The sequence below is a fragment of the Cupressus sempervirens genome, chromosome 4, assembly GCF_028749045.1.
Source record: "Cupressus sempervirens isolate cs-2001-9-10 chromosome 4, ASM2874904v1, whole genome shotgun sequence".
In the NCBI taxonomy this organism is placed as follows: domain Eukaryota; kingdom Viridiplantae; phylum Streptophyta; class Pinopsida; order Cupressales; family Cupressaceae; genus Cupressus; species Cupressus sempervirens.
Window position 1 is genome coordinate 891,108,954 of NC_143121.1, and position 72,089 is coordinate 891,181,042.

Consider the following 72,089-nt stretch of genomic DNA (forward strand, 5'->3'; position numbering starts at 1 on the left):
GGTTGAGGCTGGGATATCAGCGCTCACTTTGTGAGTGTTCTGGTGTGCTATATTCTCTCTGTTTTTAAAATTTGTGGCTAAATTTATTTATTGTACAAGAGGTAACAAGGGTTCGGGTCATAGCAAATGAAAAATTGCACAAAGCCGAAAAAGCATATGAAAAACTGCAGATGATCTATGAGAAAGCTAAAGAAGAAGATGGAAAATTGTATCAGTTTTATGAGAAAGCTAAAGAGCGATATGAAAAATTAGGACCTGAAAGAACGCAGATGACGTATGAATCGAAAAAATTCCAAGTAGTACGTAGAAATGTGAACGAAGAATATAGAAAATTACAGAAAGCTGCAAAAAAATATATAAAAATTCACAAACAGTATATCGGAAAACCATAGCCCTTGATTAGATGTCTGACATGATTGATAAGGTTAAGGTTTCAGAGCTTAATTCATTTTTTTCCCCTTGTCTATTTTGTTGAAGTGCTGTAACTGAAAACATCACTGATTTTGATCCTAATGCAGGTAACAAGCATTGTGGGCATATCGAATGAAATTTGAAAAGGGTATATGAGAAAGCTAAGAAACAACTCAAAAAGCAGAGGAAAAGTGTGGAAGAGATATGGGTATTCCATGGAAGTGAGGAAGATGCCATAAAGAAGATTATAAAAGAAGGGTTCAAGATTGGTGGTTATGGAGGAGTGGAGATAAAAAATGGAAATAAATATGGAAGTGGCCTATATTCTGCCACAGATGCAAGTGTATCAATCCCCTACGGCAAAGATGGAATGATGCTTCTCTAATCTGCTTTAATTGGTGCGGAAGGTGTCGATTTCAACCAGGGGAAATCCAAGAATGTGTTTGTGCTTAAAAACCAGAGTATTTACTACCAATGTACATAATCCATTTCGTATAGTTGGAACAGTTGAAATTTCTTTCTTAAGAAGATTTGTTATAAATTTTTCCATAAAAAATACATAATAATATTTTAGATTTTAACTTCATATAAGGCATGTGATCTTACACTACAATAATTAGGGCTTAAATATTTGCAGTAAAATATACGATGATTTAATTGTACGTTGCAGAATTCTGTATACTTACTCTACTGTTAAACTGAATGGAGATTCAAGAGTAAATTGCAAAGTTTCGTTTACTCATTTTTAAGGTAAACAAAATGGATCTATGTTCCGATTCTGAGGATGTGACAATTAGGGTTCATATTTTGGTAAAGGAAGGTCTCTTATACAAAATTGCATGTATATATTTTGAAAAACAAGAATTGATTTACTTATTATTTTTTATATTGACTATCATATATGATTTTCTGTCCCTGCGAAAATTTGCATGATTAGGAAGTTCAGGGAACATGTATTGTATGCTTATACTACATAACGATCTTGGAACTTCATTCAAAATTCATATATGTTCAAATGTGTTAGCCTTTCCTCCAATTTAGCAAATGAGTTGGGGGTTTAGCCTTAGCACAGGCTAACACAGGATAGGATAATCATAATGTCATGAACAATTTTCAGGTCGTTAAGGTCATCTGAACAGTTCTTGAGTTGGGTTAATAAGCCATTATGTGAAACTATGTAACAATTTGCCAATTTGAGCCACAAGGTATGATTAGATCTATGGGGATTTGTATTAAAAGTCTGACAAGGAGACAAAAATGATACAAAATGTGTTGTTGGATCTATTTTGATGAATTAAAGATGTCTATGCAACAATTTAAAGTCATATTGTCAAAAATGTAAAAACTCTCTAAAAGTAGTTCAAAAAATTTTGTTTACCAAACACTCTGTTACAGAATTCAACCATTTATCAATTTTAAATCGTTGAGATTTTGCAGTAGACTCGTTACTCTTCCAAATACAATTGATTTCACTTTGAATGGTTTTGGTACATGCAAGAAATCGGATGTCGTAGAAGGCAAAATGCAGCAAAACTGCTTGTTTTGATAGCAGTTTGGCATTAATTTTTATTTCTAAAAGAAATTGTTCTCAAAGTTGTATGGAGATATGTTAATCTTATTTGTTCATTACCAACATTATAAGGGTAGATTGAAGTTTCAAGATGTTGATATTAGGTTTTACATGTTTATGTTGTGACTATTAAGAACGACAAGACAATTCTGACTGATTGAAGAACCTTGGTATGAATATATGTGTACGAAACCTTAAGCGACATTTGGGAAAGGGATTCAATATGAGTGATTTCGAGTGGAATGAAACAATAATCTAGAAAACAACACACAGACCAACATCCTATGTGCAAGGAGTAAATAACCTTTTCAAATTTAGTAATCGCAAGATTTATGGTAAATCTACTGCTTAAGCTTTATGGTAAATCTACTGCTTGAGCCCCAAAAATCCTTGTATAGGGTTTCTGTCCAAACCTCCTTAAACCATCCTTATAGCAGCATATTTCCATCCCCATAATTTTGGCAAACTATAGATATAATTTAAAAGTTATAATCTTCTTGTTAGATAAAATATTATTATAAATTAGGTCAAATATTCATGTTCGTTATGAATAATTATGTAATGTCCCCATCCTTTTAGCGTCTCGCAGTGGAGTTCCTAGCCTTGATATTCTCTCTGAAGGCTAAGTGGAGAAATAAGGAGAAATTGGTTAAATTAATTTCTTATAAAGTCATTAAATAAATTAAAATAAAATGGCGACTTTATATTTAATTAATTGAGAGTGCATTACTTATTGCAAGGGGAAAACTTCTAGTAATTGCAATTATTAAATATTTTATTAATTATTGTATTGCAAGAGAGAAGCTTCTAGCGAGTGCATTAATTATTGGAAGGGGGAAACTTCTAGTAATTTAATTTTCTATAAGCACAAAAATTATTGGAAAGAGAGAAACTTCTAGAGAATGCAATTATTAAATATTTTGTTTCCTTCTAGAAGGGTGAAGGAAAAGTATAAATAGAGGTGAGAGCTTCATTTTTTATCATTCGATTATTTTGAATTGCATTTGATATTAAGTTGAGAGAAGAAACTAAGGTTTTTGATTTCAGTCAGCCATTCAAGAACTTTAACTCTTCAATGTTGCAACCATTTGAGGTGTTGAAATACCCATTGAATTTGGTATTCAGGAGAGCTTCAATTCAGGAGTTATATTTGTACTTAAATTGGAGAATAGATTTTGGTTGTTGCTGTATGCATGCACGATATCACACTACAATATCGATGTTTGATTCATTTCCATTCTTGGGCATCACTATTATCAAGTTCCTCTTGTAACTATTAGTAGTTATCATTGTACTTTACAAGCATATGATTTTGTTGTGATAATTCAGAATCAAATTTTGGCATTACTGTAATCATTATTGTATGTCAATTTTTTGTCAAAATGTCAGTTGGTTGTAGGTATGCATTTCATATCTAGTTTCCATATATTTGCATTGAAAATACCAAAAGAATTGCACTTGCATATCAATTCTTTGTAAGAGAATATTACATTGGTATCAGAGCTTGTTTGCAAAGTATTTAACAAAATGTCGAACAACTAAATTAGAGAAGATTTTGGTGTTTGAAGAAGTTATAACTTGTTGGGGTTATTACATTAGTATCAGAGTTAAATCTTGCCATCCTAAGGGTTTAACAATCACATGCAACCACCTGGGGTTGACTCTCACAGATTTTCCACTTGTAGGAAATCTCTATTTGACAGGGAAAAAGATTTTTATAGGCAGCTAGACACCATGGGTGATAGGCAAGAGCATAGCCAACCAAGAGACAATAGGAATGAGGATCAAGAAAAGAGCATAACCCACCAAGAGACAATAGGAATGAGGATTAAAAAACAAGAGAATTTTACAGAGCAATGGCTATAGGACAAGAGCAAATGCCTCAGGCTTTGCAGACATTGACCACCATGGTTGACCGCATTAACCCATAAGATAGATGGAATGAGGAACACTGGGATAACAAGAGTGCAGTGGGATCACCTAGAGCTCATAGAACTCTTTTCAAAATAGTAGACATGCCCATATTTCCTACCTTTGTTAGAGAAGAATTAGTGCAGGAACCAATGGAGGAAGTTGAGGATAAGACATTTGTAGATATCCTTATGGCTGCAAATGATGAATGAGAATTATTGGCACCATAGGTTTAGGAGAGGATGACATTTGAACACTTTTCAAATTAGAATTTGAGAGCATATAGGTCACTCATACAAGATAGGAGGTCTAGGGGTCAAAATAGTAAGCAGAAGAGGGCTACAGGAAAGCTTACTATGCCTACATTTGATGGGAGTGCTAAGATGACAGCTCAAGCTTAGATTCATAAGCTTGACACATTTTTGGCACTAAGACCAATGACAGAGATTGAAGCTATCAAATATGCCACTTTGCATTTGGAGGGAGTAGCACATGATTGGTGGTACCATGGTATGGTAACACTTCAGCATAATTAGGTGGCAGAGTACCAGGACTTTGTGGATAGGTTGGCTAAAAGATTTGACAAGCAAGATCCAGATGTTTATTTTCAAAAATTAGCATAGCTGAAATAAACAAACAACTTGGAGTATTTCATTGGTGAATTTCAGCAGGTAGTAGTCATGGTGCCAAACATTTCAGTGTGTAGATTGATAGTTCTTTTCATTGAAGGCCTATCCAAACCACTAAGAGGTTGGATAAAAGTATTTGATCCCACTTCTTTATAGGACGCTATGAAAAAAGCAAGAAGTATGGAACATGCAGTCCCAACAAACAAATTTTAGTCCAAAGGAGCATCTTCTAGTAAGGATAACAAACCATTTTATAAAAAAACTAGAGAGAATAGATTGTTAAAATGATTCTAAAGATAAAACTCCAGCACTTTTTGACAGGGAAACATTAAATGATTTGACAAATAAAAAATTATGTTTCTACTGTAAGGGACCCTATCATGCAACCCATGATTGTCCTCTTAGACCAAAGGGCAAAGCTAATAGAGTTATGTGGGCATACTATGAGGAATCAGAATCAGATAATTCAGACCAACAATCTGATATAGAGGAAATAGATGGTGAAAAAAAGGAAGACAAGTTGAAAACTTGTCTAAAATGGAGTTCAAGGATGGGGAAAGAGATGGGCAACTTAGGGAAGCTTGTCTCACTATTATTAAGCAATAAGGATCATTTCAATGAGAGGAGTACTTGCTGGACAATGAGATATAACTTTGGTTGATACCAGTGCTACTCATAATTTCATTGATGCTAGATTGGTGGAAAGGTGTGGCATACAAACAAAGGAGTTTGGGAGAATTAGAGTGAGGGTAGCTGATGACTATGTCCTCAATTGTGACTGTAAGATCACTGGACTCATATTGGAAGTTAATAATTATGCCTTTAAGACAGATTTGTATGTTGTGCCTATGGGAGATACAGATATAGTCCTTGGAATGAGTTGGTTGCACGATATTGGTGAGTTCACTCTTAATCTCAAGGAGATGGAGATGAGGCTTAAAGTAAATGGGAAGACATAGATTCTTAAGGCAATCAGGAACAATTATTTCAAAATGGTTTCTTTCCAAAGGATGGCTAGATTGATTCGACATGATCAGATGGAGTGGATAGCAGAATGCATGTTAATGCCATCACAGGAGGGGCAATAGAAGACTAAATATCCTCCTGATATTTGAAAGCTTAGAGTTAAACACTCTAACGTGGTCAGTGACATTCCACCAGGTAGACCCCCAGACAGGGGTATTGAGCACATCATTGAGTTAGATGAGGGGGCTAAACCCATCATGATTACACCTTACAGGCATCTGAACAGGTTGAAGGATGAAATTGGAAAAACCATAAAGGAGTTACTTGTTATGGGCCAAATTAGCCCAAGTAAGTCTCCTTTCACTTCTTCAGTGGTGTTGGTGAAAAAGAAGGATGGGACATTAAGGATGTGCATTGGGATAAAAGTACAAAGTTGTGTCACCTATCAAGCTAACTTATTAGAATGACTGTATTTGAGTATTTCTATCTAAAAAATAATTTTTTTCAAACATATGATCTTGATAAAATTATTCCAGCTAAGTTATATATGGTCTCACACTTTTCCAATTGAAAATGTCTATTAAATGCATGTTTTATACTAGTTAGTATCCAATTACTAAAAAAATACAATTATTTTAGAAATTTGACATTTCAATAGCTCTTACTATCTATTATGATATTTTTTAATAACATATAAACACCATTTTATAGACATCAAAGTCAAGAATATTCTCATATAGAGCTCATTCTATTTTAATTAGATATAGTATATTTTAATTAAAAAATTCTACAAATACATATTTTAACACTTAAGAAGATGTCAATTTTGAGAAAGAAAAAAATATTAAATAATATAAAAATAAAAATTAAAATTATATGACATTCTAGAGGATAGAGTCCTCTTCTAGAATCTATAATTTTTCTTTTGGTTGGAATAGATTTATTTTGAAAAATGTGGTGGGAGATGAAAACTATCGATTTGAATAAGTTGAAATTTGAATCGTTATAAAAGAGAAAATATAGGTCTAAAGCCCATTTTTATTTTTGATTTTTCTAGCTACATATATTATCGATAATATAATCAAAGATCAAAGGGAAATAAGTTTATTTTCATATAGTTTTTTGGTGGGAACTAGACCCCTAATTTTCAACATTTTTCAACAACTAAAATTTATCTTTAAAAAATAAGAAAATATATAATTTCTTATTCCAAATAATTATTAAAAATTATAATCCTAAAATTCATCCATTTCTACACATTTCATTAGCTTATTTTAAAATTTTAAATAATAATACTAGTTTTATGTTAGTGAATGTGAATAAGTACACTTTTCTTATCCTTTTCTTTTGTAAAAAGGTGACACGGGTTTGTGCTTTTACCCATTGATTATAGGGTGCTTAATAGGAAGAAAATTAAAAATAAGTACCCCATTCCCAGGATCGATGAGTTGATAGATGAGTTTTGTGGAGCTTGCTTCTTCTTAAAAATAGATTTGAGATTAGTTTATCACTAGATCAGAGTTAGAGAGCAGGACATCAAGAAGATAGCCTTTAGATGTCACTGTGGCCATTTTGAGTTTGTAGTTATGCCATTTGGGCTAACTAACACACTTGCTAATTTTCAATCAATAATGAATAGGGCTTTCCATCCTTAGTTGAGGAAACTTTTACTTCTTCGATGATATCTTGGTGTATAATAGATCTTGGGAGGAACACTTGGTTTACTTTGACACAATGTTGGGGCAGAGAGCCCTTGTATGCAAAGGAGTCAAAATGTGATTTGGGTATGATAGAGTTGTTGTATTTGGGTCACATCAGCAGTGCAAAAGGCATATGCATGGATCCTGAAAAGATTTGTGCCATTGTGGAGTGGCCTTCATTAGTGAACCTTACACAATTGAGGGACTTTCTTGGATTATGTGGTTTCTATAGGAGGTTTGTTGATGGATATTTCAGACATGCAACACCCTTGACAGATTTGATGACAAAGGGAGCTTTCGTGTGGACTCCTAAAGCACAAGAGTGTTTTGAGAAATTTAAGGAGTTCATGACTTCCTGTCTAGTGTTAGCGTTACTAGATTTCAGCAAACTTTTTGAGTTGCACTGTGATGCAGGAGAAGCACCCTATTGCTTATGAGAGTAGGACATTAAGAGGGCCAGAGTGAAGCTTCAACATGTATGATAAAGAGATGTTAGCCATTATGCATGCTTTGGCTAAATTTAGGCAATATTTGGTAGGTAGCAAATTTTGTATCAAAATGGACCGTAATAGCCTAAAACACTTTTTGGGATAGTGACATCTCAATGATAGGCAACAAAAGTAGGTGAGCAAGTTACAGTCCTATGACTTTCATATTACATATTTTAAAGGGACATAGAATGTAATTGTTGATGTTTTATTATGTAGGCCCCATTTGAGCTTATTGATAGATATATCGAAGGATTGGAGATACTTGATCCTTGCAAAGTATGCAAAGGATGTGTGGACTGCTAGATTCATAGATGGAACTATTCAAGACAGTAGATATACCCTTGTGAATGAGCTCATCATTTACAAAGGGAAAATATTTTTGGTTCCATGCTCAATAATGAGGAGGATGGTTCTAAAATCTTTTCATAATTCACATATGGTAGGACATCCTAATTTCTACAAGACATACTGGCAAATTAGAGAGTGCTTCACATGGAAAGGGCTTAAAGCAAAAGTACTTCAATATATTAGGGAGTGTCGACCTACTAATAGAATAAGCAAGAACACTCTTATCCACATGGTTTACTTTAGCCACTTCCGATTCCTAATATTAAGTGGAAGTGTTTATCTATGGACTTCATCAGAGGACTACTTAGAGCCCAAGGTAGGGACTGCATATATGTGGTTGTTGATCACCTGACAAAGTTTGCACACTTCTTTTCGATCACTGCTACATAGGTGGAAGAGTTGTTCTTCAATGAGATATTCAAACTACATGGCTTACCTTGGAGCATTGTGAGTGATAGAGACAACAAGTTTATGAGTCATTTTTGGAAAGAGCTACTTAGGTTGTGTACAATAGAGCTCACTTCGAGCACTAGCTACCACCCTCAAACAGATGGTTAGACAAAGATAGTGAATAAATGGGTGGAGGGATATATCATAAATTATATAGCAGGGTAAAAAAAGGCATGGGTAAATTGGATTTATCTTTGTGAATATTGCTACAATACCACTTATCACACGTCTATTCAAATGTCACCCTTTGTGGCCCTGTATGGATATGAGGCAGCCAATTTTATAGATCTCCTTTTGAGTGAAAATAGAGTGCCCAGTGTAGGTGATTTGTTACAAGAGAGTTAAGACATTGTTAAGACTTTGAAGGATAACATAACCAAGGCACAAATTCAGTAGAAGTAGTATGTAGACCAGAAGAGGACAGAGTAGACGATTGAGGTTGGAGATATGGTATATCTTATGTTGTAGCCTTATCCTCAATCCACTCTTAAGAAGAGTAGTGCTAAGAAAATTAAGCCACAATACTATGGTCCATTCAGGATTATTAGGAAAGTGGGAGAAGTGGCTTATGAGTTAGATTTGCTAGCAGAGAGCAAGGTGCAGAACATTTTTTATGTGTCACACCTCAAGAAGGTGCTAGGACACCATATTGCTCCTTCTACAGTGCTCCCACCCATGGATGATGAGGGAAAGTTGATATTGGTACCAGAGGCTATCATTGACTTCAGGGAAAGAAACTTGAGGCGGCACACTATAAGGGAGTATTTGGTGAAATGGAAGGACCTGCCAGTAGAGGATGCGACATGGGAGAATGAGGGGATTTTGCAGCATCCAGACTTGAAGTTTCTTGAGGACAAGCAATTTTAGGGAGGGCGAATTGTAATGTCCCCATCCTTTTAGCATCTCAGTGGAGGTCTTAGCCTTGACATTCTTCGAAGGCTAAGACCTACTCTCTCACTTGCTCTTCCTCTCCCACTCCCTCTCCCACCACCTACTCTCTCTCTCTCTCTCTCTCTCTCTCTCTCTCTCTCTCTCTCTCCCATCCCCTACTCTCACTCTTACTCTCCCATCCCGTACTCTCTCTTTGCCACTCCCTACTCTCTCTCACACTCTTACACTCTCTCCCATCCCCTACTCTCTCTCTTACACACACTCCCATCCCCCCTCTCTCTCTCCCTCTCCCACTCCCTCTCCCACCACCTACTCTCTCTCTCATCCCCTACTCTCTCTCTCTCTCTCTCTCTCTCTCTCTCTCTCTCCCCTCTTGCATCCCCCTACTCTCTCTCTTTCACACACACACACACACACACACACATGCACTCCCATCCCCTCTATCTCTCTCTCTCCTCTCTCATCTCCTACTTTCTCTCTCACTCACACACTCATCCTCCTCTCTCTCATCCCCTACTCTCTCTCTCTACCACCCCCTACTCTCTCTCACACTCTCCCATCCCCTACTCTCTCTCTTACACACACTCCCATCCCCCCTCTCTCTCCCTCTCCCACTCCCTCTCCCACCACCTACTCTCTCTCACTCTCTCTCTCTCCCATCCCCTACTCTCTCTCTCTCTCTCTCTCTCTCTCTCTCTCAAGCTACTCTCTCTCCCCCCTCTCCCATCCCCTACTCTCTAGATCTCTCAAACACACTCCCATCCCCCCTCTCTCTCTCCCTCTCCCACTCCCTCTCCCACTGCCTATTGTATCCCTCTCACACTCTCTCTCTCTCCCATCCCCTACTCTCTCTCTCTCTCTCTCTCTCTCTCTCTCTCTCTCTCTCTCTCAGGCTACTCTCTCTCCCCCCTCTCCCATCCCCTACTCTCTAGATCTCTCACACACACTCCCATCCCCCCTCTCTCTCTCCCTCTCCCACTCCCTCTCCCACCGCCTATTGTCTCCCTCTCACACTCTCTCTCCCCATCTCTACTCTCTCTCCCATCCCCTACTCTCTCTCTCTCTACCACCCCTACTCTCTCACACACTCTCACACTCTCTTTCATATCCTACTCTCTCTTTTGCACACACTCCCATCCCCCCTCTCTCTCTCCCTCTCCCACACCCTCTCTCATTGCCTACTCTATCTCCCATCCCCTACTCTTTCTCTCTCAGGCTACTCTCTCTCTTTCTCCCCTCTCCCATCCCCTATTCTCTCTTTCACACACACACACACACACTCCCATCCCCCCCCCCTCTCTCTCTCCTCTCCCATCCCATACTCTCTCTCACTCACTCTCCCTCTCCAACTCCCTCTTCCACCACCTACTCTCTCTCACTCTCACTTTCTCCCTCTCTACTCTCTCTCTCCCATCCCCTACTCTCACTCTCTCTCTCCCATCTTGTACTCTCTTTTCTACCCCTCCTCTCTCTCAAACTCTCACACTCTCTCCCATCCCCTACTCTCTCTCTTACACACACTCCCATCCCTCGTCTCTCTCTCCCTCTCCCACTCCCTCTCCCACTGCCTACTCTTTCTCTCCCATCCCCTACTCTCTCTCTCTCTAGAGCTACTCTCTCTCCCCCACTCTCCCATCCCCTACTCTCACACACAAACTTCCATCCCCCCTCTCTCTCCCCTCTCCCAACCCCTACTCTCTCTCTCTCTCTCTCTCACTCACTCACACACTCACATCCTCCTCTCTCTCTCACTCTCCCTCTCCCACTCCTTCTCCCACTACCTACTCTCTCTCTCTCTCTCCTATACCCTACTCTCACTTTCTCTCTCCCATCCTGTACTCTCTTTGCCACCCTTACTCTCTCACACACTCTCTCCCATCCCCTACTCTCTCTCTCTCTCTGATCCCATACTCTATCTCTGCCACCCCCTACTCTCTCTCCCATCCCCTACTCTCTCTCTTACACACTCCCATCCTCCCTTTCTCTCTCTCTCTCCCACTCCCTCTCCCACCACCTACTCCCTCTCTCACTCTCTCTCCCATCCCCTACTCTTTCTCTCTCTCTCCACCATCTCCCATCACCTATTCTTTCTTTCACACACACACACACACACTCCCATCCCTCCCTCTCTCTCTCTCCTCTCCCATCCCCTATACTCTCTAGATCTCTCACACACACTCCCATCCCCCCTCTCTCTCCCTCTCCCACTCCCTCTCCCACTACCTACTCTCTCTCACACTCTCTCTCCCTCTCTATACTCTCTCTCTCTCTCTCTCCCTCTCTCTCCCATCCCATACTCCCACTCTCACCCCCGTCCCCTACTCTCTTTCTGCCACCCCTACTCTCTCACACTCTCACACTCTCTCCAATGCCCTACTCTCTCTCTCTCTCTCTTACACACACTCCCATCCCCCCTCTCTCTCCCTCTCCCACTCCCTCTCCCACCACCTACTCTCTCTCCCATCCCCTACTCTCTCTCTTTCACACACACACTCCCATCCCCCCTCTCTCTCTCCTCTCTCATCCCCTACTCTCTCTCTCACACACACTCTCAACCTCTCTCTCTCTTGCTTCTCCCCCATCCCCTACTCTCAATCTCTCTCCCATCACGTACTCTCTCTCTGCCAGCCCCTACTCTCTCTCATATTCTCACACTCTCTCCCATCCCCTACTCTCTCTCTCTTACACATACTCCTATCATCCTCTCTCCCTCTCTCCCTTTCCCACTCCCTCTCCCACTGCCTACTCTCTCTCTCTCACACACTCTCTCCCATCTCCCTACTCTCTCTCTCAGAGGCTACTCTCTCTCTTTTACACACACACACACTCCCATCCCCCCTCTCTCTCCTCTCCCATCCCCTACTCTCTCTCTCTCTCTCACACTCCCATCTCCCACCCTCTCTCTCCCCCTCTCCCACTCCCTCTCCCACTACCTACTCTCTCTCTCTCTCTCTCTCTCTCTCTCCCTCCCTCCCTCCCTCTCTACTCTCTCCCATCCCCTACTCTCTCTCTGCCACCCCCTATTGTCTCTCTCACACTTCCTCTCTCTCCCATCCCCTACTCTCTCTCTCTCCCCTCTCCCATCTCCTACTCTCTCTCTCTCTCTCTCACACACACACACACTCTCTCTCTCGCTCTGCTTCTCTCCTTCCCTCTCTATGCACTATTTAGGTCTTAATAGTGAGTGTGCACTAAAGCATGCAGGCACTATTAAGACTCAATTTTTAAAAAGCTTTAAATAGTGTGTACATGCTATAGTGCGCATGCGCTATAGGGCGCATGGACTATTTAAAGCTTTGCATTCTACCAAGCCTAAGGCTTGGTTTTGCCTTGGGGATCCAATCCAAAGGTTTGGAGTCTCTAAACTAGTCTAAGACATGTTTTACTGCAAACATACAAAAATGATTGATTTTTCTTGTGTGCTCTCCTTCAAGTTTCCTCATGGTTGAGCATTGCTAAAATCAGGTTACATGACATTGTAGGTCTCTGTGTTAGCTATATAACCATATAATTTATATCTTATTTGAACTATTTCAAGTCTTTCAACTATAATTTCTTTTGAATGTATGTCCATTTTTTGTTAAAAACCAACATGTACTAATTGGGCTATAGATTTTAGCTCGTTCATCAAATTTTGAAACAACTTAATTTTTTAGAAACTAGACTCGATTCTACATACTTTGAAAAAAAGAAATTTTAATTTTAGATTAGTTTTCAATCATTTCTAGGGGGAGCACATAGATATTTCATATTTTTAGGATGTGTCTAATTAAAAAAATCATAAAAGAAAACACATTATAAAATTACTCGAAAAATCTAGAATATACTTTGTACTATGTTATATTTTTTTTTTAATAAACAGTACCACTTTTTGTGGCCCCCTTTTTTGAGGACCTAAAACTAAACCATTTTGGAAAAAAATTAGTAGTTTAAAAACTAGATTCAAAAGACTACTACTTTTGTTTTTTTCATATCTTAAAATTTTGAGTGTAACTATCTTCAAATTCTTGTTGAACTTCAGAAATTGTTGATTTCATAAAAAAGGTGTCCACTTATACCCCCTTTTTGGCACCACAACTTGGTGCACTTACTCTGCATGCAAATGTAACGTACAAGACAATTTTAGTGAATATGAACTTATGTAAAACATAACAGCGAAAATACCGCTTGTCAGTACCAATGAGTGCAAAAGGCTGCATCTTGTGTAGTTTTCAAGAGGTTGAAAATTATATGCTTGAATCTTTGTTGCTTTCAATAGATGCACGCAACTATTGAAGGAGAATATGAATTATATCATCTTGTAAAATGTTAGGCCAATTTGTTTTCATATTGTCCAACAAGAGAGAACCTTTCGCATGTCACTTGAACTTCTATCTGTAATGGAAAAAAGGTGTGCGTAAATACAACATTGCAACAAAATTTTTGAAGGCATTTGATATAACTTGTCTATAAGTGTGGGAAACATGATCAAATGAAGAAGAAACACCAAGGAGAGCTGATTTCCATATCCAAGGTTGAGGGTAAGGCAACAAACAAAGAGTGTCATGAGCTGTGAGCATGACTACGAAACCAAAATGCATATGTATAGTTTCCAATTTAGTGCAAAAGGGACAAACAGGTAGAGGATAAACATATTTAAGGCAATTCCCAATAGACAACTTAACATGAAGAACATACCATGGTATAAGTTGAGACTGCGCATCAGCTTTAGACTTCTAGATTTAGAGGCCGAGCTTATTCCATTTGGACCCCAGGAAGGAGCACTTTCATTTGAAATTAAGACAAGATGACATGGAAATAGGGAGGAGTTGTTTGTAAATGGCTCATAGGGGGAAGAAGTAGATGCCACTAATATTATGCCATCTCCAGTCATTCAAGAAGTTTGCATGACAATCCAATGAAAGTAACCTATAAAGTTCAAGAGTAATTAGCTATTGAACTTCAAGAATTACTGGTTTATTAGAAACTGAGAGGCAGAAGCATGATTTAAGGAAAGGCCATGATCTCCAATCAAAGGTGGAGGGATCCCATAAATCTTAGAATTTGGTTCATGCATTATTATTTCGGAGTGATGTTGCTAGTCTTTGTGCTAGCAATATTTTAAAGTCATTTATTTGCAATTTTTGAAGAATATTTTGAGTCTTTGTGTTAACCAATATTTCTTATCTATTTGCAGATTTGGGAATATGTTAGTTTGCAGATTTGGGGAATACGTTAATCTATGCGCTAAATGTATTCTTACATATTTTATTTACAAGAATCCATTCACTATTTTTTGTTACTTATATTAAATTATCAATAGACTTTTCTTTGTTAATAATCAATATCTTGGTTACAATGTTTTATTGTAATGAAGGGAGGAAACTATTTAAAATATAAATAAATGAAAAATTAAGGGACCTGCCCCCTTTTCAAGTGGAGAATCACCATGTTCATGGTGATTCATTCCAGTACAAATCACTCTATATTTCAACAATACTTAAAGTTTGATTTTAAAATGAAAAAGAAAAGAAAAGTTAGAGAATACAAATTAATGTAATCCTTAAAGAAATGATGTATTTCATCTACTTATTAGATCTATATTGTTAGATCGAATTAAAAAAAAGAGTTTCCAGATAGTTAAACATTGCAATAATTTGAAAATATTAGAGAGCTAGCATTTCAGGTTTCATCTAATCACTGTCATAAACTATGGCTTACTAAAGATATAAATCTATCAAATCATAATAAATTACATGTTTACTCAGTTTACTCAATTTAGAGAATTTGTATCTTCTGCAATTCTGAGCATACTTGTGCGTTTTCAGACTCTAGTTGTTGCACAAGTTCTTCATTGGTCTTTTTCATTGTTTCTAGTTTAGCTTCCGGGGCACTGATAGTGGATTCGCTTTCCTGCCTCTCTTTTAATCCTCTCGCTACGGTTTCTTCAATTTTGTTCTGCAACTCTCTCTGAACCTCCACTTTTTCAAACTGCAGTTTTTGCACCTGCTCCTGATTAATCCTGTTCATAGTCTCTACGTCATCTTTTAACAGGCGGGTAGCAGCCTCACTCTTCACCCTCTCTTTCATTTCCCTATTTTGGGATTCATCTAATTTCATAAGCAACTCTGATTCGAGTTCTCTTTTCTCTGACTGCAATTTTTGCACATTTTCTTGATTTATTCTTTTTATAGCCTCTAATTGTTCCTCGTTGCTCCGTTTAACAGTTTCTAATTCATATCTCAAAGCACGGATTGCTGATTCACTCTCCACCCTCTCCTTTATTTCTTTATTTTGGGTTTCCTCTGTTTTCTTCTGCAACTCTAATTCAACCTTGCCTTTTTCCAACTGCAATTGTCGCAGATGTCCCTGATTAGCCATCCACATAGTTTCCAACTCTTCTTTATTAGTCCTCTTTATGGTTTCCATTTCATCTCTTAAAGCACACATAGAAGCCATGCTCTGCTCCCTCTCTTTTCTTTCTCTCTCTTCGATTTCCTCTATTTTCTTTTGTAGCCCTAATTCTACTTCCCTTTTTTCGGTCCGCAGTTGTTCCACATTTTCTTCGTAGTTCCTTCTCATGGTTTCTAATCTATTTCGTAACACATGTTTGAGTTCCTTAATGCGCTCCTTTTGGCTTACAAGGCAGAGTGCAAATTTTTCCATTACTCTTGTCAGTACAAATTCTACCACAGAATCAAGTTCATCTCTCTGTTTCTCACCAAGAAGAGCACCCACAACGGTCAGAAGTGGTTTGGGTGATGTTTTATCGAGACATTCAAACAGCTCGGACTTCTCCAGTGCTTTATTATCCGGATATGCCATTGCTTTCGATTGCATAACCTCCTGAAAGGCCTCTCCAGTCTCACCGTGAGCAGCTCTGCAGAATGTATTATGGCATTTTCAACATAAGCTGCCGGATTTGGGGTTGCGGAGCCGCTACTTCCAAGTCGGAATTTCATTGCTAAACTTCTTTCTAGATTCAATTCTTTAAAAACCAAATGTTGTTGTTCGATTTTTGCAATATTGCAGAATTTCTAGATTTAATTCTAAAAGTAAATATTGTGTTCGATCTCTACAATATCACAGAATGTGGCTGTCTAAAATTCATAAATAGAGCTCAATCCTTACGTCGATACGAACGGATTCGATCCTCTAAAACCTAATCTCTCTATTCCGAATGTATTCATAATTTTTCTTAGATAGATAGATAGTATTATTATTATACTGTACAAGGATCGCTCACCATTCTTTGGTTCCGGTCTTGCTGTCCAAAAGAGAAATTGATTCCAACGTTCAACTTGCCAGAGCCGGTCTAAGGGAAACATCAAATCTTAATTTCATTAAAACAACACTAACAAAGCACTTTATATAAAATATTCAAAACTGGGAATCTATTGATAGTTCTCTGAATTTAACAATTGAGACAGAGAAACTGTAGATGGATGCCATTTGAATGGTGTACAGGCTTCCTTTTGTTTTGCCAACCCCACCATTTCACAATAAATACCAGACGATGAATTGAGTATCTCACAATTCATCCAAATCAGTTTTATTTGCTTTGGTTATTTCAGATCTTCTTTGTTATTGTGAAGATGTCTTGCTGTGGTGGAAAGTGTGACTGTGGAGGCAACTGCAGCTGTGGAAATGGCTGTGGAGGGTAAATAATCTTCCTTCCTGCCCTTAACTTCAGCTAATGCTTTTCTTTTCCTTTGTATGATTTCAAGTGAGAAGATTGAAATCTGGTTTTTTCTGAATGGTTTAATGTGATTGCAGGTGCAAGGCCTTCCCAGAGAAGGTTGCAGAGGCCCCTGTTTTTGCTGCCACTGCTTCTGACATGGAGTATGTTCTTTTCTCTTCTGTTACATTACATTTTTCATGTGCTTATGTTATTTTCCTTTTATTTTTCATAGATCTAATTATGTTTTTTTTTTCCTTTTGTTTTTCATATACTCAATTATGTTTTTCAATTCTGTTTCTCATATATCTAATGATCTTTAAATTTGAAATTAATTTTAACATGGTACTGAATTCTGAATTGAAATATGTTCTTTTTCTTCTCTTTCTCATATTCATATACTCAATAATCTTTAAATTCGAAATTGATTTTAACATGGTTGATGATGTGAATGAAAATTGGAATATGTTCTTCAGTCTTCTATTTTCTATATATCTAATAATCTTTAGATTTGAAATTAAATTTAACATGGTTCTAATTCTGAATTTGGATATGTTCTTGTCTTCTTTTATTTTTCATATCCAAAGATATTTACATTTTGAATTGTGAATGATGTTTTTTTTTTCTTTTTCTTTTTTATATATCCAATTATCTTTACATTTGAAATTGATTTTAACATTGTACTGAATTGTGGATGAGGTGAATGAAAATGCGGGTATAATAAGGAGATGAGCGTGGCAGGGGAGAAAGGATGCAAATGTGCATGTGAGTGCAAATGTGGAGACAAATGCACTTGCAATCCTTGCAATTGCTAATGATGAATAAAAGTATATTCACATTATTATCATTTTCTATTTTAAGTTTTAATATATCACCTTTGGTATGATATACCAAGGTTTGAATATTGTAATGTGAATGAAAAGAGTCATGGCTGCTGGTACGACATGATTTTGTTATTAATATATTATTGAGTGTTCTTAACTTTAATGCACTGTGATAATTGGGTGGTTTAAATGAATTATACCTGTATGTGATCTGATATTTTGCTTGAAAATTTATGTTTCATTTGGAAAAGAAGGGAAAATTTATGTTTCATTTGAAGTTTATGTTTTGGGATCATTTGTGTGGTCTTTTGTTTGAAATTTGAATAAAATGTTGTATTTCCATGACTATAGTTTTGATGGCCTTCTGTACAAGTCTTCTTAATGTTTTTGGGAAGACATTGGTTGAGAACAATCTTAGCAAAATAGAAGATAGAGATTGGGGATTTCAACTAGAAAAATCTCTAACTGTAAATTTCTTGAATTCTCTTAGATGATTAATCAAAATTGAAAGAAAATAGTAATTTGTTTTATTTGATAATCATGTCTGTGCAAAATTGTTATTGAACAAATATAAAATGCATCTTCCTTTTTATTTTGTTGAAGTGGATTTGAAGTGCTGAAACATGTGTTACACTAAGATGATTTTGGAGGTTGTTTAAAGATATCTGCTATAATAATAAAGTCTATGTTATAGATATCTAAATGATATTGAATTCAATTTTATTTCAAATTTAAAAAAATGATCAAACAAACATGCATTTTACCATGGGGAGGTCAAATTATTCACTTTGTCATATTATTTAATCTGTTAAACGGAAAAATACTCTTTATTTCTCTGTTTAGTGAAATGAATAGAAATGTTAAATTAGTTTTGAATTTAACTTATCTAACTATTGTTATATGATTGATGATTAAATAAGGAACTAATCAATTCAAAGGCTTTCAATTGTTGACTTGGAGGACCTTCACTTTAGATGGACTATTTGTGAAATGCTATTTATGAGTACAGGAAGTCATATTTGTTATTTGATCAGCAAAGCTTGTGTCATGTCCCCTTTTCAAATAATTAAAAGTAATAATCTTTTCTAAGGCAGGCAGGCCCAAAAAGGTAAAGTTTCAGAAAAAGGGGATAATCTTTGGAAGTTAATGGACTAATAAATGAAAATTATTATTAAAATATGTTTTATTAACCCCTCTTGGACGTAAGTTAGGGTTATGCCCTCTTTTAAGGAGTTTGAAGGCATTTTGGGCTCATTCCAAAACTTGATTTTTGCTCATTTCTTTGTTATTCTTCAGAGGCTGCCAAACCTGTGGAGAAGGAGACCCAAGAACGGGAGTTTGCAAGTTTTCAGGAAGGCTAAGGACAAGAGTTTGAAGCCATTCCATGTGCATGCTCATGCAGAGTTTGCCTTTGTGCTGAACAGTGCAGATTTGTGATTTTTCGGGTGTGTTTTTGTAAGAGTTTGGTGTTTCCAGTTGAGTATTTCATATCAGTTTGGGTTGCTGCTGTATTTCAGACTTTTAGATGTTAAAATAGAGCTGAATATATGTATTTTGTCGTGATTATACTTCTGTGATAGATTATTAGTGTTTTTGTGGTGTTTTCGAGCTATTCTATGTTGTTTTCGGGAGCCCAATGAGCATTGTTTTTATCCTCCATTTGGGAGTTGTTGTATAAATGTTATACAGATCTGAAAATGTCATTTTGTAGGCTGTTATGCTGCTGAAATTTTTATAAAAATGTCCACTTTCAGATTTACTAATAATATGTGAAGCTGTGAAGTTTTTGACACTATTTCTGGCATACCCAATTTGGGATTTATTGAGAAATTGGTGGATCTTTGAAAAATTGGTTGTTTAATCTTAAAGATCTGATTAGAGGCTTGAAATATCATATAAAATCAAAAAAGGGACATTTCAGTGGTATCAGAACTATGATCTTACCAGCTCGAGGGTTTGTAGAAGTTTGCATGTCAGTTTTGACAACTACCCAAATCTTGCATGTCATAATTTATGGTTGCATGTTGCTTCTAATCAGCTGCATGTCAAAATTTATGGTTGCATGCTACTTCTAATCATTTGCATGTTAGTTCTTGGTGAATTTGGTGGTTGCATGTTTCTTCTAATCAGCTGCATGTCAAAATCTATGGTTGCATGCTACTTCTAATCATTTGCATGTTAGTTCTTGGTGTTTGAAGAAGTTATAACCTATTGGGGTTACACTCTACTTTATCCAAAATGGATAGGTATAGTACAGAGTCTCAGAGGACACGATCTTGGACAATTGATATCCAGAGTCAGAATAGTAGAAAGGATGGTTATTTAGACATTCGAGATAAACTTAGGAAAATAAGCCATGACATGTTTAAATAGTTGGTTGAGCACCACTGTATGATGAATGACATGTTGTCCGACCCAGCTAAGGTGGATAAGTTGACCAAATTTATATTTGGCAAATTTTTTCACAGGGCAGGTGACACAATTACCAAGAACTTGCATGAGGAGTTTGAGAAACTAGCTTATAGCCAGGCAGAGGTCTCAGATTCTACTCCGCCACAGGAGGTAGTGAGAAAGGATATTACGCAGATTGATAGTAATGGTCAACTTGATACTCAAATTGAGACAATTGTATACAGGTCATTAAAGGGTGATATCACAGGTATTCAGGATGGTATAGTTACAACAAATAGTGACTACAGCGTAGTGGGTTCAGATGATGATTATGAGGATGTTGTTGTGCATGGTGGTGAGATACCTGGTAAAGATGAGCAGACATTGAGCATTCATGACTTTGCTGAGAAAGAGTACTAGGCACAGTTAGATGCTTCGTCACATGAGGTTGAGGCTGGTAGTACTTCACACGATTTGTCCAACTAGCTGAAAGTGAACAAAGACAGTATTGTGACTTCATTATCTCATCATGACAGGTATGTGGAGTTAGTTGGTATTGGTCATATTACTCAAGTGAGGATTTTGCTTGAGTTACCAGCTGATTCTAGTTTACAGATATGGACTCGAGATTGTTATATTGGCATTTGGGATTCAGTTGACTGGAGATCTTTAACACTTTTTGGTAGCAGTGTTTGTTTGGGTGCTATCATGGATTTGATTAGCAGATTGCACGGTGTTGTCTTTTCTTGTGCTAGCAACTTGTCCGATGTTGGTATTAGTTTTTATACACCGGTGTTGGGCTTTGTTCATATATCTAGTCGACCATACTTGCTGGAATGTGTTGATGATCTTTCATATTTGGCAGTGTGTACAGATGAGTCCTAGGATCATATTGGCATTGATGACATCCAGGAGGATGCAGTGGGTAGTTTTGAAGACTTAGTTTCTTTGGGTACAAAAGAGTTGGACAACAGTGCTACAGTTTTTGATACTCCGTTTGTTGATATGAGCTTTAGAGTTGATTCACAGGATATAAATGGTAATAATCTAGAGACTAGTAACTTTGAGGATACTCCTTTAGACAGTGCATCAGAGGAGGTTTGTAGGAGACAATCAAACCAGTGCCATCATGTGTCTAATCAGTTGAGAGTTAGTGAGCGAGACATTGCTATCGCTTGCCAACATTTCGATGCTGCTCGTCAATTGTTAGCAATTTATGGATGGAGTTCTCCTACTAGTGATGAGCAGGGAGGCAGTTATCTTTCCTTGACAGAGTTCCACTCTTTATGGGAGGCTATCCAGAGTCTGAGATAGGATTATATGTAGTTGGTAGCTGATAGAGATTATCTTATGGAGTGGGGCAGTACAACATATGATGCATTGTTGGCCAAGGAAGATGAGGTGAGTGAGCTTACTGAGCAGCTTGAGGTGACTTCTGAGATTCTTGAGAGTACACAGTTGGCTTTCAAGGAGTCACAGTTTCATTTGGCTAAGGTGACCATGGAGTTAGAGCAACTACAGTCTTTACTAGATTCTATACAGTCACAAGCTATGGTGTCTAATGATCTGAGGATGTCCATGGTCGAGATTGTCAAAGATAGTGGAGATGGGGATGCATCCATCCTTGATACTAACATTGGCATATCGGGTTCATCCCCACTAGAGTCAGGTTCAGTTGAGTTGGGTGTTGCAGCAAATTGTTGTGGTATGCCTGACATGGTGGTGACCTCTAGCACTAATGGCACGAAGACTAGAGATGTTGTATCAAAGACCACGTGTGATGTTGGTGAGCTGATAGTTGGCATGGTTCCTACTAGTAATACTACTCCCTTGGCGATGTCTTTAGAGGTAGTAGTCAGTTCCAACTTGGTTAGTGATCGATTGCAGTTAGTTACATCTAAATTGTAGTCTGAGCCACTGACTGAGATTGGTGCATTCTATCAGCATTACATTGTGAGGTATGCTCGTCAATTTACCTTTGATGACCATGTTGATGAGATGATGATACAGAGATGTACTTTGGTTCCTAGTGCTTATCATTAGTTATGGGATAGTTTAACGCCTCGGGATGAGAGTTGTGATGGGCATGACATGGCGATAGGTTCTGCAGTTGACAGCTTGATAATACATAACTTAGAGTAGGAGTTTCGAAGTGATGCTTCAGCGGGTGTTGTTATTGATTCTACTCCTTTGGCTATGACATCTCCTGACTTAGCTGGTGATCAGTCATAGTGGGTTGTATCACTTGTTCATGGTGAGTTGTTGACTGAGGTTGGTTTTTTTTATCAACATTATATTGCAAGGTATGCACATCAGTTAGCGTTTGATCCTTGTGTTGAGGAGTTGATGGCAAGCAAATTTGGTTTGGGTTCCAATTTTTGTTGTTTATCTTGTGATGGCTTTTCACCATCAAGGGTGCATGGGAGTTATGGTTATGAGACAGTGGTCGGTTATCTACAAAGGTGTGTTGACTGCAGGAGTTGTATAGTGTGTGGATTCTCCATACTTGGTACAGTTTTATTCGGGAGCATTCACCATTGTTGTAGAGTTGGATTGTACATTCCGTATAGGCCAGTGGAATGCGTTGATGGTATTTATTGTGTTGGTAGTTTGATTTGTCCACTTTACTTGGGTTTTGATGTTCTAAGAGTTTGTGTCTCGTGGGTTTCTAACTATGGAAGTTGTGACTTTGAAGTTTGGTTGAGCAGTAATTGTCAGTTTGATTATGGATTCCTCTTGGTTATATTGCAGAGGATATTGCAAGAGCCTATGTTAATTGACAATAGTATAGTTCATGACTACATTTGGGATCCAGGTGGATTGATTGGTTTATTGTTCAGCCATTGCTTGAGGACAAGCAATATTTGGAAGGGGAGGACTTGTCATGTCCCCTTTTCAAATAATTAAAAATAATAATCTTTTCTAAGGCAGGTAGGCCCAAAAAGGTGAAGTTTCAAAAAAAAGGGATAATCTTTGGAAGCTAATGGACTAATAAATAAAAAATATTATTAAAATATATTTTATTAACCCCTCTTGGATGTGAGTTAGGGTTATGCCCTCTTTTAAGGAGTTTGGAGGCATTTTGGGCTCATTCTAGAACTTGATTTTTGCTCATTTCTTTGTTATTCTTCAGAGGCTGCCAAACCTGTGGAGAAGGAGACCCAAGAATGAGATTTTGCAGGTTTCTAGGAAGGCTAAGGACGAGAGTTTGAAGCCATTCCATGTGCATGCTCATGCAGAGTTTGCCTTTGTGCTGAACAGTGCAGATTTGTGATTTTTCGGGTGTGTTTTTGTAAGAGTTTGGTGTTTCCGATTGAGTATTTCATATCAGTTTGGGTTGCTGCCATATTTCATACTTTTAGATGTTAAAATAAAGCTAAATATATGCATTTGGTTGTGATTATACTTCTGTGATAGATTATTACTTTTTTTTTGGTATTTCCGAGCTATTCTATGTTGTTTTTGGGAGCCCGATGAGCATTGTTTTTATCCTCCTTTTGGGAGCTATTGTGTAAATGTTATACAGATATGAAAATGTCATTTTGTAGGCTGTTATGCTGCTGAAGTTTTTATAAAAATGTCCACTTTCAGATTTACTAATAATATGTGAAGCTGTGAAGTTTTTGGCACTATTTTCGACAAACCCAATTTGGGGTTTATTGAGAAATTGGTGAATCTTTGAAAGATTGGTTGTTTGATCTTAAAGATCTGATTAGAAGCTTGAAATATCATATAAAATCAGAAAAGAGACATTTCAGCTTGATCTGTGTATTATCTTGTTATAGATTTAAGGTCTGTATGATCAATTGGGGGCATGGATCCATATAACATTACATTTTTCTTCATTCACTGTTTCACATGAGATTGATGACGCTGGTAATCATTCACTGTTTCACAAGGAGAGGAAGCACTGCAAAATACAATATATTTGTATATCATGTTTTGCTCTATTTCATTGGGGACTACTTAATTGTAAACACTTTCTTTTTGAATGGTTGTTAACGTCCATTGCTTTTAGCAGTGTTACTTGACGAATTTTGCTTTTCAGGCAAACATTTCTTTCTATATGTCATATTCAAATAGGTTCTTTGTTTAGGATTTTAATTTAAAATTGTAAAGCAGATTTTTTTTTTTTAAGTTCTTAGCAAAATTAAATTTTCTATATCCATTTTGAGAGTTAATTTTCTCCCAAAAACAAATGCTTAATTTGTATATAATGTTTGTTTAAAATTTTATTTTATTTTTTTAATATAGAAAGGGCCACAGTTACAAACATTTATCTGAGCATTCTTAGTGTTATTGTGGTTCTATTAAGAATGAGAGTTTTCAAATAGTAGGATTGATACAGTGCATTTGAGATGTCTTTGAGATTTTTTTATGAATCCTTGCTTGGACTACATGAAGTTTGCTAGCATTAAACAGATTCATCTTCTTTGCCATTCATAATTCACATCATGTACTTATAATAATTCATTTTCTCAATATATCTCACCACTTCAATTGAAATTTATATTTAAAACTTTGTTGATATCATCTGTTTAATTTGACCTATGGCCATCAAGCTCCTAAATGAAGCAGCAAACATGTATTTTAAATTTAACATTGTGAAATATAACTAGCACTACCTGTTGTTCAATCCTCAATTTAGCACAAGAAAACACTATGTGACAAACATATATCTGCATATGTGCATTTCACTGTTCTAATAAGTATTTCTAATTAAATCTAGTCAAAAGAAATTGGCAAAAAAAATCCATCCTCTACATATTAGTATAACTACTTGTTTCTTTTACCTCTAAATTTTTTATCTGACAACGGTACCCATTGTTATCTGTATGATTTTTGGATCTCCTTTGTCATAGAATAAGCTAACTAAGAATTGCCAAGTTAACATTGACAAATACAATTCATCACTTAAGCTAGACGTAAGTGCATAAACTATTCAAACTATAGCCCATATTGTTTGTACCCGTTTTTCATACTCTAGGATTTTGGGGAATTCTCTCCCTAGTGCACTTGTTTTACTTGGATACAATGTCTTCAATATGATTTAGATTTTCCAGTACAGGGAACTCCTTATTTTGAACTGTAAATTAATTTGCCCCGTCCCTTGTTCTGAACTCGTTCTCTTGTTCTGAACTCGGGGAGGTAACGGTTTATGGCAGAGATTGATGTTAAAATAGAAGGCGGAGATAATGTTTGCCTCTGCCTTTCATTGCAGAGTAATTTTCGAGGAGTAGTTTTTCATTAATTTTGTTTTATAAATTATTTTACATTTTTTTTTTCCAAAAAAGAGGTTTTAAAAATGTTTTCAGAAGTTTTTTTTTTTTTTTTGCTTTCGGCCATGTGAACTCATAGAGTGATTTTGTTTCCTTGGGCCCTTTTTTTTGTGAATATGTAATTTTATTGTATTTTTTTTAATTAAGGAAAGGACTATTCATCAAAAATAATAATAAAAATCTATTAAGACTTGAAGGATTACAACAAGGAGAGTTCTATCCTGAGCAACAAGTTCATCAAATTCTTGCACCATCTAATAAGGAAGTTGCCCCCCTATCCATAATATTCAAGCTCGGAGCATGACCAGAAGCTCATTTGGCCAAACAATCAGTAGCTCTGTTCCATTCACAAGGAATGTAAGTAAACCTAATGAACTCAAGAGAGATACAAAAGAGAAGAATCTAATTAACAACAGTGGCCAACTACCAACTAACATCCTCAAGCTCATGCAAGGCAAGCAAGTTCACCACCACTTGGGAGTCAAATTCATAGATAATCATGTGTCATCCCTAGAAACAACACTATTCCACAGCATATAAAATGGCCTAAGCCTCCATGAGATTGTTAGTGTAATTACCCTTATGCACTGAGAAAAAAAATTTAACATCACCAAAACTACAATGAGTCACTCCTCCAATACCAGTAGGGCCTGGATTCCCTCGAGAAGAACCATTAGTGTTAATTTTCAGAACACCATAGGAAGGAGGAATCCAATGCCCATCCCGATTCACCCAACCTTTCCTCTATTGCCAAGGCTGCCTAAGCACTCTTTGATACTTATAGTTTCTTATTATTTTTTAATTTAAATAATCAAAATGAAAGCAAGCGAAAAATAGTCTTGTAATATCATGTTTTCATGAGGTTGCTTAATTCTATCAAGTACTTGGAGTGTTCTCATGGAAAATTAGGAACTATGGAAAAAGGATAATATTAAATCTCTTATTTTTATAGAGTTGGTGCTTATTGAAAAACTCCATGCATCATCATAAATTTATTTGCCTCCTTTTTATTTCTATTTTTTTATTTCTATATTTAATCAAGCAAATAGGGAGGATTTAAAGGTGGAGGATGGATGGTTTAGAGTTCACTTTGACGATGCTTCAAAAGGTAATTACGATAGAGTGGTGCGGGTTGTGTTATTTTAGACACAACAAATAATATTTTATTAATGTGATCAAATTTTCACAATCCATCATAGTTTTGTGAATCAGTTTCTGGATTAGATTGTGTGACAATTTTTACCATCAACATTTTGAATCACACTACGTGATCCATCATCAAGATGAGAGAGCAAGAGATGTCAAACAAAATAAGTGACATCTCTTGCTTTCTCATCCTAATGATGGATCACGTAGTGTGATTCGAAATGTTGATGGTAAAAATTGTCACACAATCTAATCCAGAAACTGATTCACAAAAAAAAAAATTTTTTTTTTAGTAGCAAAGGCATTACTCGAGGGGATGAACAATGTGGTTGAATGCCAAGCAACCTGACGTATTTTCTTAAGGAATTTGATGCTCTCTCTCGCCAATTTCTTTCGAGTGGCAATTTACAAAATACCAAATGGAACTTCATCAATTGGGATACTGTTTGCAAGCCAAAAAAGGAAGGAGACCTCGGTCTTCGTTCTACTATCTTGTGCAGTCAAGCTCTTGCTGACAAGCTCTATTGGCACTGGTGTTCTAGTCAGTCTTAGCTTTGGGCCTATATCCTATCACACAAGTATTTACCTAACGTTGAACCTTTAGATATTTTCAGGTTTTCTCTTGAGGGAAGAGGCTCTATGGTGTAGAATACCCTCAATATTGGTGCTCACCTGGTGAAGAGAAGTTTATTTTGGATCTATAACAGAGGCATCAAGGCTCTATTTTGGAGTGATTCTTGGAATGGGCATCCTCTTCTCTTATTTTCTCATCCACGCTTGCAGTCTCTTTGTGATTTTTTTCTTTTTGTTGGATGGAATAAGGTGGCTCATTATAAGGAAGCTTATAACCTGGGCCTTGTTGTGGGTTACAGATGGAAAATTTCTTCTGATTGGTCGCTAGGTAGCTCTTTGGGGGATCAGTTGGAACTATCTCAAATATTGGCTTCTAGGGAGTGCAATTCTCTATAGGAACCTGATGTTTTGGCTTGGGGAGGTGCTTCTTCTGGTAAGTATTTTGTTTCTTCAAGGTACCTTGCGCTAACGAATCAACTTTTTGGTGAGGTGGAGGTCTCTTGGTGGAAGAAAGTTTGGAATAGTTTTTCATGGCCTAAGTGTAACTTTTTCCTCTGGATTCTGGTTAACAATTGTTGTCTTACCTGGGAGAATCTCTACAAGTGAGGCTTCCAAGGGCCTTCCATCTATGTTTTATGTCGCAATAGTGAAGAGATTGTTTCTCACCTTTTTCTCCAGTACCCATTTGCCAAATAGATTTGGCACTTCTAGTGGAGTGTGTGAGGATGCATGTGCTGGCATGTTTCCTCTTTGTCTGAATTCTAGGACCATTTGGGTCATCCCACTTCCAAGACTTCTTTTTTTTAAGTTCCTTGGACTATTGGCCCTTCCCTTATTTTATAGCATGTTTGGCTTGAGAGGAATAGGAGACTCTTTTATGATGTGCAATTTGAGATCAAACACCTATGGGGGAAAATTATTAATTCTCTTCATGAAACACTCCTAGCTAAATGTGACATTGGTGGTGGGTTGGATCCTAGAGATGCTAATATTCTCAGACCTTTTCTTTCCTCTTAAGGGTGGCACTCCCTCAATCCCCCACAAACACTTTGGGAGTAGAGCTAGGCAACACTCTTAGTGTGTTAATCATGAGGGGCATTGGACTTCTCCTAAGACTAGAATTCTTAAAATCAACATTGATGGTTCTTCTTGGAGAAATCTTGGTTTGGCTGGTATTGGGGGAGTTGGGCGTGACAGTTTTGGTGATATTCAGTTTCTATTTTCTATACACAAGGGTTACTATACTAATAACCTCATGGAGGCCCTGGCTATCTTGGTTGCAGTGGAACAGTGTTGTCAATGTGGCTGGAAAAGAATTATCTGTGAGACTAACTCATAGGTGGTTGTGAATTTATTAAATAGAAGGAACCTTGTGCATGTGTATTGGCATTTGGCTCTAGTTATTCAGCAGATCACCTAGTTATGCAATCTTTGGATTTTGTGTCTTTTATGCATATCCCTCGTGAGTGGAACGGTGTGACTGATTGTTTGGCTAAATGGGCCTCTAAGCATGGGTTGGCTTGGAACATTATTGATCATAGGATGCTTCCCCTTGATTTATCTTAGATGCTGGTTCAACTTGTGGACTAGGATAAAGCTTTGTAGTTCTCTTTGTTTTTTGTGTTGTTCTGCTCTCTTTGGTATTCAATAAAATTTTTACCCCTCTTTCAGTAAAAAAATGTTGCACTCAAAGGAAAGATGGAAACTTGGTTTCTTGACAAGTTCATCATGAGGATTCAAAGGTTATTGGATAGATTAAAATTTTTTCTAGTTAGTCACATTAGACAGGAACGAAATGTATTAGTAGATAAAATGGCTAACATGGGTGTGAACCTACAAGAGAAAAAAGAGGTGATAGAGGATTTTAGACGTCTTTTAATTCCTTATTTATGTTCCTAAGTTGGCTTCATGTTTGAAAGGGTCCTAGCAATGATGGGGAGGAGTGGTGGTTTGTAGATGGTGAATGGGATGTTTACTAACACGCATTGTAGCTTTAGGTAGAGGGATGTAATGGTAATGATGACTATGTGTCATGTCGAACGACATGAGTGAACAAAGAAATTTCTAGATTAAGGAAATTTTTATATTTGATCAAACTCCAGATATTGTTTTCTTTCTATAGTGAGAAAAATTAATTGCAAAAAGAAAAAATAGAGGTCAATTTCTACTTGATGACGCCAATGCTAAAGAAAACTCTAAGGTTCTATAGTGATATCATACCACAACATCTTGTAGAGGTGTTTCACATTAAAGAGGATGAGTTTCTTAAAATTCTTGGCTATTTATTTGGGAAGAAATTTATGGATAAATATATTCAGGTATGTGTAGGATCATGGTCAACCAAACCATGGCCTTAAGTGACAGTTAAAAATTAGCAAATTAGGGTTATGTTAACTTAACACATGATTTTAAAGTAGTTATGGGTTTTATATCAAAAAGTTGTAAGAAAAGAATCTATAGGAAATTGAATGTAGTTTCTAAACTACTAGGCCTTATCTAGAGAAAAAACTATTTCATTTGTCAAAATTTTAGATTTTAATGCAATACTACAAAAATTTTAGGGCGAAAATAAAAAGTGGCAATATGTCTGACCACCTTAATCAAAATCAAATGATAATATCTTTTAATATAATTATAGATATAAAAAGAAAACTCATGTCCAGATGTGACACATATTTTTTGGTATTTTTATTCCAAATAAATAATTAAATATGAATTTTCTACTATAAATTTTTCAGAATTAAAAAAATCTCATGTCTGACCACTTTAACTAATTAAAAACTTTACAAAATTAAATTATTATTTTTCTTATACTAGGCAAAGTATAGACTGTGACACAACTTTTATATTTTAAAAATGTTATATCATTTGAAAGTTACAGTTATTTTTTAATCAGTATGTCAATCAATAGTTTACATATATCTTAATTAAAAATTAACCAATAAATACTTATCAAACTCAGAATTTAAAATCAATTATATCGATGGTTCAATCTTGAGAGTGATCAAACAACCCATTTTGTTTCATTGAATTTCGATGAAAAAAATATTGCCAGGTGGCTACTCGAAGTCTGAATGTCATTGAAACATATCTCAAACATGTTTCTTAAGTCGATCAAGGAGGTTTGGTAAATACCAAGCCTAATTGGGTACTCAATTTGTAATTGAGTACCCGAAATTTTGCGGCAAAAATGTTTTCCCCAAAAATTGATTGCCCAAATTTTTGAGGGAAACACATTTAGCAAGTGTTCAAGAATTAAATTATTATTATTAGTATATATTATAGTATAGTAATATACTTGATTATTATATAGTGTATTAGTATATTATTATTAAATATAATAGAGTAAAATATTATTTTTATTATATATGATAATTATTATTACTATCATTATTATTATATAATCTAGTAATATATCATTATTATTATAGACACCCAAAAATTTGCAAAGACTTAAAACATTGCAAATCTTGATCTAACAATGCAAATTGAGAGGAAAACAACAAACTTTCAAATCAACGATTACATTGGGTCATTAATTAATCAAATCATCTATCAAATCAATAAAACCTAAATCAACTATAAAAAGAGGAGAAAAACAATTCAAAATCATTAAATGAAATTCAAAAAGGGAAAAAGGAAAATGACAAAAATTTGAAAGTAAATAGAACATTTATTAAATCAATAAAGTCATTTATCCTCACAAAAATGAAAATCCTCCTTTTACGTTTAAAAGAATTGGAAAAGTCCTCATTTATCTTCAAAACTAAGTATGTTCAACTCTTCCTCCTGGTCCTTTATGAGATATTTTTAGTTTCACCTTCATCCCCCAGTCAAAGGTAAAATTTTGATTCTTACCCCAACCCCTTCTAAAATCCTATAAATAGGAGGGAAATTCAAGAGCTAGGGGACCCAAATTTTAGGCATCTGCACTATAAGCACATTCTGAGTTATTATATTTTAGCATTTTCATTATAGCAAGTTCATTTTGATATATTTTAGCATTCTTTTCATGCTATCTAGTATCATTTAGCACTTTTTTAGTTCATTATATGCACATATCATAGAATTATAGGGTTAGATTTGTCATAATATCTGCATTTATTCATAGATCTTCCATATATCTTTGTAAATTTGCATTCATCTCATACTCTCATTCTAGGACTATCACTAAGATGCTGGTTTGAGAACATTCTTAGTGGTTGTAGTTAGGAAAACATGGGACATTTGTAGAGCTTCCATTTTTTACAATGATTTCTTAGGTTTAGTTTAATTTTCAATGTTGTTTTATCTACACTTTGCCTTAAAGTCTCATCAATACAAAAATATATTGTGTGCAAATTGGTGCCCACTGTGGGGCTTCGTGTTAAAGCCTCTCTATTCTTCAAGTTTTCTTGCTAGTCTTTTCTTTATCTTTTAGATCTATGTTTTTTTATAGTTTTTGGTGTAGATCTGATTGGTTGCAAGTTTTGAAACATTTTGGAAGCTTCATAACAGCAATAGTACACTCAAAGACTTTCCTAAATTCACAAAGGCTAGATATACAAGCTTTCTGATGCTACAATGCTTCTAAACTCTTTTTTAATGCTTTCAAACAATCTTTTAATGCATTTAAAGCTTTTTGTAGTGCATTTAAACATTTCTACAATGCATTTAAAGTTTTCTATAGCACATTTACAACTTCATGTAGTGCATTTAAAAGTTTAAATAGCACATCTAATTCATTTTGTAATGCAAATGCTTATTCCTATAGCACATTTGATAAAAATCATAAGTTGCTGAACCTGACTTCCAGATCTAATTATTGGTTTCTTATAGGTCTCTTCCAAGATAATGGGAGCTCCTAGACTACTGACAATGTGCAACAGGAATGAAGACCCTTAGAAATATGCCTAGTCTTTGCTAGCATCGAACTAGGTAAGTGGACCTCAACCCTTTTTAATTCAAAGTGCGGCATTTCTAAGTTCAAAAATGTAATTTAATAGAAATTTTTGATCTCACTGACCTAAATGAGAGTAGGCCTATGCTCTCAAATCTTTTGAGTTGATTAAAATGCCTAGCCTTCTGTAAAGATCAATTACAATCAAACAAGGAATGAACCCACACATACCTTAATCATGAGCCCCTTGTCTTTTGTATTTAAAGGGCTTGTAATCAAACAACTATGTCTGTTGTGTTTGGGGGGTCAGGACAGTAGGGATATGCTTCCACTCTTTTAGAGTAATCAAATTCCCAAACTTGGTTTTGATTTCCATTTCCTTTCTTTCTATTAGGTAGGTTTACTCAGCCATAGAAAGACTAGCACCCGAGTTGCCTTAGCAAGACCAATGAGAGAGAATGCCTTCCAATCTTGCATTCCCAATTAAATGCAAGCCAACTATATTCATAATATAGCCTTCATTTAGTAGTCTCACAAGGGATTGTGTCAAACCTCCTTAGCATTGATGAGAAGCTCTCTGTCATAGGAGAGGTAAATCTAAACATTGTTGGTTAAAAACTAAAACCCACTAGTCACCAGCTCTAGATAACCTTATTAGGAAGCTCTTTTCTTTCATTTTTTAAGGTTCATGTGCTTTCATATTTAATTATCATCTCTACTATTATTGTGCTTGGATTTTTTTTTAAGACTTAATAATAAACTTCAATTCAGATCACAGTCCTCCCAAAAAGATGCCACTACAAACTGATATGAAAACCAAAACAAGAACTATGCTAAAGACACTGAAATATGCATTTACTTCTTAAAATAATGTATTTTACACATTATGTGATGCATTTGATCTTTTTTTTAGCACATTTGACTACAAAAAAATGCATATAAAGATTAAGACAATGCATTTGATTCATAAAAGAGTGCCTCTAAATATTTAAACAATGCATTTTCTCTACAAAATAGTACTTGGTTAATATTGAAATAGTGCATACACCACCAAAAATAGAGAATTTAAGCAATTATGTAGCACATATGAGAAAAAAACCTAAAACAGAGGTTATTTGCACACACAAAAATTGCAAACAAAGAACGGATTCAGATACCCTTTTTCCTCATTGATATTTTCCAAGACTAAGAGATCTCGAAATTGACTGTAACCATTTTTGAAACAAGCAAAGTTACAAGTTCCCTTCAGAGATTCTTAATCCAATAGTCATTGTTGCTTCACTTTGCATATCAAGTTAGAAATGTTCGAAGGCACATCTATTCCCTACCTAACTTAGCGAAAGTAAAGCTCGCCATTATCAATAGTACCAAACACCTTTTCAAACTTAGCTTGTTACTCCAAATGAACCATGAACAACAAAGACTCATATTGTCAAAATGCATAAAAGTTAGAAGAATACTATCCACATCTCATGCCACTTCTTAAAACTAGTGTAGCCTTGAAACCAAAACAATCACCCATATGATTGAGTGTCAAAATTGCCAAGAAAACCTTCAAACACACAAAATCCCTGGATCTTATTGAACCTGGCAAGCCAACAAATTTGTCATCAAACATAGTTACCATGAGTCACCTCTAGTTGACCAAAATTTAGAACCTTTTGTCAAAATGGGTTCATCCAACATGTGGGATAAGAAAAGCATCGAAACTAAAATTGAAGATTTTCAGTGAAATCCTAAGCTTGTCGATATCATGGACAAGATACTTGAAAAATAAAAAGAACATTACATACTAGTATTAGCACAACAAGGTGAAAAAATACCATCTGACTTTCATGTAACCAATCTTAAACAAGATGAAGAAGAGTCACCTTTAGATATCATTATACAAAAATTGCAATATTTACAATTAAAAATGGAAACAATAAAGTGGGAAAAATACAACCTGCAGAATTTAGCCTTGAAAAGGCATGTCCTCTTCCATTTGATCAAAGCATTACCTTTACAATTTCCCCTTAGAATGTAAAGATACCAAAATATGATAAATATTTTGGTACATCAGATCCCCAAGATCATCTTAAACAATTTTATACTCTAAGTATGGAGTTTTTTCATGACACAACATATTTAATGCATCTATTTTCCATATGCCTCATAGGGCAAGCCATAGAGTGGTTCTCCAAGATATCGTCCAACATTAAGTCCTTTGATCAATTGGCTTCCATTTTCATTGCCTAGTACTCTTATAATATTGAAAGGGAAGTTGTGATGACTGATTTGTGTAACACAAAACAACTTCTTAGTGAATCATTCAAGGTCTTCCTACAGTGGTGGAGAAACAAATTTGCCAAGTACCATAGAGACATCCCAAACAAAGAGAAGACCGACATCTTCATCAATAGTCTCTCTAAACCCATGAACTATTGGCTCTAGCTCCAAGGACCTAAAGACTTTAATACTACCTTAGAGAATGTCGCTAAGGTAGAAGAGACCTTGATAAATAATGATATTATTTAATTATCAAATGATGGTAAGGATTTGTCAAACAACTCCTCATAGACTCACAACTCATTGGATCAGACTATCAATAAACAAAAGTCATGGTGAAGAAGTAACAACAAAAACATAGTCAATGATGGGGTTGTTGAAGCTAACCATGTTAAACCACAAACTCAACCCCATCCAAACCAACAATATCCCACCATCAATAATGCCAATGTGAGCACTAGACAAAACCCACCCAGGCAAGATGATGTTTGTCCATTTTGTAGATGCAATCCAGATTCTCCTTCAATATTCACTCAACAAGTGGCCTACAATCAAGCTCCTCCCCCAAGAGGATACGAATCTTCAGATATATCTAAATACTACACACCTATTGGGGTGTCTTATGAGAGTGGATGGCAAACACTCTTAACCAATGTACTCCTTGTACTCCTTGAGACCAAGCCTTATGAATCACAAGTTAAACCAAAGCCATGCAATGACAAGCATATTTATACCTACCACCAAAATAGGGGGCATTTAACCAACAATTGCCATGCCCTTAAAAGGGCTATACAAAAACTAATCAACGATGAAATTATTGAAGTAAATAACTTTCAAAACAATGAAGACCACAAAGCCTTCAAGAACCCTTTTATGAGCCATGAAAAGGGTGAATCCTCTAGAGAAAATCAAAATGCATCTTCCCATGATAAGGTTAATTATTCTCATCATTATGATAATACCATCAACATTATCTCCAAATTTGATGACACCGTGAATGTCATAATAATTAAAGATAAAAATAAAAACAATCATCAAACATTGTTACTCAAGGTCAAACCTCTAAATTCATCTTACTATGTGTTGTGATGGGTTTTGATCATGCAACTATAAGTTCCATCATACCCACATATAGCTTAGTCAACTAATTACTCATTACTCCTGCCCATATCTCTATTTTCAAATTATTGCAAATTTTCCCTGAGCATAAAGAGATCCTTACCAAAGCCTTAGTGCCAAATGACCTTGATGTTATTATAATTCAAAGCATGGTCAATATCATAGTTGCACCTCACTCTATCTCCTTTTCCATTCAAGATGACATGTCAACCATTCATCCCCAAAACTCCTAGTTACACATTGAAGTGTTCATTCATAGAAATAGAGTTAAAGGATCCTTAGTTGATGACAAAGTAGGACAAAACACTTGTACACTAAATTTGGTAAAGCCTTAGGGTATACAAAAGATGTTGTCAACCCCAAAAAGAAAATCACCATTAAGGCTTATGATGACAAGGAGAGATACTCTAAGGGCATGGTTATTTTCTCGATCAGGGTAGGTCCAGTTGTAAAAGAAACTATTTGTCAAGTATTGGACTTAAAATTAACTTAAAATATCCTATTAAGGAGGTCATAGATTCACAACATGCAAGCCATTTTGTCCACTTACCATTAATGTCTCAAATTTCTATACATGGGTCAAGAGGTGACTATACCTGGGGATCAAAACCTTGCCCAATATTCTAACTCCCTTTTTCCTCATAATAAGGAAGAAAATAGGACCCCAAAAAATTACATTGGTTGGTTCACAACAATAGAAATTTCATGTTCTACAAGCCCTTTAGGGAAAGGAAGAGGCATCATCGAACCCCTAGTAGCACAATTCAGGTCTAATAGATCCAAAATAAGGGTGGGGTACAATGAACAAGATAATGCACAAATCACTCTCGAGTCTTGTCCTAAATACAATGATTCCTTCTCTTCCACCTTGGTGTGGTTGCCTAAAGAAAGGGATGGTAGTAACCAGAAAGTGGCTAACATTAGAAAGGTGAATCTATCCTTCCCAAATTTACATCACAGAAGCGAACCACTCATGGAATCCTCAAGTAACAAAGATGATGATGATTCCACCAAGTGAAAATTTGAATCATTATCTAAAGAGTCCATTTAGACAAAGAATGTGACATTGTTCACATTCGTGCATCTAATGGTTTCATTGCACAAGGGTCAACCTGTCATTTGAACTTTACTTCACCAAGAGACAACACACATCAGTATGGCTTAGAGGCTAATACCAAATAGACATATCTCATCACATCACATGAAGATGATGAATCTATTGAAAGATCTCAGTTTCAAACATTATTTCTAGACTTCTTTCTAGTAGAAGTCAAAGATGACTACTATGAGCTACTCTCCAGCTCTGCTTTTCCTGACACTTTAGAGGAAGCACATGTTATAGACCTAATTGATACAGCATATGAACCATCAAATGAGGTCATCTTTTTAAATCCTATTGAACCCTATCCATATTATGGACCACTCTCATTATTCCATCCTGAACTCATTAGCTAGGATACAACCGAGCCTCGGGTAAAAGCACAGATCTATGTCACCATTTGTGATACCAAAACCTATTTTGGTCAAATCTCATTTCTCTATCAAAATTCAATTTTTTTCAAAAACTAAAAATACCCTTTTATTAGATCTCAGATTCAATATCATCGTTATATAAATTTTTGAGTGTTTTGATTAGTTATAATATGTTATAATCTCAAAGTATTATAATTCGATATTTCAACATTTGAGAAGATGCTCCCTCAAAAAAGGAAAAAAAATAGTAAATCATATCAAAAAAATTTAAAAATTATATTTATCTCTAGAGGAGAGAATCCTCTTCACAAATATGTAATTTTTTTTCAAGAAGGAAAGTTTTGATAGGGGGGAAAAACTATTGGATTCTAATAAGGTCAAACTTGAATACTTATAACAAAGAAAATATACATCAAAAATAATTATTTCTTTTTTTGTGCACTAGCTATACATGTCATCTATAAGATATTTTCAAATCAGAACAAAAAATATGATTTGCATATACATGTTTGACGGGAACTACACCCTATATTTTTTACAATTAAAAAAAGGACTTCAAAATAAAATAAAATGAAAAAATTCATACTCAAAAAAATTATATAAATTATAGGCATAAAATTCATCCAATTCTATACATTTCATCAGTTTACATCATATTCATATTTTAAACACAAATATCTTTTTTTTTGTCACTAATGTTGTACTATCACATTCTGATATCAGGTTTCTTTATAAAAGGTGACACAAGTTTGTGCTTTTACCCCCTCACAATATTCCTAATTTTGACACTAACCATGATGTTTGTGTACCTTAATGTGGTTGAACCATCTTGTTCACAAAGAACAAGAGAAATACACATAGATGGGTCTAATATAAATCATCTCAATCATACTAGAATAGGTTGAGCACATCACAACCTCAATGACTAACATTAGGTTATAGTTGATCTTGAGAAAAAAATAGAAATGGTGCATCCAAAGGTGAAAACTCAATTGTGGCACCCATGGATGAGATGATTGATACTTTACCCAAACACTCAAAGGAAAGATCATCTGTCCTAATTGAACCTATAGAAAAATTCAACATTGGAACATAACAAGAACCAAGGATTATTCATTTAGCATAGTCTTTAAACATGGAAGAAGGAAACGCATTCATTCATTTCTTCAAAGAGAGGAAAATAAAATTTGCATTTTCTTACACCGACATGTCAGGGTTAGACCCAACTTTAATTCTTCATCACCTCAATATTTCTCCAAAAGCTAAGTAGTTAAGAGAAAGGTAAGGAAAATGCATCCACACATAGTTGTTCTAGTCAAAAAAAAATTAGAGAAATTATTTAGCGCCAACTTCATTTGGCCCTTAGCATATATGTCATGGATATCAAACATTGTGCTTATATCAAAAAAAGATGGTAGCATATGCATCTGTATTGATTTCAGGGATGTAAATAAGGCATGTCCTAAAGAATATTTCCCCCTTCCCAGCATTGACACAATTGTAGATCTAACAACAGGTCATTCCATGTTCTCACTCATGGATGGATTTTCAAGGTACAACCAAATTACGATAGCACCAAAGGACCAAGAGAAAATAGCCTTTACTTGTGCATGGGGCATGTTTTGTAAAATGTAATGCCTTTTGGGTTAAAGAATGTAGGGACCACCTATCAGCGGGCCATGACCATTATTATTTATGACATGATGCACATTTTTATGGAAGATTATGTTGATGATATCCTTGCAAAATCTCATACCTGGGAAGATCATCTCCCCATCTTGGACAAGATATTTACCTGTCTAGAAGCATTCAAAGTTAGGCTAAACCCTAAAAATGCATTTTTGGTGTGAAATCAGGAAAACTCCTAGGATACATAGTTTCAAGAAAAGGGATCGATGTTGATCCCGAAAAGGTACATGTTATAGTCAACACAAAATCTCCAAAGAACCTAAGTCAGCTATGTTCTCTTCAAGGAATACTTCAATTAGTTTGTCGCTTCATTTCTCAATTAGCAGAAAAATGTGTCTTTCACCTACCTTTTTCATGAGGGCATAGTTTTTAAATGGGATGATCAGTGTCAAATGGGATTTGATTTACTCAAAAGCTACTTAATAAATACACCTGTGTTGGTACCTCTAGTATTGTACATACCATGGTTGCTATATATTTTCCTGACAGATAAATCAATTGTAACCCTCTTGGCACAAGAAAATGACCAAGGAAAAGAAAGAGTCATTTATTACATTAGTCACACCCTGGTCAACTATGAGCTCAATTACACCTTTATTGAAAAGGCTTATTTATTCATAGTTTTTTCTTCCCAAAAGCTACACCATTATCTTTTGACACATGAGCTTAAGCTTATCTCCAAGATTTATCCCCTTAAGTATCTTCTTAGCAAGATAGTGTTAACAGGAAAATTAGCCAAGTGGATAATGATCCTAAGTGAGCTTAATATTGAGTATGTCAATAGGAAATAAATAAAAGGACATACAATTGCTAACCAATTAGTAGATGTGCCCATAGAGAGCTCGAATCCTAGGGTGATCCCACAATAGTGGGTGCCACTTTTTGACCAATTTTGACACTAAAATCAATATTTTTGAAATAAACATCACATTCAAGTGATTATCTCTAAAACTATGAATATTTTCAAGATGACATAAATTAGTGATTTCTAGTACTATATTCCTACTTTGTTAACATATTTTTTAATTTTTAAAAAAAAATATTTAAGTCAAATTTTTCTTCTCCCTTGAAAAGTGATACAAATGAAAAATCAATATTTTTAAAGAGTGACAGCCATTTTGACAAGCATAAATTTTTTTCTAGAAATGATAATGAGGTAATTCATTCATCGTTGGATTTTTAACATCAATATCTAGAGGATGCATTTGATTTGATTCAATTTGGTTGAATATTGTATAGTTTATGAAGTTTTGAAGTGACATCAATCATAATTAAGACATACATTCATTTTGACATAGATAACTTGAAATCAATTTATCATAAATCTAATTTTCCTTTTTTTAATAGAAAGATATCTTAACAACCTATTTCCTAGATATTTTTCAAAAAAAAATGACCTAATTTATAAATTTTTCCAAAGTGTCGAAGTCAATTGATGTTCAATTGTTAATGAACCTATAATGAGTTAAATTTATATTTGAAAGTCTTAATGAATATAATATGTATTAAAATTATAGTCGTTAGAAAGCTTGTTCCAAGAAACACAAATTGGTATTTTTTATTTTATAGTAGGAGATCATTTGATCTCAATTTTGGGGGTCAAAATAACCAGTTTCATTTTTTTAAAAGAAAACAACACCAAAATTTTGTAAATTAAATTGTTTGCACGAATATAATGTTCACGCGAACATATAAGAGTAAATATTCTGGTGGCCAAAAATTTAATTTAATGTGTTCATGCAAACATGTAAAATATTTTGTATTTGCACAAACATGCCTTTAAAAAATGTTGACGTCACCTAGGCATTGAGGACAAAAGTTTGAAAGTGAGGCCGAATTTTATAAAGTTACTGCGAATTTTTTACGACAAGGGAAATTTTTTATTCTTATAATTTTTTGATGGGAAACAAGAAAGGAAGAAAAAACAAAAATGTGAGGAAGAGATCTCATGAAGCTAAACAAAGAAATTTTTAGAAGACTTTGGCACATTATCATCAAATTAAACAAGGTCTATAATTTTATATATATTAAATTTATTTATTTTCATGGTCTTGAATTTGATTATGTATCAATCTTATTTTTTATGTAATTTGATTCATTTATAAACTTGTTGCTGATAATCAACAAGGTGAAGGTGAAGAAAATGTTGAAGGGGGCTCAATAGAAGTAGAAGAAGTGCATATGGAAGAAGGGCCACAATTACTCCCTACGAAATCTTAAACAATGAATGTTGAATAAGGTTCAAGATCACTCCCTAAAAAGGTTCAAACAATAGAAGTCGGAGAAAAGTTGGAATCTTTCCCTGCAGAATCTCAAACAATGAATGTTGGAGAAGGCTCAAGATCACTCCTTGTAGAAATTCCAGTAATAGAAGTCAGAGAATTGTTAGGATCAGGTGTAGCAATTGGTATGGATGAACTCATAAATATTGCCCAATCTATAAAACATGGAATTTCTCATAAAAATTTAGATCATTTACTTAAAATGGATGTGGATAAATTGAGAACACTTGCAGCTACTATTCAACCCTTAAGTTTGTCTAAGAAAAGGTCAATGAATAAAAAGATAAGAGAAATAATAACTAAATTTGATAACATTAAAACACTTGAACAAGCTCAGTTGCTTTCATTTTTGCTTGCACAAAAGAAATTGCAAGAGGCATTGAAATTGTTAGGTGTAGACACAACATCAAAGAAGAGAAGATTTTCTAACATGCAAATTGATGTGATTGAAAATGTTAAACAAGGTTTGAGAAACATAGGAAATCAATCTCAAACTCAAGATAAGTCCATGGCAAGAAAAATGATGTTGATGTTTGTTGTAAATAAGAATATGACCCAAAATAGACAAATATTTTCAATTTCATCTGAAATGGGTTTTAGTAGGAAAACAATGAGAGAATATGTTAAGAGAAGATTAATTCTAGATGATAGTACTATGGAAGGCAATTGGGCAATCACTTGTAGAGCACCTCATTATGATATGATTGATGAGGGATTAAAAAATTTATTCATGTCATTTTGGATTGATATCACTCGTCCTTCATCAAATAGTAGGGATATTATCAAGCATAGGATTGCATCTAGTCAATATGAACATCATACAAAACATTGGTTGGACACAGCACAGCATGAGTTATATGTGTCATTTTGTAGTGAACATCCTAATGTAAAAATTGGGCAAATGTTGTTTGAAAAATTGAAGCCATACTTTGTGAGGTCAAACAAAGTGTTTGAAACATGTTGTTGTTTTCATCATATTGAATTTGATCTCCACCATCAAGTATTTTGAAAGTTTGTAGAAGACACATATGGTTTTCATGTTGCTCCTCCTAGTAGGAGAAGTGAGTTTATATCATCCATTCTATGTGACAAAATAGATGATCCAGCTAGTCAAATAAATTGCATCAAAGGATTATGTGAAACATTTGGTGAATTGACTCTATTTCATTTATACATTGAAAATATTAATGTAATAAAAAAATTGAACTGCAAAAGTTACAAGTATGTGAAGAATGAAACAGAGTTGGGGAAAGAGACAAAAAGGTCAAGGAATATGTTGGGAAGGAGTTACTTATTGTAACATTTATGGACAGATTTAAGAATTTAATTCTTATATTAGTCATGCATTTTTTGCAAAGTGGAAATACAACACTTTCAAACTTTGAGAGATAATTTCCTGCTTGAAATGATTGTATCAATTGTTGATTTTGTAGATAATTATTACTTTGTTCATTAGAAAGCAATTTAATCAAATTATTTATTTTCTAAGCAAGTCACTATTATGTTACATGTTTATTATAAACATGCACAATTAGATTTGGATGGTGTTCAAAGTACACTTGAAGCACAAGTCATTAAAAAATAATATCACTTTTATATAAGTGATGATAAAGAACATGACATTCACTACATAAACATTGCTTCAATATGTTCTTTTCTTATTTGAAAGAAAGAGACATAAATGTTGATAAACATTATATTTGGTTTGATGGATGTGTCACATGGTTCAAATTGTTAGGATAAACCACGGAAAGAAATAAAAACTACATGCAAATATAACCAATAATAGAAAATAATAGATCACACAGAAAATGAATACAAGGCACCAAGATTTAACGTGGTTCACCTAATCCCTGGGCTACGTCCACCAAACAGCAAGTCCAATATTATTACAATCTAGTGATTACAATCCATAATCCCTTACAGCTCAATACCGCCGCAAGAAGCAATTTTGCATCACAACATAATGAAAATACCCAACCCTAAACCCTTTTATACAAGTATTAAACCGCTTTAGGGTTATAACATGTCATCCATAAATTAGCCATAACTTTAGTGGTGAATCTAAAAATAGTACCAAAAAATAATAATTTCTCACTAATTATGAAGTATGTACAGTACTTTCCTAATCAGTCACCACAATCTAACACAAATCATCTAGGCCATTTTATGCATTATGTAGATATCATCGTAATGAAAATATAAAACACATATGAAATTTCTTTGATAGTGGGCATGAAAAAGGTGAACATGATGGTGTTGGAGCTTGCATCAAACGTGCTCTACAAAAGTATCAAATGAATTATCAGGGAGTTCATATAAATGATGCACATGATGTATTTGAATGGTGTAAGACACATTTTTTATTAGATGAGGTTGAGACATCATCAACAACGAGTCAACAGGTACCATATACAGTCTTTTGGGAGATAAGATATATGGACGTGTACATTTCTTTAAATTTTATGCAATTAAGTTTTAAAATTTCATTTTTAAGTTTTATCTAGATTGGTTGAAGTTTAAATTTAATTTTTCCATATTTTCAATGTAATGAATTTTTAAGTGTTAATAGAAAAAACATGCATGGTTGCAAGAGGATAGGAAAAACATGTTTCTTACATTTGGTCATGAGTACATATAATTGCAATTGGACATTGAAGACAAGAGAATACTCATGTTTTTGTGATAGTTTCATTGATAAAGACTATCAAGAATGCATGAATCAAACACACGGATATACAGGTGTATGGATTCCGTACCACTTGATGTAGCCGATACATTTGATAAAAATGATGAAAATTTTGATGATATTCCATTGATTTCTGATGATTATAATCATATCTTTGGATTGGTAAAAGTAGGTAAGTATCACAAAAATTAATCTCAACTTGTTATTTGATTATCAATGAACTATCTTATATATAATGTACACATGTATGTATACTTGTTTTGCAGGAGATGTTTTTGTAGTGATTGTTGAGCCTGGAAATCATGAAGGTGTTAGTTATTATTTATTATGATGTACTATAGAGAGGACAAAGTTATACGATCCTGAATAAAGTGATGAAATTTTGATCCCCATAGGTATTATACATACATGTGCACGTACATATATGAATTTATATAGATCTAGGTAACTTTATATCTATCAAATTTTAAAATATTTAAATTTGTGGTGCAGGTTATGTTGTGATACAAGGAACATATTTGAAGCAAGACGAAATAGTCCAACATGGAATACACTTTTTTGATTATCAACCTAACAATAAGGTTTTATAATACAGCCACCTAATTGTTGCTACTAGGCTTTGTCTATATCCAATCAAATTTAAGCATGTACATTGCAAGTGGAAACTAGAAAGTGAAGATCATGAGAAGATGTTACATGTTATAAGTGCACATTGTAGTTGAACTGACCTTTGAGATGGTAGATAATTTAATTTAAATCAAATTTTAAGACCTTTAAATGTAGACAGTTAGAAAGGATGAATGTTATATTAATTTAATAATATTATCAAGTAACTAGATATTACTTCTTCTTAAGATTTATTTTATAATAATTTGAATTAATTTAAAGTTTTTTGCCTTGATATATCAAATTTCAAGACTTTTAAATGTAGAAAATTAGAAGGGATGAATGTTATATTAATTTAATAATATTATCTTAACTAGATATTACTTCTTCTTAAGATTTGTTTTATAGTAATTTGAATTAATTTAAAGTTGTTTGCCTTGATATATAAAATTTCAGAACCTTTAAATGTATACATTTTAATAATATTAATTACCATGGATGAAAGTTGTTAAGAATATTATATTTTGTAAAAAAATTTTAAAATAGTGTATTGGCTTACCTACTAGCATATTTTTATCCACATAAAACAAATATGTATCTTTAGTCCTACTAATTGATTTAACAATTAGGAGAGATGAATATTATATTAATTCAATAATATTATCTTAAATAGATATTAGTTCTTCATAAGATTTATTTTATAATGATTTGAATTAATTTAAAGTTCTTTAACTTGATATATCAAATTTCAAAACCTTTAAATGTATACAATTTAATAATATTAATTACCATGGATGAAGGTTGTTAAGAATATTATATTTTGTAAAAGTTTTTTAAAATAATGTATTGGCTTACCTAGTTAGCATATTTCTATCCACATAAAACAAATATTTATCTTTACTCCTAATTGATTTAACAAATTTGTATCTTTAGTCCTGCTAATTGATTTAACAAATTTGTATCTTTAGTCCTATTAATTGATTTAACAAATATGTAAGTTTAGTCCTACTAATTGATTTAACAAATTTGTATCTATAATCCTACTAGCTGATTTAACAAATATGTATCTTTAGTCCTACTAATTGATTATTTTATAATGATTACAAATAAATATAATATTTTAAATTTGTAATCAAATTCATTTGGGTTAATTTAATAGTTTTAAACACCTATACTAATTCAATTCGATCACCCTATATTATTATTATTTTTCAAAATTATAAATTAGGTTCACAGATCAATTTGGAACTTCTTCATATTTAACTATTGAAGTAGGTAAAGAGAAGTTAATTTGATTATTTTATAAGGATCACAAACAAATCTAAAGTTTAAAATCTATAATCTAATTCATAAAGAATTTTCTACTAAAATACAAAAATATACACCTACATACCTCTTAAGAATAAACATCTACATCTAATATCTCTACTGAAATGCATGTATGCAAACTGTAAGTCTCAAATAAACATATATGTAGTAAAATATAAATAGTCAAATACATGTCATCCAACTACTGAAATACTAAATAGTCAAAATCAATAGTGAATTGTACATGTCATTGAGGTACTATAATACACATGTATGTAAGTCTCCAGAATATACAAAGTCTCCAATATATAAATGCATCAAAACATATATAAATCTACTACTACTAGAAGGACCCCTCAAGACACATATGAATAGAATGGCCCTCTAATCGAGTCTTCTATACATCCTATGGCCAAGGCGCAACAACTAAGCCCTACAAATATATATACATTAGAACTATCTAAGCATATATATATACATGTGTACATGAGTATGAGTGCATATAGTTTGAAACATAAATAACTTTATAAACTGTTTATAAATTGTACCTAAGCACTATTCGATGTCTCAATAGAAGCCTCTCTCTGATGCACATGCCCTAACCCAACACTAGATGTAATCATGTTCTCAGCAACCTATATATGTATGATTTATTACAACTTTTAAATATCTATATGAGATATTTTTTAATTTCATATATTTAAATTTAAAAATATTATATATATGTACTTAGGTCTTAAGAGGTGGAGGATGATCATCAGACTCCATCATATCATCTATCGATGCACCTCTGGTGTCAACATCCTATCTTAATACACCAACATCATCTCCAGAACTCCAACACCTACTAAACCACCCTCAGTTCCATAATCTCCAATTGCTATTAATGATGAGTGAAGTGCCATATGTAACTAGCTGAATAATGGTGTAGAATCAGTGTCGAGTAAGAATAACATGTCCATGTACGAGGAAAATCCTATGCTCGAACTAGTATCAATCTCAGATAGCCCTCGCAACTTCTCACCAAAATCATCAAGGCCCTTAGTTGTGATCTTGATATCTCCAAGTCATATACCTAAGTCATCTGTAGAGTGTCATGAACCTGGTGCAAAATGTTGTGAGCTATGCTATGTGGCAACTATCACTAGTGTGGTTTGCACCTGTAGAACTATGGGGCTCTGATGCTATCTAATGGTGTCCATCACCGAGTGAACTAGTATCCCTTGTGTATCAAAAATATAACTGATACTCTGCAATAGATCCTCTAAAAAATATAGTGCTAAATCCATATGTGATAGTACTAGTAGTCTAACAGCTCTATATGCCTCATTAGAGGAGGTTCCTAAAGTGCTACTTGATGCCTCTAAAGATGGTCAACTTGGACAACTCTGTCGAGTATGAATATAGTGATCAAGAGAGTTAGATTTGATACTAGCAGCCACAGATGCAATGTGTCCAATACTGTCAATTGTTCCCCTCTATGAAGCAATGACAACTCCATCTACAATAGGTGCTAGTGTTGGAGTCACTGGAGGAAGTCTTTATCCAATGAACTATCTGACATCTGGAGGTGGCAAACATTGTGCACTATGATACTGGTCACGATCTGTGATTTGGCCATGCCCTTGTCCACAATAATCTGGAATATCTAAGTAGTTGATGTTCGGCCCCATGCAGAACTTAGTGTATAACTAAGTTATGCAAAATAAAGAGGTATTTGATTGTTATTAGGATAATGACTATGTGTAGCTAAGAAATGACATTTTGGTGATAACAAGATCTCTGCAATGTGTGACTTGATAGTCTCTCACCCTACCCTATGTACCCTCATATGATGGAAACAAATCTCATTTCAAGACATTTTTGGGGGCCATCCTCTTGATGTCATCAAACGATGCATCTCCTAAAATCTTAGCTCTAAGCTCCCTAGATATGATAGCTAATACATGATCTGGGGGATAAAAATCAGTAAAATTTGAAATGTCCCCAAAGATCCAATATTTAACATTATTAAAAAGTGTTCAAAATTTTGACTCCAACACAACTTAAATGGGCAAAATTAGAGTTTAGATGCAAAAGTTATGGCTAGTCAAAGTTTCATCAAACTAGGAATAAAGGTCAACAAAAGGTGAAAAATAATCATCTCTGAAATGGTCAATAATGAATTTTGAATTAAAGATCTCACTAAGAACTTTCCAATGACATTCATTTCATCAAAATTAGAGGTCGTATGTGAAAGTTGCGATAGTTTGAATTTGATGAAAAAATGAGACCCTAATGATGTTAGCATGGCATCATCATGTTGACATAATAGATAGAAGTCAGTTGGCAAAAAGGACTTCCGTGAGGTTTGAACTCACGACCAAGTAGCACCGACAATATTGCTTTAACCTCTAGACCACACAAGCATTTTGAAATGTTTTGGAGGGAATTCATTTTTCAACCTATACAAGTCCACCAAGGGAGTACATAGGGGTCAGTGGGAGTTGAACCCTTAACCACTGACAACCCAAAATTACATATGACCACTATGCTATTAATAATGCTTGATGCTATATTTGGGTATTCTATATTTAAAGATATAGAATATTGCCTTCCCTTCATTAAATAAGAGTATATGGTTAAAACAACCTCTATTATGGAGCAAAATCAAATCCATAAATTGGTAAACCCTTTATTACAAAGATTTAATCAATTGAAAGAGGTTATTTTTTAATTAGTGGTTTTAGCCTAAACATGGTTAGTTTCTTGTGTTTTAGTGAGGGTTGTAGGCCATTGGAAGGCATTCTGGTGATGCAAAGGAGAGAATGCTTTGGAGATTTTGTTGGTAGTCCTGTACTTCAGAATATTGTGATGTTGTTGTACTTGAAGGGAATGATCTTGTAAACACTTGTAATTGATTCTTGGAGTTAACCAGATCATCACCTTATTGGAGAGGGACTCAAAGACATGGTCTAACCTATGGATGAACTCTGTTATGCATTTTTGTTTTGCCTTCTATCTCTCTACTCTCTTTCTTTTAGTTCATTGCTTTTATATTCTTTATTCATTTAAGCATTTGATTTATGTTAATTTGATAATTAATGCTTTGAATTAGCTTTTTATGTAATTATGTTAAACATTCCTCTATAATAGTCCTAGGTCCAAATTAGATCAATACATTAGGCGTAAATGAATGATGAGCTCTAAATCTAGCAGTGAGATCTTGTAAACTCCTACATATGGTCGCACATATGTCTCTATATAAACCATCATCGGAGGACAATATAGACTGCTCTAATCTAATAACCTCTCACTTTGCAAATGCAAATAATGCATCAATATCAATGCATGGAGGTGGTATAGTAAGAGCCACAACAGGACCTCTAGTAGGAGCTGCACCAGGACCTCTAGTAGGAGCCACACCAGGAACCACACTAGGTCCTACACCACAAGCCACACCACAAGCCCCATGATGAGTTGTGACACGAGCTCACCATGAGCCGCAACATGAGCCCCACCATGAGCAACACCATGAACTACACCATGAGCCATAGTAGGAGCTACAGTAAGAGCCACAATAGGATCTATAACAGGAGCTGCAATAGGAGCCATAGTAGGAGCCACAATAGGAGGAGTCACAACGGGAGTCTCATCGCCCTCAGGATGATGAGTAGGCTAATCGTGTGAAGTCATATCTACAGAGATGGAGCTAATATATATTGTAAATACACATATACATATACATGTAATCTAGTACACAAATTTTTATTTAAAAGATATGTAATCATACATCAATAAATCATACATAAGAGTAAGAGTTAGAGTTAGAGTTAGGGTTTGAGTTTCTAGTTAGGATTGGATTAGGGTTTGAGTTAGATTAGGGTTTGGTTAGAGTTTGATTTCTAGGGTTACAGTTAAATTAGGGTTTGAGTTAGATTAGAGTATGATTAGAGTTTCATTTAGATTAGGTTTGAGTTTTCAATTAGGATTATGTAATAGAGTTTAAGTTAGACTAGGGTTTGAGTTTTTAGTTATGATTAGATTAGGGTTTGAGTTTTTAGTCAAGATTAAATTAGGGTTTGATTAGGGTTATGGTTAGATTAGGGTTACAGTTAGATTAGAGTTACAATTAGATTAGGGTTTGAGCTAGATCAAGGTTTGATTAGGGTTTGAGTTAGATTAGGGTTTGGTTAGGGTTTGATTTCTAGGGTTATATTTAGATTAGGGTTTGATTCAAATTAGGGTTTGAATTTTCAATTAGGATTAGATTAGGGTTTGAGTTTTTAGTCAGGATTAGATTAGGTTCTGAATTTGGGTTTGAGTTAGATTAGGGTATTAGTTTGAGTTAGGGTTAGGGTTTGAATTTAAGGGTTATAGTTAGGTTAGGGTCATGGTTCTATGGTTAGATTAGGGTTAGATTACAATTATGGTTCTAGGGCTAGATTAGGGTGGCTTCAATTAGGGTTCATGTTGAATTAGGGTTTGAGTTTGAGTTAGGGTTAGATTAGGGTTTCAGTTATGGTTAGGGTTAGGTTAGGGTTATCTAGTTAGATTAGGGTTATGGTTATATGGTTAGATTAGGGTTAAAGTTTTTAAGTTAAGGTTAGATTAGGGTTAGAGTTTGACCTAGGGTTAGAAATTAAGGTTTGAGTTTGAGTTAAGGTTAGATTAGAGTTTGAGTTAGGGTTAGGGTTAGGGTTTGAGATAGAGTTACTAATTTTTTTTATTTTTTCTAATATTTTTGTAATATTTTGTAATATCTTTTCCAAATATTTTCCTAAATTTATTTCTAGGGTAATTTAAAAAATATATTTTTATAATGTTTTTCTAATATTTCCTAATGTTTTTTCTAATATTTTCTAATGTTATACTAATTTATTTTCTAATGAACTATACTAATAATTCCTAATGATATACTAATTTATTTTCCTAATATTTTAGATTAATACTTTTTTAATATTTCAAGTAATATTTTTCTAATCTTTTCTAATTTTTTTTCTAATATTTTTCTAATAAGACTAATATTTTCTAAATTTATTTTTTATATGTTATCCTAATATTTTTCTAATATTCTAGATTGACATTTTTTTAATATTTTGTAATATTTTTCTAATATTCTACACTACCATTTTTAAATATTTTTTAATGTTTTTCTAATATTTTTCTAATATTTTCTTATATTTTTCTAATATTTTCTAGACTAATATTTTTGAAATATTTTCTAATATTTTTCTAATATTTAAATGTAATGTTTTTGCTAATGTTTTCCTAATAAGACTAATATTTTTCTAAATTTGTTTCCTAATGTTATACTAATATTTTCCTAATATTCTAGATTAACATTTTTTTGATATTTTGTAATGCTTTTCTAATATTCTACAATATTGTTTTTAAAATATTTTGTAATATTTTTCTAATATGTTGTAATATTTTCTACACTAATGTTTTTTAAAATATTTTAAATGTAATGCTTTTTCTAATATTTTTCTAATAAAACTAATATTTTTCTAAATTTGTTTCCTAATACTACACTAATATTTTTCTGATATTCTAGATTAACATTTTTCTAATATTCTAAACTATGATTTTTCTAATATTTATCTAATTTAACTCTAATTTTTTTCTAAATTTGTTTCCTAATGCTAAATTAATAATTTTTTAATATTGAATATTTTTCTAATATTCTACAGTAATGTTTTTTAATAATTTCTAATGTATTTTCTAATAACACTCATATATAACTAAAAAATAAAAAAAAGTTATAATGATAAATTAAAAGAATTAACTAACATAAATCAACAATAAAAATATTAAATTAACATGAAAATATTCTTTGAAAACATAAAAACATTCAAATAATAACATAAAAACATACATGAAATAGCACAATGACAAAAATTTGGAGGAGAATGATACAAATTGATGCAGCTCTCTTACCAATCCAATATGTTTACTCCAAAAATAGAAAAATGGGGGTTTTAATCTCAAAATCCTCATAATCATATGTTAGCATGAATATATTAATTAGGGATGTTCATACGAACATACCCTATTTAAACCAAATATGTTCGTGCAAACATGCAATTCTTTTATGTTCGCATGAACATACGTAAAATGAAAATTTGAAATTTTCCATTGTTTTGCAATTTTCTTTGTGCCACAAAAGTGGTACCTAGTATTGTGGGTTCATGCCATATCTTAGCTAATTTTCTAGAAATGCACATTCTTCAAATAGAGTCAGTCACTTGGAAATTCTATTTTGATGGTTCTTATACACATCATGGTTCAAGCACTGGTATTTTTTTCATTATGTCTTTGGGCATTACCATCCCCAAATCCTACAAAGTACTTTTTCCTTGCACAAACAACATGGAAAAATATGAAGCCCTAGTCTTAGGTCTCAAAGTAGCCCTAGAATGGAAATTAATAGCACTAGAAATTTATGGAGATTCTTAGTTGATCATCAATCAAGTAATCGACATGTATCAAACCAAGGATGGAAAGTTATTGCCTTACAATCATATGGTTGACACACTTAAAGCATGTCTTGTTCACATTACTTTTGAACAAATTCCTAGAGATAAGAACAAGGTAGCAGACACTATGGCCACTTTGGCCTCCTTGCTTCAATTACCACAGTAACATGAGCAGTATGAGTTCTTAGTAGAAGAGGTGGTTCAACCCACATTTACTCAACCTAATTTTCTTGTTATTTTCCATTTGGACACTCCTAATTCCCTTTGGTACAAACCCATCATCACCTACCTCCGTGATAACACCATTCCCTCTAATCTCTCACAGAACCAAAGATGTAATTTCATTTGACAAACCTTGCACTACTCTTTGGTGGTTGATATGTTGTATAGGAAAGGTCTTGATGGTACTTTGTTTAGATGTCTTGAAAAAGATGAGTCAAGGGTCACTTTTCAAGAAGTCCATACGAGCATCTGTGGTTCACATTCCAACGGGTTTACACTAGCAAAGAAATTTTTTAGAATGGGTTATTTTTGGCCAACCATGGAAAAGGATTATATCGACTATGTTAAAACTTGCAAAAAGTGTCAAATCCATGGTAACCTTATTCATGTGCCATCCCAAGAGCTCAACCCTTTGGCCACACCAAGGCCTTTTTATCAATTGGGCTTTGATTTGATTAGATCCATCCACCCACCTTCCTCTGGTGGACATAAATGGATTATCACCGCAACAGAATACTTCACTAAGTGGGTTGAAGTGGCACCACTTGTCAACTCTACTGGAAAAAAAATTTGTGGTTCAGACTCCAGCAAGTTCAACAGCAAAGAAAATTCTTAGGATGGGTTATTTTTGGCCAACCATGGAAAAGGATTCTATCGACTATGTTAAAACTTGCAAAAATTTTCAAATCCATGGTAACCTTATTCATGCACCAGCCCAAGAGCTCAACCCTTTGGCCACACCAAAGCCTTTTTATTAGTGGGCCTTTGATTTGATTAGATACATCCACCCACCTTCCTCTGGCAGACATAAATGGATTATCACCACAATAGAAAACTTCACCAAGTGCATTGAACTAGTGCCACTTGCCGACTGTATGGGAAAACAAATCTCTTCCTTCATTCTAAACCATACCAATTTTTGATTTGGCATACCTCATGCCATTCTCACAAAAAATGTATTGTACTTTAAAAATCAAATAATTGATGAATTATGTGAGAAATTGCACATTATAGACCATTCTGAGTCAATTTATTATCCCTAAGGTAATGGCCAAGCAATGACCACCAACAAGACCATTATCAACATTCTTAAAATAACCGTCAATGATATTGGTAGAGATTGGCATTTACAACTAAATATTGCCCTTTGAGCCTGTAGGACGAGTGTTAGGACACTGTTAGTAAATAGATGTCCTCCAAAGAAATATATACAAATTTACTCCAAAAACCTAGATAGGAAGACTAAATATGTACTAATAGTTGGGTCACTTTGCTATTGAAAAGTGTAAGCACCCTCTGAATTTATCTAGGTACAGCTCCCTATGTATGATTTACAATGAATTCACAGAAATACAAATATAGATGTTTTTAACTAGAAAACACAAAAGTTTTACAAACATCTATCTGTAAACATGATATAGATATGAAAAAACTAACTAAAAGGAAAGAGAAAATAAATTACACAAAGTCCATTTATTCAAGCATTACACTACAAGAACAAAGCAAAGAAAAGACAAACTAGTCATTCCCAATACACAGAAAACCACAGCACCAAGTCCAAAGGATAATCGTGATGATGATCAAATGTAACAGATGCATGTTTAGAGAAAATCAATACCAGTTCAAGTTGAATATTGATCAGAAAACATGCATTTAAACTCAAAGTTCTAAAATATTATTGTTTATCCCCTCTAAACACAACAAAATGATCAATATTTTGCTGCTTCTTTATAATAATCGCTATCTATAAATAAAAATTCCCTTCCCTTGCATTACAACAAAATATAAAAGAATAGAAAAACTCCCCCCTCGAAAGCCCAAAGTCTGTAGAGAAAAGGAAGTCTCCCTTGGACAAAACTAGAACCCCTTATATTGAAAGATCTTCACCATAAATAGTTTGGATAAAGTTGTTTAGTTTTTATAATTGAATCTTGCAAATTGTTCTTGAATGATATATTTCGTGTAAATGCAAGTCATACTTTGATATAATAAATGTTCCTTCTATCAATAAACATTATAACTTCATAAATCAAGGTAATATTAAATTTGATATTGATGTCTAGGTAGCATCAGGAAGATGTCTCTATTTTTTTATGAGCTACCATACATCCTGCCATCATAAGATGAAGTCTAGCTTGATAATACTTGACAAGTGGCATGAAGAGGGAGGGATAACTTTATTGAGTGTATGTCATATTACCTTCATACCCTACGCGATGACTTCCTTGGGGTGAATGCTCTAAGTTTTGATATCTCCTTTCTTAACATTGTGATTACAATTCACACCACTATCAGAGTGCGAGGAATGAATTAGGTGCTAGTCTTTCACAATCTTGCTCCATGCATATGAATCACACCCAATGGTTGTGCTCGCATGTCATGCCTCTCCTAGACAATTTGCCGAATGATTGGCTTGTTATGTTTTAATGTCTTGATGAGTCTTCACCTTTCTACATTTGATCACAAAGAACATCTAAGGCTCAAGACAATTTTGCATCCAAGTTCCATGTACGGGGTATAGGGAGATGACCCCTGGTCTTCACATAGTGTTTGTGTTACTGTCAGAAAATTTTATTCATATTTCCACTCATCTTGAACTCTTTGCATAATGAACTCATCTCTATGGGCTTAAATATGTTCCTTATGGGTTTCACAATCTTGATGGACTTTCATGGTGGAGAGTCACTTGTACATGTGGTACTCGGATCGAGCCCCTTTTTTACTTGATGACAATCGACAAACTCATGAGAAAGAGTCTTTTTTACTTCCATGATTGCAAACATCATCCACATTGAATTATGAGCCATCTATAATCTGCGGTGTGGTGTGTTGATCGAGCATCTGTGAGTGAAATTATCGCTAAACTTGATAGATGCATTTGGTCAAACATTTTGTCAGCATCCTTAATTCATTAATCATTGCTCATGAGTTACTATTTAGAGCACACACTATTCTCTTCACCTTCCTATTGACGCGGAATGAGGCTTGGGTTTATTTGTTTGAGACTCTATTATGATGTATAAGACATAGATAGATAATGCAGGAATTTGACTTCCCTACGAAGCCAATCACATACATGTTTTATACTTAATCATGGGCTAGAAACGTGTTTCCAAGGGAATGCAAAGAGTGCCACCACTATACCTGATGATGACTTCCTTTAGTATTTCTGAGGCATGATCATGATCTCCTACCACATGCTTTGGATGAACTTCCTGCATTGATAATTTGAACAGCCAATCTCAACCTATCTTTAATCGAGCTTTGCATCACTCAATTTTCCAAATCAGAGTCACATTATGTTGTGGAATTACATCTCATTTCATCATTTTGGAATTGCTGATTGAACATGAAACTTGCACTCTAACTAAGTAGAGAAACACTAGAAGAAGATGGCACACTACAAGAATGATGATATTCTTTGCATGAATCATCAATTTGAAAAATGATTTTCTAAAATTGAATCAAACTTTGCTCATTGCTATAATTTGAAGTTGAGAATTAAAGACCCCATATTCAATATAAATATAAATCATTGAATATTTATCACACCATCATCTTGCAGTAATGAGATATATTATTATCTTGGCAGCATCACCTATTATGAATAGTACTCTTGTGGGGATTTTATCAAATGATTCATGTTCATTCTCAGTTAATGATATTATGATCATATTTGTGAGTCATGAGCACTCAAAAATCCATTGGGGTCTCTTCTTTGAAACTGCATGTGTTTGAAAATGCATCCATTGAATTTATCTTCATACTCTAAATTAGAGAGACTAACCCTGAATCTCTGAGCATCTAAATCAACATGTTGTGATTTTAATTGAAACCTTGAACCTAAATGTGGAATGAAATCATCAAAAATCTCATAATATTGAACTATTGCACTGAACCTGCAAGATGAACTATCTAATCCATCGAACCACTTCAAACTACTTTGAACCTTTGTTCAAAGAGTTTCAAGATCTCACATTAAAAATTTCAAATATTGGGTCCATATGGGTACCAAAAGGGGCTCTAACTGTGGGACTACTTTTAACTCAAAAGTAGAGAACTCCAGCAATTTCTGGAAAAAAACAAATTCCTTATCCATTGGGTGAATAGAGTCACCAAGAAGAGGAAACTAGGAGTTCATTATAAAGAGCGCGGACAGGAACAGGGCAAAGCCAAACAACCTAAATTATCAGCAAGCACAAAGCTTGCACATCATTCAAATTAACACTACACATGCCAAAAACATATTTATAAATTATATTCCAAGGTAGGAAGAGAACCTACCATCAGAACTAGAAGAAAGAAAAACTCACACGAATCCATTTACTAGCTGGGAGAAGTAAGAGCCCTTCTATAGCAATAGACTGTGCTTTAATGGAGCAAATCCAGACCACTATCTCCTAGTGATCTCTTCAATGTTGAAGCTCAAACTCATAGTATACAAAATTTTGGCAATGCAATACTCTATCCCAAACAACCGAAGCTCATCATAGAATTCTTCATCTTTAGATGGCTTTTCTACATCATTTTTCAAATCAAGAAAGGTTTCAAATTGGGGAGAACAATATTCAGGAAATTCTTCATTACCCTCCTGACTATTGCCTATAATAACCTGCTTCTTCTCATAATCATGAGAATCATGCTTCACATTATTAAATAGAGAGAATTCATCAAACATGGGATCAAATTTATCAAAACAAATTTCTCCAACTCTATCAAGAATTGGAGCATCATCAAATATGTAAAGCATTTGATCTTTCTTTTCTCCCAGTGAATGACTAGATTTCAAAACATTATCTTCAATAGAATCACACCCAAAAGGATGAAATGAATCACCAAAAAAACTCTTGCAACCTATTTTCTTTGTATTCATACCTTGATTTTCTAAAGAGGGATCTTCTTTCCCAAGAGATGATAAAAATCTACATATGATGTCTTCTTCTTAATCATAGATGAGAGTATCACCCAATGTTGTAACTAAGCCACCCATAGGTTGAAGACTAACCCCAACATTTCCTCCTATCAAAGTTTCAGAATTTTCTAATATGAAAGGAGAGGACATATTTGCATCACTTAAAGGTGAATCATAAGGCTGAAATAAAGGATTCTCTCTAATAGTAATATCTTCACAAAACCCCCCTAGTAAGTATAGTAGATTTTGTTTACTCTAGATGACTTTATCTTCCAACTTTTTAGAATTTTCTTCAATCTCTTTTGTTGCTGTTTTATTTGGTTGAAACTAGATTGCTTGCATTGGAAGTGCAAGATGATCATCTTCTTGAAAACTACCAAGCTCAGAGGTGAGCAGATCTATCTCTACTTCAGCATTCTTACCATTTTGAATGAAGGTCTCATGCGGAGACTTATCATTTCCATATTCATTTGGTGATAATATCTTCTCAAAAATGGTGGGAGAATCTTCTTCTTTCTCATCTTCTATGCATGGTGAAAAATATTTCACTTCTTTACTTTTAGTCAAATCTGGATCAATAACTGAAACATACTTAGACGGATTCTCTTTATTATGAGACCTTTCCTCTTCTTCATCAAGAAGGGTAACATTTAATACTTTCAATGGGTTATCCATAGGCTAGAAGTTGGTTTTAAGCTGGCTTTCCTTCTCTTCTTTTCTATTGTTGCTACTAGTATTCTCACTCTCATCTTGAGTGTTCTTGTTTTCCCATGTTTGGTTTTCTTGTGAATGAACTATGGTTATTTAGGTTTCTTTCTCACCTAGAACTAAAAAATTACATGAGATAAAAAGTAAAGATATAACTAGGGATTCATCATCATCCACCTCTAAATGTTTCTTCAACTAAGACACTTTCTCCTGAAGTTCTTGCAAGTCTTTTAACTTATGAAATCATTGTTCTGCAATGACAAATGATTCCCTATGTCTCATCACCTACATCATCCATATGTGGTTGATCCAAAGGTCCCTGCTTGTTGGGGCTACTCCTAACCTCTCATAGAGCTTTCTTAGTCACATCTGTCATCACTATGATATGTATGGCTATGGCCATCTAACTAGTCACAACCTCATCTATCCTTAGTGGCGGTGGTGGCCTCAACATTATCATAGCTATAAAAGCCTACAATGTACTCATCAACTCACCAATCCTAGCCTCCATGGAACTCATCCAAGTCTCCATATCCATGGATCCCTCTAGCCTCTCTAGTAGTGGTTGCACATTTGGTAGCACCTACTACTACAAACCCTATAGAACCCTTATAGAAATTTATATCCACGGCCTCTGTCGCTGAATAAACTACACATCATCGAGTAACCTGGCCCTGACATGCTCTATCCTGCCCTGTCCAACACCACCATCCCACTAACTAGATCCTGCACCACTACCCATACCTCCTCTCACCCTTGCCCCATTGCAACCATAGATCTCTCCAAACCTCCCTATACCCGCATCTACTAGCCTTTGAACTGGACCTCGAGCAATAATTCTCCATGTTAGTACCATTGTTGCTTGGTCTAAATGCTCTAAATGCACCTCTAGCTCTCCCTCTAGCTTGATGCCTCCCTCTACCTCTCCCCTGACTACCATCATCATCCCTATCCTCTCCTCCACTTGACTGCTCATTGATACTAGGAATAGGCTCTACTAGATCTGTGTACCTCATAAATGGGTGCTCTTTGAACCATCATGCATAATCACCCTCAATCCCTGCATTTGCCTCTCCATCCCTCAATGCCCATACCTATAATGTCTCTATCATCTAGAAAAATGCCTCTTGGCAGGCCTCATATTCTAAGGTCACCCCCATACTACCTTCTTTGACTGTACCTGAGCATAATGCCCAAATTATCTCACAACCCTCTTGAAACAAAATCTCTCTATCACCAAAGGAACTCATCCAAGAAAATATCATGGACCAAAGAAATATACCATCTCCTCATCATCCTCAACCCATGCCTCTGTAAACCTATATGGCCGCCATACAACCTCATCAAGATTATCCAACATCCACTACTAATACTATGTCTTGCTTAGATGGGGTTGCATGATAACACCTATAGAAGAATATATGTATGGCATATCCTACAATAGTTGTTCCACATAAATTGGCCAAGTGATGGGTAGATGCTCCCATGTCCATAACTGTAACAAAATCACCCCTGCTGATAGTGATGAGGCCCCATAATATACAACCTAATACAAATCATGATAAAAATGGGCCAATATGAAACTACCCCATGAAAATCTCTGTGGCTGATTGATCATGTCCTGTATCAAATGACCCCATCCAACTAGACATCATAACCCTCATCTATCTAGTAGAAAAAATCCTCCTATCAGTCTAGCCAACACCATCAATAATGGCTCATACTGCAACATCTAGAACCATGATACACTATCATCCGCAAAAAAATCTCTAAATGTAGTACAATCTGCAATCTAATCATAGTACACTAGATCTTCTATTGTCAAGGTCCATAATAATTGATACACATCCTCAAAAGTCATGATCATCTCACCTGTGGGCATGTGGAAGGTGTTGTGGTCCAAGTGCCATCACTCGGCCACAACTCTTAATAGCCCTCTGTTCACTTGAAACTAGGGCATATGTAACAAATTTGTGAATCCACATCTCTCCATAACCTGACGATCCTTGACTAACAATCTACCTATAGACTTTAAGGGCCATGGATACAATCCTCACACTATGAGCTTTCACCCGCATACCTGTTCATCAAAAATCAAACAAAGACATCAATCTTGTCCCATCAGTGATTATTTTACATCAATCAACTATCAATTATCTAGCTAGTCAGCTAATGGTCTTGTCTTGGACCTATTATTTTTCCTACTTTGTATCTTGAGCTAGACATGTTTGTTTCCCTACTCTATATCCTGAGCTGGGGCATCATTCTTTATCCGTTTATTGTCAAATGATCCTAAGACATCACTTTATGACAACTTGATTGCTATTGTTTGCTTGTTATGACAGACCACTACCGACAAACCCATAATCTAGCCTTTTACATTATCTTTACTAAATCAAGGTTTTACAATCTATTCTACTCTTCAAGTACCCATTTGTGCCATTTTAACAAGAAGATTATTGGCATTCTTTTTTGAGTAGTATGCATTAATAGATCAAACAAATATGCTAAAGATAACATATGTGCTATTAGAACACTTGAAAGCATTATTAGATGCTTTGGATGCACTATGTAATGGGAAAGCACTATCAGAGTATTTATATGTGTTATTTAAAAAGGCATAAGCACAATCAAATTTAAAAGCGCTAAAATATTCTTCATATGCACTTCAATATGACCTATCACCATGACTTTGTGGGCTTGAAAAACACTAAAAAACAAATGTACTAATCCATGTCTCATATGCACTACAAGATCCCTCAAATGCATCAAAATGTTTATATGCACTATTATTTTACCATATGTGCTAATTTGCTACAAATTTAGGGTTCTATATGCACTAATTCATCCTACGAATGCATCATACTATTAGGTGAATGCATTAAAAGAATAGGTAAAAGTGCTAAAACATATTAACTCCCACATTTACAACAAAAATTTGCACAAAATTCAAAAAATTTAGGTACAAATTAAAAAATCTTTAAAACAAAGGATCTCAATGACTTACCGAGGAAGTGTAGTCAACTGGATGTTTGTATTTGTGAACCCTCTTGAATCTGTGCTCTCATAAAGGGAACACCATCCTTACTAGCTTAGAGCTCTAAATCACCAATCGCAAAAGGGGAATGTGAAAATGAAATTGAAAATGGTCTTTTGACTAATTTAACACCCTTTAGGGTATTTTGTAATATTTTCAACACCTCATAAGCCCCCTTTATGATCTTTTGATCCAATTTTTTCTTGAACATGGTTTTAATCAAATGCAACCTATATGACCTTCATTCCAAATTACTTATCCTTTAGTTTTAAAAAAAATTGGACTCTCAATATTTTTAACCATAAAATGTTCCAATTTCATTTTTGAGGGGGTAGTATATCCATACCAAATTGAACCATCTAAACCGAGGCATCAAAATTTTCAAAATATCAAAATGTCCTACCTTGGCCAAAATTTTAACATCAAATCAAACCAAACTTGGGGCATCCAAGGAAGACATCACAATATCAAACTTTGAATCAACAAAATCAACATTAAGTATCGATGGTTGGACATCATATCAACCACAAAACATCAAAACATCATCGATTAGACATCAAGTATCAACATTCAGACATCATATCAACCGCAAAATATCAAAACATCATCATTCATACATGAAGTATCAACATTCAAACATCATATCAACCATGAAACATAAAAACATTGTTGATCAAACATCAAGTATCGACATTTAGACATCATATCAACAACAAAACATCAAAACATCATCGATTAGACATTCAATCATCAGAATTTGACCTAAAATTAGAGAATTGGGATGGTACCAAAAAATTGGCAAAGACTTAAAACACCACAAATCTCAATCTAACAATGCAAATTGAGAGGAAAACAATAGACTTTAAATCAAGGATTACATCAGGTCATTAATCGATCAAATCATCTATCAAATCAATAAGACCTAAATCAACTTTAAAAAGAGGAGAAAAAAATTCAAAATCATAAAATGAAATTCAAAAAGAGAAAAAGGAAAAGGACAAAAGTTTGAAAATAAATAGAACAATTATTAAATCAATAAAGTCACTTATCCTCACAAAAGTGAAAATCCTCCTTTTACATTTAAAAGAATTGGAAAAATCCTCATTTATGATAAAAAATAAGTCTATTGGACTCTTACTCCTGGTCCCTTATGGGATATTTTTAGTTTCACTTTCATCCTCCACTCAAAGGTAAAATCATGATTCTTACCTCAACACCTTCTAAAATCTTATAAATAGGAAGAAAATTCAAGAGCTAAGGGACCCAAGTTTTATACATGTGCACTATAGGCACATTCTAAGTTATCATCTTTAGCATTGTCATTATAGCAAGTTCATTTTGATAGCATTTTAGCATTCTTTTCATGTTATTTAGTATCATTTAGCACTTATTTAGTTTATTATATGCACATATCATAGCATTCTATGATTAGTATTGTCATAATATATACATTTTTTCATAGATCTTGCATACATTCATGGCATACTCCTATTCTAGAACTGTCACTAAGATGCTAGTCTAAGAGCATTCTTAACAGTTGTAGTTAGGGAAACATGGACTATTGTAGAGCTTCCATTTTTTACAAGTATTTATTGGGTTTAGTTTAGTTTGTTGTGATTTTATCTACATGCTACATTAAAGTCTCATGAATACGTGAATATACCATGTATGAATTGGCACCCATCATGGTATCAAATTGAAGCATCTAAACCTGGGCATCAAAAGTTTTGAAATATCAAAATGTCCTACCTCGGCCAAAATTTTAACATCAAATCAAACAAAACCCAGGGCATCCAAGCAAGACATTGCAGTATCAAACTTTGAATCAGCAAAATCAACGACATCAAGTATTGACAGTCAGACATCCTATCAACTATGAAATATCAAAACATCATCAATCAAACATCAATTATCAACAATCAAACATCATATCAACCATGAAACATCAAAACATCATCGATTAGACATTCAATCATCAAAATTTGATCTAAAATTAGAGAATCGAGACAATCTTTTAACTTATATGCTTTACATATTAGCTCAAAGAGGGGCATTTATAGACACCCAAAAATTGGAAAAGACTTAAAACACTGCAAATCTTGATCTAACAACACAAATTGACACGAAAACAAAAGACTTTCAAATCAAAGATTACATTAGGTCATTAACTGATCAAATAATATATCAAATCAATAAGACCTAAATCAAATTTAAAAAGCGCAGAAAAATAATTCAAAATAATAAAATAATATTCAAAAAGGGGAAAAGGGAAAGGACAAAAGTTTGAAAATAAATAGAACATTTATTAAATCAATAAAGTCATTTATCCTCACAAAAGTGAAAATCCTCCTTTTACATTTTAAAGAATTGGAAAAATCCTCATTTATCCTCAAAACTAAGTCTATTGGACTCTTCCTTCTGGTCCCTTATGAGATATTTTTAGTTTCACCTTCATCCCCTAAGCAAAGGTTAAATTCTAATTCTTACCCCAACCCCTTCTAAAATCTTATAAATAGGAGGGAAATTCATGAGCTAAGGTGCCCAAGTTTTAGACATCTACACTTTAGGCACATTCTGAGTTATCATCTTTTAGCAGTGTCATTATAGCAAGTTCATTTTGATAGAATTTTGGCATTCTTTTCATGTTATCTAATATCATTTAGCACTTTTTTAATTCATTATATGCACATATCATAGCATTCTAGGTTAAGTATTGTCACAATATTTGCACTTATTCATAGATCTTCCATACATCTATGTAGATCGGCATTCATGGCATACTCTCATTCTAGAATTGTCACTGAGATGCTGGTCTAAGAGCATTCTTAGCGATTGTAGTTAGGGAAACATGGGACATTTGTAGAGCTTCCATTTTTTATAATGATTTATTTGGTTTAGTTTAGTTCATTCATATTTTATCTTCACTCTGTATTAAAGTCTCATGAATACGTGAATATACCATGTACAATTATATTTAATATAGTCATATATTATTATATAATATAGTAATGTATTATTATTATTATATCATAAAATATGATTATTATTATTATATAATCTAGTAATATATTATTATATTTAATATATAGTCATATATTATTATTGCATAATATAGTAATATATTATTAAATTATTATTATTATTATATAATAATGGGGTCATAGGCTAGGGTAATCAATGCAACGATTTGAATAGGATCATGGGCTAGCTGACAACCCCATTCAACCCATAGTGTCGATTACCCTATATCCCTAAGGGTCCTAGGCACATGTTATGCAATGGGTCCACTGGGGTCGTGGGCTAGACCCACGACCCCTTTCAACGCATTTCATGACAACATATTTCCTTAGGGGCCTATTTGGTTTGTTGGAATGGGTCAAAATGAGTCATAGGATAACCTATGACCCCTTTTGATGCATTTCATGACAAAATATTTCCCTAGCGGTCCTATTTTGTTTGTTGGAATGGGTCGAAAGGGGTCATAGGTTTCGACGCATTTCATGACAACATATCCTATGACCTTTTTTGACCCATTCCAACAAACCAAATAGGGTCCTAGTGGTCCTAGGATCCCTGGGGACATATGTTATCATGAAATGCATTGAAAGAAGGCATAGGTTATCCTATCACCCCTTTCGATGCATTTCATGACAAAATGACCTGTATTAAACAACATACATATGTGAACTATGAAACTAATCATAAAAAAATTATATCATTCGTCGTTGCCTTTATTTCACCGCATAAGAGAACCCTAAACTATATATTACTATATTATATTTAATAATAATAGTCATATATAGTACTATATATTTTAATAATAATCTATTCCTATATTACTATACAATACTAATAAATACTAATATATAATTATATATAATTTAGTTGTTTATTTCCCACACATGCTAAATTTTGACTTTCCTTCAAAATTAGAGCGACCATTTTGAGTACCCGATATCTAATCGGGTATCCAATCTTGAATTGGATACCCAATATGGGATCGAGTACCCAAAATAATGGCATACTTTTTCCCAAAATATTCTTTGTCACTACAGACATGACACTCACATTTTTTGGTGTCTATTTTCACGAGTTTGGAGAAAAAAGATTGTTTGGGCCCATACAATGGAAAAAGTTTCTATACATTTGATTAGGTGTCTGATATTGTTGTCTGAATGGGGAGTAGTAGTCGTCAAAAGGTTAAATGCAAAATGAAGGTATTGAATGAAGAAATTGCAACATATAGGGAAAGGGACAAGGTAAATCACTGAAGAAAGAGACAAGGTATGTTAAATGTGAATCAAGTTGATGATGTATTGATTGAAGGTGAACTCATAGAGTCAAATGATGAATATGTTCACTCGAGGAATGAAAATGTACCATTTGATATTGATAATGTTGAGATTGAGAATTTGGAGAATGAAAATGTACTAGCTCATAATATAAATGCCATGATTGACCATGTCAAAAATGAAAATGCAGAGGAACGTTACATATCTCCTAATTATAATTGACATGAAGGTCCTAGAACACCAAAATGGATAATTGAAATTGATGAAACCATTATTACCAATTCGGAAGGGAAAAAAATTAGAAAAAACTATTCAGTTATGGGCTTCAAGACTATATAAGATGTTTTTCAGCAATAAGACAATGATGGAGCAATGCCAACTTTTTATGCACTTATTAAAGATGCAAAAGATAAGACCTATGATTTCCAAATTGAAGATTTGTGTCAATAAAAAAAATGGAAAGAAATGCCATTATTGTGAAGAATATTTTTAGTGCTCTCAATAGCATTTGGGAAAAATAGTAAGGAGAAAGATAAGAGAGCTATTCGAAGAGTTATTACAACCTCTTTGGTAAGTCATCATTTGAGAAAGGGTAGATATATGAGACAAACTTTTATTTAATTGAACCTAAATTGTACTACTTTGAGAAGAGCACATAGTAGATGAGAGAGAATTGGCAATCATCTTCAAAATGAAACATGGGTTGTTAGTTGGAGACTTCCACATTTTGATAAGAAGTTATCTGATGATGTGAAGCAAGAAATTACATAGTTTTGGCACTCTAGCTTAAGAGTATCACCCAATGATAAATTCATGATGAAGTTGAGAATTGGCATTAGAGACCACATGCCACATCCTAAACATTATGTGGAGGTAAGTCAAACAATGTTGTTCAAAGAATTTAGAAGGAGTCATCCAAGATTCCATATATGAAAAAGGGATTTTGAATCCTTGAAGCTATTTTATTGTATGCCACTTCAAATTTGAAATACATGTTGTTACAAATATCATGTGGAGTTTTCTATGACCATGAACTATTGCACTCTATCCATTCTACTTTGTGTAGTAAAGAACTATTAGAGAATTGTGGTGCTAGTGGGCTTCCAAAATAATCAAGGGACTTGCTAAATCATTTTTTTATGTCTTAGAGTTGATGGTTTTATCTTTTATAGAAATGCTTGTTTAAATGAGAAGTGTTCAGAATGTGGTGGCTTATCTAAGTTTGACACATGTTTCCATGAGGGATGTGAAAAAAATCTTGGTAGGACATATCATTTGGTCAAATAATTGCACAAGTCAATTCAAGAATTCTCACATGTTTTATTGATTTGTAGGATGCACGTAGAGAGGGGGTGCCTCATATTTGAAGTTTTTTTGAGTCTGGCCATGGGAAAGGGAAACATGATCTAGCAGGGGCATGTGTGAAGAGAGCTCTAGTTAAGGAGCAATTGAAGATTTTAGGAGTAGAACTTCTTGATGCTCATAGCATTGTTGATTGGTGTAGTTCAACATTATCATAGGGGGGGACTCATGATTTAGCAGTATGCAGGTTCTTTTGGCTAGTTGAGGAAGGGTGCATAGGTGATAGATCAGATTGTGCTAGTGTTAGAGACTCATAAAAAATGCATTCATTTCGAAGGTCTAATTCTAGTACATAGACCATTTGGACATGACGGCTAGCTTTCTTTTGTCCTAGTTTTTCAGTGTGATTGGGATCACTGTGAGTCAAGTGAGTGGGTGGAGACATGGTCTCCACATGATCTTACTCTATTTTCTATCATACCCTCTAGCAGAAATGAAGACATGGAAAGTTCACTTGAGCATAACCATCTATCAGATCTTCTTCATCTAGGACATGTCTTTTCATTGGTTGCACCATAAGGGAATGATAAGAATGATATTATTGGTTAGCACATTGTGTAAGAGGTAAAAAGAATCTTGCACAACCAATCTTAGATGATGATGGATTCACCTATCCTACAAGTTTTGTTGTTGTTGTTAGAACATGGTTGTGGACATACATCCTTAGAAGGAATGGAATTCCTGCATTTGAAGATTATCAGAAGCACAAATCAATTCTCATATATTCACATCTTATTATAGAAAAAAATGTGAAGATATGAAGCCAAGGAAGACCAAAAGTAAAATAACTTTTCACTATTAGTAATTTTGATCATGAAGACCTATTAAAGATCCTAAAATAGGGAGAGGACCCTATAGGAACACTCAACTAGGTATATTTACTTCTCATGTTCTTTTTTCCATAATGATTTGATGAACTGGTCATTATCTTGTAAGATTCTTTAATAATATTTTTTATGATATTGGAATGTAGGTACATCATAAAGAGTAGCCATGCATGAAGATAAAAACTAAATAAGGAGAAGAATCAAGAAAAATCTATTCTATTTTTGACACTATGATTCTTGACATTACAATTTTTGACACTATGATTTTTGTTAGTTGTGTATTGATGTAATAATGATGAAACACTTGAGATGTTGTAAACATAAATTTTTTGATTTAATGTAAGAAACAAAGATGTTTTTACTTAATGTAATTTATGTGGAGGGACCTTAAAAATGATGATTTTAATTAATACTAACAACAAAATTTGAAACTATTGATCTTGGCATCAAATCATCAGCACCATTAGCTCCAAATGGGTAGGTGGACCCTAGTGACACCCTTGTTCTAGCTATAGAGATCCTCCATCATTCACGACCAACCCGTACCCAAGAGTCTCCAAGGTGCTCTAAGTGCATTTGGAGGTCAATATTCTGAGGGTCATAACTCAGAGATCATGGGGGATATTTGTGAGACATTGAATGCTATAGAATGGTCATGACAATGCCTATAATAAACTATCTCATTTTTGAGAGATCACATTCTGTTTGGATTTAGCACAACAATCTCACTCGATGCCAAAACTTGCAATGTGCCTCAGTTCATTGGTGTATCACTACGTAACTTTGAAACTACTAATCTTGGCATTGAATCATTAGTGCCATTAGCTTTGGATGGGTGGGTGAACCCTAATTACACCCTTTTTCTAGCCGCAGAGAGCCTCCATTGTTCATGGCCACCCTATACTGAATAGTCTCAAAGGTACTCTAAGTGTGTTTGGAGGTTGATCTTCTGAGGGTCATAACTCAGAGCTCATGGGGGCTATCAGTGAAATTTTAAATGCTACATGATGGTCATGCTAAGGCCTATAATAACTTATCTCATTTCTAAGAGATCACATTCCATTTAGATTTGGCACATTGGTCTCACTCAATGCCAAAACTTGCAGTGTACCTCAGTTCATTAGTGCATCACTATGTAACTTTGAAACCACTAATCTTGGCATCAAATCATTAGTTCCATTAGCTTCATATGGGTGGGTGAACCCTAGTGACACCCTTTTTCTAGCCACAGAGAACCTCCATTGTTCATGGCCACCCCATACTGAAGAGTCTCCAAGGTGCTCTAAGTGCATTTGGACGAGTGAACCATAGTGACATCTTAAGGGATTGCAGAGATCATTTCAAACTAAACATATATGATATCATTTCAAATTAAAAATTACACCAAATTTTGATAATAAAGATTGTTAAAATATTCTTCACAATAACCATATTTAAATTGAATATAACAAACATGATCCAAATGAATGATATTCCATAAACATGAACAATACACATGATCCACGATAAATTGAACGATACTATACTAAATTAATATGTGTATCATTGTGGACATAAATGAAAAAATATATATATCAAAATACATGTATCCATAAACAAATTACACAAATATATATCAAAGTTCATGTATCCATAGACAAATTATACCAATATATATCAAAATACATAGATCCATATACAAAATGTGGCTGATCATGCTATCGGAATGTGTATAATATCAATGTTTCTACATAAAATGTGGCATATGCCATCTCAGAATGTCTCATGGAACATCCTATGACAAGTATACTATCCTATGATGCTGGTGGATGATCAAAATGTAGCCTCTTTGCTACACTAGTGGATTAGATGCCTCCTACATAAACAAAAAAGGAAAACCCAAAGTTAGACTACTAAATCTATATGATTCTATGTATCTAACATTAAATTGCTCAAATGAATAATGATCTTTTTTTTAATGAAGATTTATAGTATTAAAATTTCATGATAAATACCTCACTCGTCGACCTCATGCACCAATAAGGAGTCCTCTCATATGTCCTCGATAATGCCTTAACCTCATTGATTATGGCTTGTATATGTTCAAGTATGTTTGTCAAATGAATCTACAACTCAAACTATAACATTATAATTCATAGCATACTAAATTTATAACATATAATCAAGAATTCAAACTACAACTTACCTCTATTGACTCCTCCTCTAGATATAATGGCTACATGAGCAAAGATACAAAACTTTGATGTGCATCCTCATGTGCACCAGGTACTTTCTATGAGATACAAAAGACTAGTTGTTAATATTACATAATTCAATTTTGAATTTGTTTGTGAAAATAAAGAAAATAAAAAATAAATGATACTTATACATGCGATGGGGTTCTCACTACAAACGGAAATGCTAGAGGGTCTACAATGCCAAATCTACCTAGACTCGTCATCAGTAGCCATACCCTATACAATAAAGAATGTAATTAAATTTCATTACCACAAAAATTTTACAAGAATGCATCAATATTTAATCACTTTAAAAGCACCTAATTACCTTTCCCTTGTCAAAGAGTTGTGTCTCACCCCCCACACTCTACCCCGCATTGACAAGTGATACCTATAAGAGAAAAAAAAGATTAGAAACCATAAATGCTCCAATATGAAATAGAAAAAAAATGAGAACACAAAATAATTTGCTATGGATGTCTCAAGGACAAATGAAATACCCAAAAGCATCACAACATCAACCTATTTGAGCTCCTCCTCAGTCATCAAATAAACATGAATAAAGATCACATACATGTATAAGTCAGTATGGGTTAAAATTACTCTATTATAAAGATTAACTTTAAATCACATATGTCGTAACAAAAAAATGCATACATGTATTGACACAGTAGAATGCCATGCTTATGCATGCCCCTTCTCTCTCACATCAGGGTGTGTAGTCTTTGTACACATGTCTAGTGTATCCTCCTCCTCAAATACAAACTGATACTTGGAAAGATCACCTGTGGGACCCAGACAAATATCCTTGCATGTTATGCAAGTATGGGGCACACAAACATGTGATGAGCTTGCTAATGATGAACTCGCTCCAACATCATCAACATAGGGAGGCAACACTAACCTAGCCTAGGATATCAACATGCTACTCTATCTATGGATGGCCCTAATAGTTTGAGAGCTAGCCTCTGCAATGATATCAAAATGTTGCACTGGAGGAGTGGGGGAGACATCAATAGGGGGGACAAAAGTGCCAACTTTCTTCCATTGGGCAAAGGGTATATTCTAAGGAGCTCATCCTTCTGCACCCATGTTAGGCCTCATCCTCTAGTAATTCACCTTGAGGTGCAACACAAATTTGGCATACAATTTTTTAATGAAATACAATGACACCTCTAAAGTATTGTGAGGAGGTTTATGAAAAAACATCCACCAACGATCCCAAAAGTTCGCACACATAGCCTCATTTGTGCACCATTTAATTAATAATTTGGGCTTTGTACGATCTACTAGTTTACCAATTTTTGGGTCTACAAAAAGACTAACTATATCATCTTTACTTATATTTAGGGCTGCAACCTCATCATAGTCCAACCCATCATCAAACATGGCATGCATTTTCTCACGCCAATGAAGAGCAACATTTTGTTCATTGCTAAGTGTTTCAATATAATCCACTATGGTTTTTAACATGGATAACATGGGAGCCAATATAGGTATATTGTTATATGAGGTTTTTAAAGCCCTCAGTTTGGTGAGATTTTCATATGTCAAATCTTCAATTCGATGAGGGGTAGGGGATCATTTGGTGGATAGTTTTGAGGGGGCACTAGATTGTTTGGTGGAGGGTTACAAGGAACATTATTTCTTGCCTCAGTGTCATCATTCAGGTCAGCCATACCTATTAAATTGCAAAAATCCATTTCTATTAAAAAAACTTAATTTTCAACTATTTCTATTTTTAAAAATGTATTTTTCAATTATTTCTATTTTTAAAAAACCTATTTTTTAATGATTTCTATGTAAAAAACCTAATTTATATTAAAATTCATTCAAAATCATAAATAAATACAAGAAAATCCTTACCTATATTGTATACCCAAAATGGAGTTAGCCTAAAAAAAAACCAAATGCAAATGTCGTTATTTGCTCTAATTTAAAAAAAAAAAAAATCCAAGTCATAGGCTTAAGGTATCCAATCTTATATTGGATACTCAATATGAGATCGAGTACCCAATGATGGATTGGATACCCAATGAGGTTTGGCCCAACCTTTTTGCCTTGGTATCAGGATGGATGGAAAAAAGTCAAAGAAAATTTTGAAATGCTTTTAGACGTTTTCAAACTCCACTTTTTTCACATCACCACTTTTTGGCACACCATGATCCTACACATACCCATTCATCCTCAAACAAATATCAATATTTATTTTATGTTCTTTGTGTGAGCAATCCACCCATCTTAGAGAAAAGAAGAGGTTGCGAGGATGATAGAATTATACTTGGAACCAAAGTGGAATCTAGGGTACTAGTGATGGTTGGACATGGTGGAAGTGGTTTTTGGTTTCTACATGGTTGTAGGCTATTGGAGATGATATGAAGAGTTGGAGGATTGAGTTCAACCATTCATAATCTTCAACACTTTGATTCTAATTTGGAAAAGGGTTGGGGGGGGGGGGTGGGGGGGGGGCGCGGGGTGGGGGAGGATCTTCTTGTAAGGAGTTGT

The 72,089-nt window shown here is 34.4% G+C and overlaps 1 protein-coding gene across 1 annotated transcript; it reads left to right on the forward strand.

Annotated features, from left to right (window-relative positions):
- The first annotated feature begins 16,941 nt into the window (after window positions 1–16,941).
- On the forward strand, window positions 16,942–17,839 carry LOC149564262 (metallothionein-like protein type 2). The gene is made up of 3 exons (XM_089824129.1): window positions 16,942–17,006; window positions 17,123–17,192; window positions 17,750–17,839. Exons 1-3 carry the CDS (start codon window positions 16,942–16,944, stop codon window positions 17,837–17,839), a joined length of 225 nt encoding a protein of 74 aa, XP_089680255.1.
- Window positions 17,840–72,089: the final 54,250 nt, after the last annotated feature.

Excerpts from the sequence above, each read along its gene's own strand:
- LOC149564262 (XM_089824129.1), top strand. The coding sequence starts at position 16,942 with ATGTCTTGCTGTGGTGGAAAGTGTGACTGTGGAGGCAACTGCAGCTGT. Across the intron at positions 17,007-17,122 it reads TGTGGAAATGGCTGTGGAGG|GTGCAAGGCCTTCCCAGAGA; the intron begins GTAAATAATCTT and ends ATGTGATTGCAG. Across the intron at positions 17,193-17,749 it reads CTGCTTCTGACATGGAGTAT|GAGATGAGCGTGGCAGGGGA; the intron begins GTTCTTTTCTCT and ends GGGTATAATAAG.